Below are 72,089 nucleotides of genomic sequence, written 5' to 3'. Positions count from 1 at the left end.
TCATTGTCCCTTGCCTTACATACCCAAACCTTGACATTTCTACCTTCATATCATTTCTTTCTGTTAACCCCTTTTCTCCACTCATATAACCACTACACTTACTCAATCACTCATCACCTTTTTTCTGGATCATTGCAATAGATCCCTAGTTGATTTCCTGTCTCACTTCTCTCTCTTCTTTAATCCATCCTTCACAGAGCTGCCAAAGAGATATTACTAAAATGCAGATATAATCATTTTACTTTCCTGCTCACTAAACTCTAGTGGATTTCCATTGCCTGTCAGGATCCAACACAAACTCCTTTATTTGGCATTTAAAATCCTTCACAATCTGGCTCCAACCTACTTTTCCAGGCTTATTATACATGTAACTAGGCTTCCAACTGAGCCTGGAGCATTTTGTGGGCAGAAACTCCTTAGAGTAACATTTAAGACCCTCCACAATCTGGTTCTAGCTTATCTTTTTAGCTTTATTTAACATTGTTTGTTCTTAGTAGACTGGACTAGTAGCTGTTTCCCTGACCACTACTTACAAAGTGTCCCACATTCAAATAGGCCAGAAATATACCTCGTCCTCATTTCCATTTTTTAATCAATCAATAAGCATTTTTAAAGCCAGAAACTGTGCTTCTGGACTGTGCCAAGAACTGTGCTAAGTGCCAAGCATACCGAGTAAAAACCAGTCTCTTTCCCCAAAGAGTTTACCTTCTAAGCAGAGACAAGATATATACAAAGATAAAACAGTGGATGGAAAATGACTTTACTAGGGAGATCATTAGTTGCTTGGGGGTGGAGGGATGGAGGTGGGGTGGGCTGAGAAAGATATTCTGCAGAGAATGAGATTTAAATTGAATTTGCACAAAGCCAAAGATTCAAAGAAGCTGAGGAGGAGAAGCATGGGGGACATTGAGTACAAAGGCATCATGTGTGAAGAACAGCAAATAAGTCACTTTGACTAGATTGTAAAATGGATGGATGAAGAATAATATGTAAGAAACTGAGAAAAAACCCACATGTGCAAAAATGTTTGTAGCAGTCCTTTTTGTAGTAGCAAGGAACTGGAAACTGAGTGGATGTCTATCAGTTGGGGAATGGTTGAATAAGTAAGTGATGGTATATGAATACAATGGAATATTATTGTTCTATAAGAAATAATCAGCAGGTTGATTTCAGAAAGGCCTAGAGAGACTTAAGTGAAGAACCAAGAGAACATTATACATAATAAGAAGATTACATGATGATCAACTGTGATGGACTTGGCTCTTTTCAACAATGAGGCGATTCAGGACAATTCCAATAGACTTGTGATAGAGAGAGCCATTTGTATCCAAAGAGAGGTCTATTAGACTGAATGTGAACCATAACATAGTAATTTCACCTTTTTTGTTGTTGCTTGCTAGCTTGTTTTTTCTTTCTCATTTTTTTTACCTTTTGATCCGATTTTTCTTGTGCAGCATGATAAATGTGGCAATATGTTTAAAAGAATTGCATATGTTTAACCTATATTGGATTACTTGCTGTCTAGGGGAGAGGGACTGCAGGAAGGGAGGAAGAAAAATTTGGAACACAAAATTTTTCAAGGGTGAATGCTGAAAACTATCTTTGCATGCATTTAAAAAAATAAAAAACTATTATTATAAAAAATAAAAAAGAGAAAAAAGCTGAGAAAAAGAGGAAGGGGCCATATTGGGAAGAATTTCCTTTAGGGCTCAAGTCCTATGCCATCTCTTCTATAAAGTCTCCTCTTCCTAACTGAAAATGCTTTTTCTTCTTCTAGAGCACTGGGTCTGAATGTGTCCTAGATCCTTCTTTTTCCTCTCATTCTAGTAGTATGGAAGGTCCTGGGGAGCAGGGACTGTGTCATTTTCAAGCTTTTTATCTATTGCCTAGCACAATGCCTTATATGGGGTAGGGATTTAATAAATGTTTGTTTTTGAACTAAATTCCCAGAAAGGTGTAGATGATTGAAGATACTTGATAAGTGACTCACCTAGAGGATCTGCATTCTAAAGGGAGATAAAGCCTTAATTTAAAGTATCAGTGAGGAAGAGAGGACAGTTTTTTTGGCAGAGGATACTAGAGAGGGGCCTTTCCCATGCCCCTGAAATACCACACCAATGACCTTAGTCTTTCCAAATAGCTTTGTTCATTAAAACTTCCCTGTCTATTTTGGCTTTTTGGCTCAAAGCAGTAATGTTGGTGCTTGAGATAAATTTTGTACTATTTTGTGAAATCTTTGGTAAGGGTAAAGGCAAAGTTTGAAGAAGACATAAAGGCACTGACATAAGCCAGGATTCCTCCCAGTTTTAAAATTCAAGGAGCAACAATTGACTGAAGAGCTCTCACCTCAGAGCACTTTAATATTTAATTAGAATGCTCTATGGTATGTATTGTTTTCACTATTTTGTAACATGAACTAGTCAGAGGTACACTACAGAGTCTCAGGTGATTCCAAAGTCTGTGTTTACCGATTGCTTTATCAAAACCCCATGCTGACAAGGCCAAGATTATAGGTTCCAAGTCCTCGTGGGCCATTAAGCTTGACTCCCTTCTATGGCCATAGACTACATATTGTCAAAGTCCTAAAAGGAACTTAATTGTGAATCTGGGTGGAATAAAAGCATGAACATATTTTTACAAATTCATGCATTCAACAATTTTGTGCTAGCCATTTATTGTAAGAGATATTAAACTATGACTATAGCAATTAATTTGATAGAGCTTGGATTGCATTTCCAATGACCTCTCTGATCACATATAAGGATATGTTGGAATTTTGTCATTGCAAATGAATGCAAATGGGCTGATATTGCTTTGCCAGAGAATACATCCATGGATACACCATTTTATACTTAGCTACAATATTCACATATTAATATTTCCCTCACCCCATAATAGGACCTTTGTATATTGGAAGTTTATATTCACTCCCTATCCTCATAAAATATGGATTAACATTCATAAGAATCTCTCAGAGTAAAAAAGCTACAAAGCTCCTCTATCAGAAGACCCCTTAATATGCATTTGACAGAGCAACTCAAAACCATTTTCTTGGAAACATGGTCATGATATAGTATAGCTTCTAAGGAAATATAGCAATAGTTGTGGGGTCCCCTGATCTTGGGGAGGGTTTCCATCCTACAATAAGTCAATAGTCCTAAATCTTCTAGTTTTGGAATCTGCCTCAGGAAACCCCCACACCCATATGATTCTGACCACTCCTTAGTCAGATAGCTTCTGGCCTCAGGAAACTCCCACAGATCAAACTCCTGAGACAAAAGCCCACTCCTTAGTTCATTGCTGACTGGTAATATTGTCAGTAAGAATCTGAGAACCACTCCTCCCAGAGACCACTTCTTCCTACCTTTGAGCCATAGAAGTAGCATATCTATAATTGGAAGCTGTATAAGTGTATCTCCTTGCTTCTATTTCTTTACTGAAATCCCTTACAATTCAGTTTGCTTAATGCATATATTGCAATAAAGCTTTCTTCCTTGACTAAGAGATTGTCCAAGCCTACAAATTCTTTTGAGACACCTCACAACACCAATCTGAGACCCCAAACTTTTGGGGTCTCCCTTTCCCAAACTCAGCAGCCAGAAGATGAGAGGCTGAAATAGGGGAGGAGAAGTGGGAGGTGAGAGGAAGGAAAGACTTAAACATATACTAATTAGCTACCATCAGGTTTACCTAAGTAATTTTAATTGCTTCTTGCTTTCTTTTTCTTTATCCTCTAAAACAAGCTAAGAAAGTCTCCTCCGGTTTCTACCCATATGCTTCCTGGACATCTGGATCATAGATAAAATCCTTTACATCTATCATGCTAATTGACATTACATAGATGGGAGAACAGTATAGAATACCAGATTATAAATCTAGAAATGAAGTAACAGAGCACCCACGAGTCATCACCGTGGAAACCCCTAAAAGGAGGGAGCATCCCAAGCATATGTCAGAGATGGAACTATTCTTATACAAAAGGGGAAAACTGGAAAACCATCTTGGGAATTCTCACATTACCACCACTAATTTAGATGCAGTTTTGGAGGATTGTAACCCTTTCTTCCTATCTTCAGTTCCTCTAAGGCCTTAGGAGACTATATGGAATATCCTTTTGTACACAGATTCTTAGCCTAGATCCATGACATTTAAAGTAAAAGTCTGAGAATTGCATTTATTATTTTTTTTGTAATGTTATGTATTTTATTTTATGCAATTATTCTGAGAAGGGGTCAATAGGCTCCCCTAGACTACCGAATGGATTCATGACAATAAAAAGTTTTAAGAATTGGCAGAACCCAGATGGTAGGTTAGGACAGCCATCCAGCTGAACTCTCCCAACATTCCCCTCTAAATAATTTAAAAAATAACATCTTAAATCAAATTTTGAAGTGGCAGAGCTAAAAAATTTCAAGTGAAACATTTTTCCAGCCTACAAAACTTAAGAGGTCAGGAGGAAAAGTTTCCTTTTGCCCCAGTGCAGTTCTAGGTTGCAGTTGGAGGGCAGAGAGGAGGGCTGGTGATCACTCACAAGGGAGCAAAGGCCTTGATTATATTTCCAAAGTTACCAGGAATGCTAGCACTTGTAGCTGTAGTTCACCAGTGACCAGGAACATAACACATACACCAGAAATTTGCAGACCTTCATGTCTAGCTCTGAAAACAGCAGCCTGAGAAAGTCTGAAGTTTGGCATGGTGCCTTCTCAATCCAAAATGAGCAGAACCCAATTTTAACATAAAATTCAAAGTTAAAAAATTAACTAGGGAAAATTAACAAACAACAAAAAAAGAATAACTTGACTATTAAAAAGCTTCTATAGTGGCAGGGAAGACCAAAGCATAATTGAGAAAAAGACAAGAATGCAAAAACAGCTAGAAAAAAAAAACCTTAAAGACATATGCTAATTAACCCAAACACAACAAGAATTCTGGGAAGAGTCAAAAAAAGAAATAAGAAGAGTAGAGAAAAAAATTAGAAAAGAAATGAGACTGATGTAACACAATTAAGAAAAGATTAACAACAGATTGGTTTAAAAAAAAAAAAAGGGCATCAAAAAAACTTTTGAGGAGGGACAGCTAGACCACATAGTGGATAGAACACTAGTCCTAAAGTTAGGAGAACTTGAGTTCAAAGCAAGCCTTACTAGTGTGACCCTGGGCAAATTATTTAACTCCAATTACCTCACCAGTAACAACAACAACAAAGCTATTGAAGAAAACAATACCTTAAAAAGCATAATTGTCCTAATGGTAAAAGAGGTACAAAATTTCACTGAAGAACAAATTCCTTAAGAAACAGAATAGGCCAAATGGAAAAAGAGTTAGAAAAATTCACTGAAAAAAAGAACTCCTGGAGAAGAATTTAATATGCTTTAGTTGAAGTAAAAAAGGCAGAAATACCAATCATGATCTCAGACAAAGCAAAAGCAAAAATAAACTTAATCAAAAGAGAGATACTCAGGAAAACTACATTTTGCTAAAAAGTATCATAGACAATGAAATAATATCAAAAAATTTTACACTAATTTCTCTGATAAAGGGCTTCTTTCTCAACTATATACTAAAAATAGAACTGAGCCAAATTTATAAAAATAAGAACCATTCTCCAATTGTTAAAAAAAAAAAAAATGGTCAGAGAATATAACCAGGCAGTTTTCAGAAGAAGAAATCAAAGCTATCTATAGCCATATGAAAAAATACTCTAAATCATTATTGATTAAAGGAATGCAAATTAAAACAATTCTGAGGCATCACCTCATACTTATCAAAAATGACAAATGCTAGAGGGATGAGGGAAAAACAAGGACACTAATAAACTACTGGTAAAAGAGTGAGCTAGTCCAACTATTTTAGAGAAAAAATGGAACTAGACCCAAAGGCCTATAAAACTGTCCATACCCTTTGACCCAATAATATCCCTACTAGGTCTGTATCCCAGAGAAATCTAAAAAAAAGGATCTATTTGTACAAAAATATTTTTAGCAACTCTTTTGGTGGTAGCAAAAAATTGGAAATCAAGGGGATGTTCATCAATTGGGGAATGGCTTGACAAAGTTGTGGAATATGATTGTGAGGGAATACTTTTGTGCTATGAAAAAATGATGGCAAGATCAATATGAAATGATACAAAGTAAAATAAGAAAAACCAGGAAATCATTGTACACAGTAAGGACAATATTGTAATGATGATCAACTATGAAAGATTTGGCTACATGGATTAATACAGTGATCCCAAACAATTCCAAAACACTCATGATGAAAATATGCTATCCATCTCCAGAAAATGAGGTATAATTTTCTCATTTTATTTTTCTTGCTTTTAAAAAATATGCCTAATATAAAAATATATTTTGTATAAGTTCACATATACAATTGACAGGATATTTCTTGCTTTCTCATTGGGTCAGAGAGAAATGGAAGGAGGGAGAAAATTTGAAACAAATTTTTTTTTTAAACGCCCAAAATAAATAAACACTAATTTTTTAAAGAGAAAAAAACAAAAAAAGAAATAAATTCAGGCAAGTATTTAAAAAAAAGTTTTAAGAATCCTTGCTTTAATAATTCCCATTCCAATATGTAAATTTCATACTTGGGTTGGATATTTTTTTCTTTTCCTACTGTCACTCTAATCACTTACTTTGAAATGCCTTCACCATCATACATCATACATAAAAATTTAAATGGATAGGAAAAACTGATCAAGTTTCATTATTAAACTCTTGGAATTCACAAAGAGAAAGCTTCTTAAAATTGTATCCTAGAAGTGGTCCTAATTTAACATTTATTTTGTATTTTTTCTCTTATGGGCTAAGTTGTTGAGTTGTTTCAAATGTGTCCAACTGTTTGTAATTCTATTTGAGGTTTTCTTGGCAAAGATACTAGAGTTGTTTGCTATTTCCTTCTGCAGCTCATTTTACAGATGAGAAAATTGAGGTAAACAAGGATTAAGTTGCCCAAGACCACATAGCTAGTAAGTGTCTGAGGCCAGATTTGAACTCAGGAAGATGAGGCTTCTGATTCCCTGGTCTGGTGCTCTATCCACTATGCCTCTTATCTGCCCAGTATAGGTCAAGAGAGCTATTACTCTCCTCCCCCAAATGGAGGCTACCTGTTTCTCAAGAAGCCTTTTATCTAATTGGAAAAACAAGAATGCATAAAATATTACTATATTAATAATATAATATAAAAGAGCATAAGAATGCAAGGCAGGTAAATCAGTACCAACTGAGTACAAGAAAGTTAACTGAGTGCTCAAGGCATTAACAAAAGGGCCTCAGGAAGCCTGCATTGGAGAAAATGGCACTCAAACTTGCCCTGGAAGGATGAGGAGGACATTTGGCAAGTCAGAGAGGAAAGATTGAGAGAATTCCGGAAAAACAAAGTGTGGGGGAACAGAAGGGAAGGGGAATGCATAAGACCTATATGGAGCATAATGGAGACTAAGCTGAAGGAAAGGGAAGTCTGTAAGTCAATAGTCAGGAAGGTATAGACTCAGAAAGGCAGTGTAATGTAATGGATTTAGTTTCAAATTTTAATTTTACCCACTTTTTAACTCTTTGTGGGATTTTTAACCATTAGTTTCTTTTTTCTATAAAATGAAGGATTTAGATAATTTCTGAAGTTCTTAACCTGGGGTCCCCACATGTGGATTTGAGGATAGATTTTTTTTTTTCAATTTTTTTTTCATTTTTATTTCAATTTAATCTTAATTGCAATGGAAGAGCGGGTTTGAAGAATTACTTGGCGATCTGTCTGGTTTCTCAAAGGAAAACGCTTTATTGTTGTGTAAAGTGGAATTGGAACCAAGCAGCATCAGGAAACTGACTAGTTGGTCTAAGGAGGGAATTTCAGGATGGGAATTTTATAGGAAAAGGTAGGACTTGGGGATAGATGTTTACTCTTTGCTTATTGGTTAGATCTTCTCAAGAGAGATGTTTACTTCTTAACCATTTGCCAAATTTTGAGAAAAACAAGGAATAGAAACATGTAGCAGGATACAAGCTTCCTAATATCCTGTTAACTAGGACTCAAGCTCCTTGCCCCTGAGTGTATCGTTAACCATGTCCTGTTTATGATAACCTAAAATCCTTGCACCTGTCCTGAGGAGCAACAACAACTTCTTTTTCTCTTCCTGCTCCTAATTCCTGCTGGGTCCTGCTGGGGCCCATTCCAGTCCTTTGCACTTTATTGTGTGCATTTGACAAACATGATTTTCAGAAAGGCTGGTCCATAGAGGTGGTCCCGCAGATTGTCCACCAAAGAGGTCTATTTCACCAAAAATGTTAAGAACTCCTGGACTCTATATGATCTCTGAGGCTGATTCCAGTTCTAGATTTATGTTTTTATGATTGGGGAAGATCTTGAACAGCCAGGCAGAGGAGTTAGTTGCTATTGTATGTTTTTAATCAGAGTTTGACATGATGAAAGGTAGTACTTTAGAAAAATTCAGCTGGAGAAAAATAATTCAAAGCAAATGCTTGGCTAACACTACTGATAAGAGCATTATCTTTATGCCAAAAGGACTACATATTATTATATTTCAAATACAAGGTCATTGGTCTCAAATATGGAGCACTGCACAGAATAAACAGAAGAAAAAACTGATTCCAGGAGACACACAAAGCATTAACCTGAATTTGCCCTCATCTATGGGAACAGAGAGCCAGTCTGAAGAGCCCCAGACACAATATGTTTGTTACAATTACATTTTGTAGCTTAATTCCTCTACCTTTCAGCAGCCTATAAATGTGGATTTTGTTTTACTCATTTCCCAGTCCCATTATTTTTCTCAGAGGTGATAATCTATTTTTCACAGTGATTGGGGTAGGAGAAGGGATCTAGGAAAGGTTATCTGTGCATTGTTCTTGTTCTGTTTCTAAAAGATTGTGAAGGATCAGTTGCATAGGGGAGCTGACTGCCCTTTGTTTTCTTTTTTCATTAATGGAAAAAAAGTTCTGGGCCAGGAGCCCCTGTACTGGTATGGTTGTCACACCAGCTTAACAGGATATGGCAGAGGCAGCCCGGAGCGAGGTGGCATTTTCAGCATGTTCCAATAGCTCAGAACAAACAGCTCCTCTCCCTGAGCTGAAAGCTAGATGGATTACTCTATGGCTGTAACCTGGATTTCCTGAGAAAGTTGGGCCTGCCATTTCTTTTTTATTAAAGGAAGGCCTTTTGGGTGACAAATCTTCTGGTTGTCCGGAGCAGTATAATTGCAAGAGGGGGAAAACACTACTTTGTCTTTTCCAGTGTGCAATCCAATGCCAGGAAATGAGTTTACCACCATATCCTAAAGAATAAAAAAGTCAAGCTGGAAATAAAATTTTCCCTTTAAGAAAGTAGATGCTGGGACTCTTTTGTGGCTGTAAAGAACCGGAAACAAGGAAGGTGTCCATTAATAGGGGAATGACTAGGGGTGTGGGGAAACCCTGCCATCTATAACTATAATGATGTTTTTTTTTTTTTTTAAATGCTAGGTTTGAGGGATGTAGAGAAACACATGAAGATTTATATGAATTGATGCAGATAAAAATAAACCAAGAGAACAATATATGTGATAACTATAACAACATAAATGAAAATTTCACTAAAAGGAAGTAATTGTAATGCTGGAGAAACTGAGGCAGGAGAGAAAGTAGAGGTTTTTAATATTTTATTAATGGGAGAGTATAATTGACTGGACAGGACTCTCATCTCAAATTATCCAATCAGACAGAGATAAGTATACTGGGACCAAGGAATCCATGTTGGACCCAGGGCTGGAGGAGACTGTCATCTCAAAGAATCTAGCGTCCAGCCTCCAGCAATGAATGGGAGAACCCCAACTTCTTAAATACCTTTTCTCTAAACAAAGGAAGGGGTAAGAAGCACAAGAAAACTTCTGTCAGGATGGGGGAGATCATAAATCCTAAAAAGCCAGAGACAGGATGTCTGAATACACAGAGATAAAGATGTCAGTGAGGTATCTTGGAATATTTTAGAGGGATATTGTAAATTCTTGAGGACAGAAAAGAATCAAGAGGTCTACTCTCTTGTTTATCTTGCTAACAATTTATAACCTTAGAGCAAATAATCCTCAGTCTTAATGGCCCAGAGGGGGTTTACAGCTTAGGGGATTGAGACAGAAAAGTTAAGGAAACTGAGACAAGGGAAGCTAGTGCAGGGAAACTGAGTCAGGACAGTTAAAGAGAACTGTGGCATAACATAATGAAGGTCTAGGTAAAAACAGCTTTCCCTTCACTACAGAGAAGCAGGAGATTAGGAAGACTGACTATTGTGTACATTTGCACATGTGGACTTTTGCTTAACTGCTTGTCTTTGTCTTGAGGGATGGCTCAATCTGGAGAGGGAACTGAAGTGACTCTGATGTAAGGACAAAAAGCAATATATATATAAAAGAAAGAGGCTGCTGCTAGGACTTTTAGTACAGGCCCATGGATCTTTGCTTTGTTTGCTTCTGGGGTTGAACTGCAATAAGGAGGAGAAACAGGGAGCAGCATCTCATTTGCACATTAATCTGCATGATTTGAAATTAAAATGAAAGGTTGGCTGAACATCCTTTTTTCCTTCCTGCTTTTTGATAATTATATTTTACCTTACACTTCAAAGAGCTCCCTTGGCAAGAACTAATGCATCCATTCTGGCAGTCCAAGCATGGCAGAAAGGATGGGAAAAGGGAGCTAGTGACTGTAAATGACTAAGCCTTGGAGGAGGAGGCGAGATGGCAGGCTGTACCCAGAAGGGTTAGAAGCCATAGCTTTAGAAACAAAGGCCAGGAGGTGGGAAGTGACTTGCCCCTCACTTTAACTACCAGTTCCAGGGCAGACAATTTCAGTTTATTTAATTCCCCACAGCCAGACAGCACTGTTAGCCAATACCTACATCCTATTCCATCCTGTCTCTTGGTCACTGGGTAGTGATATGTATTTGAGAAGAGGTTCTACAGAAGGGCTGAGCTCTTTATTTCTCAGCTCATTTATCCCCAAAGCTCCATCTCTCTCTGCACATCAATCACTTATAATCTAGGGGATGACTGTTATGGATTTCCCTAATCAGAATCAACTTTGATCCTGAATACTCTTTTTAATTAGGCTGGTTTTCCTGCTCTGTGTGTGGCAGTTGGTTGGCAGTTGCTAGGGATTAGTGGTCCCTTTTCCACAAGAGATGCTTCCTTGGATGATGGCTGTGAGGGATACTTTGGAAAAGGGAGCTGATGACCAGAATGGTGCTTTTCTTTGCCTCTCTGCTGATTGATAGCAGTTGTTTAACTATTGCTGGTGATTGAAAGTAGAGAATGACTTCTACTCTCAATCATGGCTGGGTTGGAAGTACTTGCATTTGGGATAGTTATGTGGGGATTGCTCTTCCCAAGACTCTTGGGCTCAGGATTCTTGAATGCTCCCATAAGGTTTGTTACATCTCATCTGTGCTTTCTCATCAGCAGCAAAGCATGACCATTTCCTCATACCTTGGGGGAGTTTGGGGAAGGGAAAAATCTAGAGTTCAGATATTTATATTAAAACCCAAGGTTTCCTATCTTCTCTAGGCTAAAATAAAAACTATTTTGTCTTTAAGTTTCTTCATAACTTTTCAAGACCCAGCTCACTTTCTACATAAAGCTTTTCCTGATTCCCTGACTCCCCTCTCCCAATCCTAAACTGCTAATCACCACCTTTTCATTCTGCAAACATTCTGCATATTTTTATATATTTTTTACTTTTCTCTTCCATTAGAATGTAAGCTCTGAGGACTGGGACTGTTTCACTTTTGTCTTTGTGTTCCCACGATTGAGAATAGCCTAGTATACTCTAAGTACTACATAAAAGGAAATTATGATAGGAGCAGATAGATGGCACAGTGAATAGAGCACCAGCCCTGGAGTCAATTCAAATATAACCTCAGCTGCTTAACACTTACTAGCTGTGTAACATTGGGCAAGTCACAATCCCCCAGTTGCCTCACAGAATCTGTATAACAGATTCTGATAGGGAGAAGGTTATTTCCTGGTTCTCTTCCTACTGGTCTGACCCTTTTTTCTGGGTTTCTTTTGCTGATTCATCATCCATATTATGTTCACTGATTGTGGATGTTTGCTAAAGTCCTGTGCTGTGCTTCCTTTTCTCCCCCAACTCTCTCTATATCCTCTCGGTGAACTCTTTAGCTCTCATGCATTTAATTATTATTTCTTCTACATAATGGACTCCAAAATCTATATATCCAGCTCTAGAGTTTCTCCCGAGCTTCAGATCTCTATCATCCATTGCCAATTTGATATTTCAAAGTGGCTGTCCTGGAGGCAGCTCAAACTCAACATGTCTGAACCTGAATTCATTGTCTTTCTCACCAAGTACCACCTTCTTAACATGGGATTCTTCATTTAACATTTTTAAAGTATTTTAATAACTGTTATTCAACATAATTGATTTCCTTTTTAATCCTAAGAATTTTATTTTATGCATTTAAAATATAGTTTTAAGAAGGGGTTTATAGATTTCATCAGAATGCCAAAGGCACAAAAAAAGTTAAGGACTCCTGTTCAGCATGAAATTTTCTGATCCCCTTAACTGCTGCTGCCCTCTCTTCCAAATTACCTCCTATTTAACAATGACTTTGTATTTATTTCCCTTATCTTTAACCTGCATATCCTAGTGTAAATATACTTGTTTCTGTCTTCTCCATTAGATTGTAAGCTTCTTAAACCTAGGAAAATGGATGTGAACAAAAGTGAAGTGCGCAGAATCAGGAGAACATTATACACAGTAATAGTAATTTTGTAACGATGATCACCTATGAAAGACATAATTACTATAATCAAGACCATGATCTAAGATAATTCTGAAGAACTCATGATGAATATTGTTATCCACCTCTAGAGAGAGACTCTTGAGTGCAAACTGAAGCATAATTTTTGTACATTTCATTTTCTTGGTCCCCCCTCCATACCAACATAGCTAATATGGAAATATCTTTTGCATTATTTCACATGTAAATTGATATCATTGTTTGCCTTCTCAGCTTGGGGGTGGGGGTGGGGTGGGAGTTGAGGCTGTGATGGAAGAGAGAATTTGCAACTCAGAATTTAAAAATCAGAATGTTAAAACTAAGTATATAAATTGATTTTTTAAAAAAATGTTTCTTGTCATAAGGAATAGTTTCATTCTTTGTATTTGCATCCCCATGCTTAGCACATGTCAATAATGATAGCTGGCATCTATATGGCTCTTTCAGATTTGCAATAGGCTTTTTATATATCATCTAATTCCATCCTCATGACAACTTTGGGAGTCAAATACTATTATTATCCCCATTTTATAGAGGCAGAGAATAAGTTGAAGAGAAACTTAAATGATTTCTACTTAAAGTTCCTTGGCTAGCAAGCATTTGAGGTAGTACTTGAACTCTTGGTTTATTAAGTCAAAATCCTCATGTACCATCACATCCCCTAACTAACATTGGTAGGTATACAGAAAGTGCTTAATTAATGTTTGCCAATGGATGGATGGCCAGAAAAGAAAAAAAAAAGGGCCAGAGTAGTGAGAAAAGCCAGAGTGAGGAATCTAGGGTAAGGGATAGCTGGCCGTGAAAATGCAGAAAGGAGATATTTAAGGACCTGAAGACAAATGGTATTTCTTTTGCAATTTTACCCAAGTGCCAGCCCTACTTTGGTTTAGAATACTAAGCTTTCTGGATTTCAGGGAACCTTGTCCTCTAGGGTTCTAGGAACACAGATTGCAGTATTCCTAGAATGAATGAAAAGAGACTGGATCTCTGTTTCCAGGCTCTCTGAGCATGGTTTTTGCTCATAGCTAAACAAATAAAAACTCACCTAATTTAAAATCTGCCAGGATCAGGCAGAGACAAAGCATCCTCATTACCTTCTCTCCAGTGTGACAGTGCACCGGAGCTAAAGGTAAGTTATAGGGGATATGGCTGGTGGTAATGATTACCACTGAGAAGGGTGTAGTCTTGATCTGACTGCATCATTCATCAGAGAAACCTGTGATTCCTTCTTCACCCACTGAAGGTCAGTAGCACTCCTCAGAGAAGACCAAGCAGGCTGGCAGAAAGAGCCAAATGGAGCCTGGAGGAAGTGAATTCTAACTTCCCCTGTAGTGATAATCAAATATTTAGACAATCAATTCTATCTGGGATAAGTTATGCATATAGCAAGGCATCTGAGTGTTATTCCCAGAATGCACAGTATCTTAATAAATACTTATTGATTGATTGACAGTATAATCCTTTCTTCTAGATTATTTTAAACAATTCTAAATTATCTATCTGTGAAATGAGAAGAACTTGGTAGTGTGTGTATGTATCTACACATATATGTATATATACATACACATGCATATAATAGTACATCTCATTATACATTATTTGTATCTATATATAACATATTCATATATATGAGGTATAATATGTAATAGAAAATATGCCTGTTGTCGATTATCCATTAATTATCATAATATATTAATAGATATTCAACAATAGATACACTTTTCTTTTGGCTTCCAGATACATTATTATATATGAATTGGAAAGAGCTGCCAGGTTAGAGGAGAACAGAAAAGGGGAATGACAGATTTACTTTCCTAATTATAGTTTAGGAACAGTGCAGAATAGTCAAGAAGACTTGGTTCTAACCTCACATCTATTAGAGATGGCTCAGTGGATAGAGCCCCGGATCTAGAGAAAGATCTGAGTCCAAATAAATTCAACATAAGTCACTTATTAGCTTTCTGACTCTGGGCAAGTCACTTAACCTCTGTTTGCCTCAGTTTCCTCAATTATACAATGAGGATAATAATAGCACTCCTCTCCCTGGTTTGGGAGGAGCAAAGAAGATGATATTTGTGAAGTGCTTAGCACAGTGCCTGCCACTTGGTAGGAATTATATAAATGCTTATTCCCTTTTTTCTCATTAGAGAGATGATCAACAATCATTTAAGTACCTACTATATTCCAGACACTATGTAAGGGAACTTACATTCTATTGAAGAGATATAGACAGAGTGACAGATGGATAGATAGATAAATCGGCAGACCAGACAGTCTGATAAATAGATGGACAGACAGACAGACAGATAGATAGATTGATTGACAGACTGGAGAGACGATAGATGGGCTGAAAAGATAGATAGAAAGAGAGATAGATAAATACTTGCATGGATGGATAGACAAATGATAGATAATGAAGAGAAAAATGAGAATTGTCTAGATTGATTTGTGTGTTTATATCCAATATATGTGTCTATATGTGTGCATATAGCTGTATTAACAAGAAACATGTAAAGCAAATATATTGTATATATTCTGTGTATTTATATATATATACATATATATGCCTACAAGTAACAATAATAGGTAGCATTTATATGTGCTAAGCTCTGTGCTAAGTGTTTTACAAAGCACTCTGTCCATTGTACTATCTAGCTGCCTCCATACACACACAAAAGACATTTAAAGCAAACCCTAGAGCTAGACTTGGATGAGGATTTAATAGGTAGAGTTGAGCAGAGGTGAAATCTCAAGAAAGGGAACATTGAATAATGAATAGATCACAGAATCACATGATGTCAGAGACCTTACAGGCAGCCCATCTAGTCCATCACCTCATTTTATAGGGAAAAGAAACTAGATTCAGAGAGATGAAGCTCTGGTGGCAGGTTCATTTACATCTGAGGCTTTCCCTCCACCCATCCCATCCCCCAATTTTAATGTTTTGCAAAACACTCACCAAACATAGTAGATGTTTATATAAGTTCCTTAATATAAGGACTGTTTTTGTTTTGTCTTTGTATACCTAGAGCCTGGTGACTTACACAAAGCAATGTTTGTGGAATTGAATTATATACTTTTATAATGAGAAAGGGATCTTAGAACTTCACAGAACTAGTAGCTAATAAGAATGTTTTAGGCAAATCTAATTCAACAATAGCAGGCTAGAAGCCAGGACACCTCCAGGGGTTCACAGACTTTGACACCTCCAGGAAGCCTAAAGCAGGGAGCTGAAAGGTCTGTTTGAATAGGTTAGCCTGGGGCTCAAAGAGAAACCTTGGAGGCAAACAAGTGAAATGCCTTTTTCATCCAGAGAGCCAAGGGCACGGTAGGACATCCAGAGATCCGGAGATAAGAAGAGGTGGAAGTGAGCAAAGTGGAAAAGTCTGTGTAGGGTCTTTATCTGCAAATAAGAAATAATAAAGCCTTCTTTCCTACGTTCAAAACTAGGGAGGCAATAGTGCTTTAGCATCATATTTCTGGAGGCAGTGAGTGGAGTCAGGAAGACCTGAGTTCAAATGACCTGAAACACTAGCTAAGTGATCCAGGGTATGTCACTTAACCACTGTTTGCCTTAAGTTGAGAAGGAAGGGGAGGAGAGGAGAAGGGAGGAAGGAAGGAAGGAAGGAAGGAAAGAAGGAAGGAAGGAAGGAAAGAAGGAAGGAAGGAAAGAAAAAAAGAAGGAAGGAAGGAAGAAAAAAGAAAGAAAGAAAACAAAACAACAACAACAAAACAAACAAAACCTATGAATCGTGTTGGGCCCAGAATTATGGCCAGACCACACTTTGAGTATCATGCTTCATTCTGAGCACCACATTTTAAAAGGCTCAATTATAAGTTGGAGGATAATGATGAGGATGTGGAAGAAGCTGCAAATTATGTTATATACTTTATTTTCTCAAGAAAATGCTATACAAATATAAGCAATCCATTTAGGTCAGGAATGACATGGTTTTGTTGTCCAATGGTGAAGTCAGAAAAGTGGATGTAGAAAGGAAGGATGAAAAAATAAAGATTTGGGCATAAAAAAATTCCAATAAACACATATCAGATGCTGAATGTGCAGAATCACATATTAACTGGAGACATCCAAAGTTCAGATAAGACACTTCTCTGCCCTTATGGACTTTATAGCCTAGAACTAAGGTTGGTTGGGTTGGGGGGAGGGAGAATGGAGAGGGAGACAGAGAAGCAAAATCAGACAGCTGTAACAATTGTCAACATTGTTCCTCATCCTCCCAGGATATAGGAGAGTGCCAATAACTTTCTTTGATCCTGGTTACTTAACTTTGTTTGTACTGTAGGAGGAGATACAGGTTTATTAGTGAAAGAGCAGGGCCATACTGTTATTGCTAGAGAGAAACTGGATCATAGATTTGGAATGAGAAGAAATCCAAGAGGATGCCTACATGCATTGTTTCTCTGAGTAGAAGGCCCTTTGAGGGCAGGGACTAGTTCATTTTCACACAGTACATGATAAAAATTGTCCCCAAAATTCCTTTATAGATACAGTTGCCAATCATGCTTATCAACACACAAAAATATTTTAATAAGTGGTTTATTATTTGGAGAATGGACCCAAAATATGCAAAAATCAGGATCCAGAGTAGTAATTTTATCAACCTTATGTAGATTTTAGTTTCAAAGGCAGGATGGAAAGAATTTGACTGAGGGTAGAAGGGAGAGCTAAAGATTTACACATCAAAGAACAGATAGTAAAAAGAAGTTCTATATCAGATAAAATTATCAGATGGTCAGTAAGCAATAGGGATCTAAGTGCAATTTGCAGACTATTAACATCAGAGTGATACCTAGTCATCTGTATAAGCAATTAAACTGAGTCAGAAAATATTTTATCACTAATCTATTAATCAGCTGAACTGAAGTTTGAGTTTTAGTTAAATTCTGCAAGCTCCAGCTAGTTTATTTTAATTGCTACCTTAAGGAAATGGTAGTAAGGTTTATATAGAAAAAGTCTTTTATGAAATATGTGGTTAATAATATTTACTGTTTGATCTACTTACCTCCTTCATTTTAATTTAACTCCTTCATTTTAATGAAGAGGATATGAAGACCAGAATGTTTAAATGGTTTTTCTAGCGTCACACAGGTAGTAAGTAGCAGAGCTGGGATAATAGAGCAAAGCCATCACTCTTTTTTTTTTTTAACAGGGAAGTATGAAAAGATTTAATATAAAACTTGATTTACAAAATGGATAAAATGAAAATATTTTGTTATTCAAAGGACTTGACTTGCAATATTTAGAGAATTTATTCATGGAATTACAACTTCTTAGTGAAGAAGGAGGCCAAAGGAGTCTCAGACCCCATCAAATCCAAGACCAACCTGAAGCATAAATGCCTTCTAGACAGTCTGACAAGTATCAATCAGTCTGAGATTGTCTTATAATGATGAAAAACTCAATATCAACTTGAAGTATTCCGTTCTCCTTCTAATCAGCTCATATGGTTGGGACCTTTATTCTTTATAGTTGACCCCAAATCTCCTGAAGTTCCCACTATTTGTTATTCTGCTTCCTGTATCAAGCAAAACAAGTCTAATTTCTTTTCTACATTCCAATATTCAATGACAACTATTGTGTCTCCCCTACTCCTGTTTTCTACCAAATCTTCTCTAGAATAAATGTGCCATTTCTTTCTTGATTTTGCCCTTACCATTCCATCTGGTTTGCCCTCAACAATTTTGCCAGTGCCATCACTCTTTCCTCAATTGTATGGATCAAGTTTTCTTCCAGAAGGAGGAAGAGTATAATACTAGAGAATGAAAGAAAAAACATTTATTAAGTAATTATCCAATGCCATGTGAGGCCTGGAGTTAGGAAGACCTGACTTCAAATCCAGGTTCATATATTTACTGTGGACCCTGATCAAGTCACTTAACCCATTTTGCCTCCGTTTCTTCATCTGTAAAATGAGCTGGAGAAGGAAATGGCAAGTCACTCCAATGTCTTTGCCAAGAAAATCCAAAATGGAGTCATTCTAAGAGCCTAAAACTACTGAGTAGCAATAAAGCCAAGCACTGTGCTAAGCACTTTGGGATACAAATATATATAAAAGCAAGATAATCCCTGACCTCAAGAAATCTGCATTCTCATATGGAACAAGACTGGACAGCTAGATGACTCAGTGGGTAGAGCACTGGGATTAGAGTCTGGAAGCCCTGAATTCAAATGTGACTTCATTTATTAGCTGTGGGACGTTCAGCAAGTCACTTAACCTCTGATTGTCTTCAAGCACCGGGAAAGGAAAGGACAAACCCACTCCGACATCTTTACCGAAGGCTCCACCGTGTTGTGAAGAGTTCGACGTGACTGAACAACAAAAATACACATTAAAAAACCCTAAATTCCATTTCCCACTATATCATACTAAGGTCCTAAGGCGCGAATAGAAAATAGGTATCGATTATGTAGTTCGGGGGTCCCGTGTTATAATTTTTTGTAACCTAAGACCACGCAGGTAACAAGTGGCAAAATCTGGATTTCCTAGCCTGGGCATATTAGCACAGGGTTGGGCAGGTAATAAAAGCGCTCAATAATAGCAATAACGCCTAAGTGTTATATACATCTTTGTTTACTGATGGCAATGAAGATGGCAGAGGAAGGAAACTAAGCTGAGTGGGCAGGTTATTTGAGGGAAGCATTCCTAGATCAGAATGATCATTGTGCGCGGAGTAAAGCTCTGTATTTCTCAACAGGCTGAGAAATACAGAGCTCTCTCCTGCCTGCTGCGGAAGCCGGCCGTTTTAAAACCACAGGGCCCTAGCGAAACGACAGACCCTCAGAAGCCGCCCAATCGCATTTCCTGGGAAGACCACGTGCTCAGGTTGCAAGGACTCAGGTGCTCAATTCCACGTAATTCCTGCAGAATTTTGCAGAAGGCAAACTGAACAAGATGGCTCCCCTAAAGCAATAAGTGATTGTCTTTATTATTGTCGTTATTTTCCCAGGCCTTCCTTAAATCATTTGGCTTTAAAATGCAAAATTGCATGAATGAATGAACAACAACAAAAAAAAATCTCGCTGTTGCCCCGCCCCCCTTCCCTTTCTTCCGTCTAAAGTCCTCGGAGAAAGGCTCTGAGCCAGGCAACTCCACCCACTGCAGGAAGGAATCCCGAGCTAATTGGGAAACGGGAGGCGATTCCCCACCCCAGTCCAGCCCAACCCGGTCTAAACCGGCAACTCCCTGGGTTTCCCTTTTACTCACTACTCTGCAATGTCGCTTACTTTCCTCTAAAGCCACTAGTTGATGTACATTTGTCTTGATTGTGCTTGTTCACTGACTTGCATGACATCTGTATGGCCCATTCACAAAAGTGTTTCCTGGCTCATAAACTTTATCTGGGTGGTGTACAATGGAACAGATCCCTGGCGCAGAAAACCTGAGTTCAATGCAATCTCTGCCTTTACCTGTGCGATCTAGGTAAACAGGATAAAAATGTTCTGACTCAATTTCTTCACCTGTAAAATGATAATCTTATACTAGGTGACCTCGGAGATCTCTTGGGTTCTTAATTTGGGGTCCTTAAACATTAAAAAAAATTTAAAAATAATTATTGCAATTAATTTGGTTTCCTTTGTAATTCTATATATTTTACTTTCTGTATTTAAAAGCAGAGGCAAAAGTCTTCCATGAAGGAAACAAATACTTATTAAGCTTACAAATCTCTTTTGCTCCTCATAATTACCTTGGGAGATATATTATTATTCAAGAAACACTTATTCAGTACTTATTATGTACTAAGCACTTTGCTATTATTATACCCATCTTATGGTTAAGGAAACTGACATTAAGTGAGTGACCCAGCATCCCACAGCTGGTAACTAAGGTAGGATTCAAACTTGAGGTTTCAGCAGTGATCTTAAAGAAGGGAAAGGGACCCACATGTTCAAAAATGTTTGTGGAAGCCTCTTTGTAGTGGCCAGAAACTGGAAAGTGAGTGGATGCCCATCAGTTGGAGAATGGCTGATTAAGTTATGGTAGATGAATGTTATGGAATATTATTGTTCTGTAAGAAACGACCAGCAGGATGATTTCAGAGAGGCTTGGAGAGACTTACATGAGCTGGTGCTGAGTGAAATGAGCAGAACCAGGAGAGCATTGTACATGGCAACAAGATTATACGATGATCAATTCTAATGGATGCAGCTCTCATCAACAATGAGAGGATTCAAACGAGTTCCAATTATTTAGTAGTGAAGAGAGCTAGAGAAAGAACTAAGGGAAATGAGTGTGGACCACAACATACCATTTCCATTCTTTCTGTTATTGTTTGCTCGCATTTTTGTTTTCCTTTTCGGGCTTTTTTCTTTCTTTCTAGATACGATTTTTCTTGTGCAGCAAGATAACTGATATATGTTATGTATAAATATGTATACATATATTGTATTTAACATATGTTTAACATGTATAGACTACCTGCCATCTAGGGGAGGTGGGGGGAAGGAGAGGAAAAATTGGAACAGAAGGTTTTGCAAGGGTCAATGTTGAAAAATTACCCATGCATATGTTTTGCAAATAAAAAGTTATTTAAAAAAAAAAAAAAAAACTTGGGGCTTCCTGATTCCAGATCCAATGCTGTATCTACACCACCTAGCAACCATACACACACAAAAAGATAAGAAATACTCTGCATCCCCACCCCTATCAGAATTCAGATCGGGAAGTAACTTTACAAATGATTTTACATTTGCATAGCACTCATTCAAGTTCTTTCAAATGATCTTTGATTTCTCGACTACCTTGAGAAGCAAGTAGAGCAGGTATTATCATCCCCACTGGAGAAATGAGCAAACTAAATCTCAGACAAGGGAAGGATTGTGGAGGGAAATTAATGGAGGAGCTAGAGCTGAGAAATCTGATCTTGAGCTTCCTAGCTCAATGGTCTTTCCAGTGAATCCCTGTCTTGGATTACAAACTCTGCCTTGGATCCCAGAATTTCAGAATTGAAAGAGGTTTCAAAATTCCTGGAGATCCAACCATCCCTTTTTGCTTGCAGACCCTTCAAGGAGAAAGATTTTAAACACCCTTGGAACCATTCTGCTCTTTGGACAACTCTTTAGTTAGGAAGATTATCCTGACTTCATACCTTAATTTCTCTCTTTTTAACTTTTATTCTTTCCTTGGGGTGTAAATAAAGCCCTTTTCCACATTATTGCCTTTCAAATGCTTGAAGACCCAGATCACATCCCTCTTGTTTTTGAATTTCCTGGCTGTGTCCAACATATGCATCATTTCTAGTTTTGATGTTCTAGGGAGATGGAGAGGGAACCAGCATTCATTATGGCATCTTCTATGTGCTAGCCACTGTACTAAGCACTTTACAAATACTATTTCAATTGATCCTCATAATGACCCTAGAAGATAGATGCTGGTATTGTCCTCATTTAACAGTTAAGAAAACATATAACATGATCTCAAGACCCTTTGCCAATTTTGAATGCCATAAGAATACCATAAGGCATTTTCCACCTCATCTAATGACAATAATTAGCATTTATGTAACACTTTACATGTTAAAATAAATTTACATGTTATATTAATATGTTAAAGTTTTATTTCATTTGTTCTTCAGGACTTTAGGAGATAGGTGCTATTATGATCCCCATTTTAGAGCTCAAAAAATTGTGACTTGTTACAAGGTCATATAGTTAGTATCTAAGATAAGATTTGAATATAGGTCATCCTGACTTCAGACCCAGTGCTCTATCCACTATACCACCAGTTACCCATAATGCCCTTCCTAGAATGTGGTGCTTGAAACTTCACACAAGCCCTCCTTGATGGGGCAGAATACAACAAACCATGCCTTTAATGTAAGGAGTTGTCCCTTTCTCAACGAAGCCTAAGATTACATCAGCTTTTCTTTTCTTTTTTTCTTTTTTTTGCCACTATATCATACAATAAGCTCTTGATTTGAAGTAGATTCGAGGGGATGATTTTTCACTAGAAAATTATGGTGAATGATAATATTAGAGAGAGCAAAAATGTCTTTGGTACCATTAAAATAATTTTATGATACTGTTTTTTTTCCCCATTTTATCTCATTCTTTTAATTTCTTTTTTATGATATTTTATAATGAATATATAATATATAATATGTAAACACAGTAATACATATACATGATTGATAAATAAAAGTATATATGTTATAGGTGTGCTTAAACTGTTGGGGTTTTTTGATAAAAATATATGATCAAAAAGTTTGGAAATCCCTTTATAAAAAATAGCTAGTCATTGGAGGTTTCTGAATAGGGATATATTGTAGTTACTGAAGCAAACATCTCAGGTCTAATCTGCTAATTATAGGTAGTTGCCTCTCCTAATGTTTCAATATAAAAGTAGAACTTTTTTTTTCTTTTTTGAAATGCATTCAATATTTTCCTAAATGGATATAATGAATATATATATACATACATATTACCTACATCCTGACATAAAAGTAAGTGCTGGACTCAGAGCACATTTTGATACATATTATTATTATTTTGGTATGGCCAACAGTGGAATTTGGTTTGCTTGACTACTGTTCACTACTTGACTACCACATGTTTGTCACAGGGGCTTGGAACTTTTTATCATAAGTGATATATATCCATAAGATAGAGCTAAATAAGTATGTATGATACCCCATATTTGCTGTATACTGAAAACAGGATAGTTGATAAAAACAACTCTCCTTAAAAAAAAAAAATCCATCCTTCAAAAGGTAAGGGAAGCAAAGGAAGGGAACTGCTATTCTGAATCAAATTCTCCTCAACAAAGAGGAAGTGGTTGGTGAAGTAGAAATGATGGAAGCCTTCGGAAGAAGTGGTTACTCTACCTTAGAATTCTTAAAGAAAAGGAAATCATGCTTAGTCTGACTCATAGTTGGTCTGGGAACTTTGAGTTTTAAAGGGTTCTGAGGAAATTAAGCCAAAGTTCCATGACCTAAGATTGTGTGGGAAAGTCAGCCCAAGAAGGTTGGTGCACTTTCAAAATTAAATTATGAAGAGATGCCACAAAGATTCTGATGAGAAAAAAAAAAAAGTAGGAAGGGCTATTGGGAAATGTCTGGTTTTCTTTTTGTTGTTGTTGTTGTTTGTTTTGTTTTTTTATTAATGGCCATCAATGATCCAACCATCCTGGAGAGCAATTTGGAACTATGCCTGTAGAAATATAAAATTGTGCATACCCTTTAATCCAGCAATATTATTACTAGGTCTATATCCCAAAGAGTTTTTTTTTTTTAAATAAAGGGAGAAGAACCTAGATGTATGAAAATATTTATAGCAGCTCTTTTTGTGGTGGCTCAGAACTGGAAATCAAAGGAATGCTCATCAGCTGGGGAATGACTGAACAAGCTGTGGTTTATGGTTGTGATGGAACATTATTGTTTTATAAGGAAGAACAAGCAGGATGATTTCAGAAAAACCTGGAAAAACTTACATGAACTTACAAGGAACAGAACCAGGAGAACATTGTCCATAGTAACAGCCACATTGTACAATAAAGAATTGTGAATGAATTAGTTATTCTCAGCAATACAATGATCCAAGACAAATCCAAATGACTCATGAAGAAATATACTATCCATCTTCAGAGAAAGAACTGATATTGTCTGAACACAGATTGGAGCATACTATTTCTCTCTCTCTTTTTTTTTTTTTCTTTTTTGTTTTTTAATACAAATTTTCTTCCACAAACTAATATGGAAATATGTTTTACATGATTGCACATGTACAACTTATATCAGATTGCTTACCTTTTCAAGAAGAGGAGAATATGAGGGAAGAAAGGGAGGAGGAGAATTTGACACTCAAAACTTTTTATCATTAAAAATTTGTTTATAATAGGGGTAAAATAAATTTTTTTTTAAAAGGCCATCAAATAAAACTTTTTTAAAAAAGAAAGAAAAGAGGGAAATAAGTGTGCTTTGTAGTCATGGTACTATAATAAATATGAGAAAGAAAACTAAATTAATCTTTTTTTTTTTTTTTTACTGGTGTAAAAGTGAACCAGAATAATCTTTGAACTGGAAATGATAGCACAAAAATGGTTAATGATGATACAAAGTAAGTCAAGGGATTATTTTAAAAATGTATAAAACTCCATTAAATTGCCATGCCCAGAGAAATTGTATTCTAAATTACTAAAAAAAAGTGGCAAATGTGATTGCTGAGCCAGTCAATGATCTTTGAAAAAACATAGAAAATGGGAGAGGATCCACAGAACTGAAAGCAAATCAAATATTGTACCAATGTTCAAAAAAGAGAAAAGGGAGTCATCTGCAACTTCTAGACTAAGGCATTTGACTTCAATTCCCAGAAATATTTTAAAACATATTATTAAAAAGATAACTGTAGACATCAATGAAGAGAAGCAGTTATCACAAAGACCTTCCCTTCCCTCACCCCCACCCCATGATTTCTTTAAAAATAAATCATGCCAGACTAAACTCATTTCCTTTCTTAACACTGACAGACCGATGGATGCTTTGGATATTGGTTATCTAGATTTCAGGAAAGCTTTTGAAGTCTCTCATGCTGTCTTTATAGTCAAGATGGAGAGGTGAAGGCTAAATGAGAATAAAGTTGGGTGTATTTGGAACAAGTAGACCGACTAGTTCCAAAGAGTAATTATTAATGCCTTGTCATTTTGAAGTAAGGTAGATGAGACCACAAGGGTCTATTCTTATTCAAGAAATCAACAGTTTTTAATGTTTACAGGGAACATCAGCTGATTCTCAAAAAAACCAATCATTACAAGACATTCACAGTCTCTAAAACTCATTAAGTACAACACCAGTGAGTATAATCACACTTAATGGATAGAGTCTCCTTAAATGCCTCCAAACACAGATTCACAGCCTGTAACTTTGTCAAATTGAATGAGGAATTTTTTTTTGATCAATTTTATCAAATTGATGCAAGAAATCTTGACCTAAATCCCTTACAAAGAAATTTAATAGGCATTAATGTCACCTTCTGTACTGTATTAAAACAATTAACTTCTAAAATGCAAGATGGAGAAGATGGGACTAGGCAAGAGTTCATCTGAAAAATAATGTGAGGGCTTCTTATGCACCGCAAACTCAGTTTAATTTAACAGTGTGATATTGTAAATTTAAAGGCTAAGGTAATACCATAGTATATGATTTTGTAATTTTCTTCAAAGAAGTTCAGAGACTTCTTAATTCTAATTTCATTCAGGGGAATGAGTCAAATTGATTATCCTGGTTTTTTCCCTTTGTTTTGTAATTCCCTAGAAGGAAAGTGTTCTACCCAGAATTTCAAGGTATGTACCAGGAATTCAAGTTGGGTTTTGAGCTTCAGATTTCCTAATTCTTAGATTGATGTTTTCTTTTCTTTTTCCCCCTCTTTTTTAAAATAATAGCTTTTTATTTTCCAAAATACATATAAAAATAATTTTCAACATTCACTTTTTAATTAAAGCTTTTTATTTTCAAAACATATGCATAGATAATTTTCAACATTCATCTTTGCAAAACCTTGTGTTCCAATTTTTTTTCCTTCTCTTCCTCCCACTCCTTCCCTTTGATAGCAAGTAATCCTATATGTTAAACATGTATAATTCTTCTATATGTTATTATATTGCACAAGGGAAATCAAATAAAAAAGGAAAAAGAGAAAGAAAGCAAAATGCAAGCAAACAACAATAAAAAAGATGAAAATACTATGATGTGATCCACACTCAGTCCCCACAGTCCTCTCTCTGGTGCAGATGGGTCTCTCCATCACAAGAACTGGCCTGAATCACCTCATTTCAACATTCACTCTTGGAAAACCTTTTATAACAAAATTTTCTTCCTCCCTCTCCACTTCCCCCTTCCCCTAGACAGCAAGCAATCCAATAGAGATTAAACATGTGCAGTTCTTCTAAAACATATTTCCACATTTATCATGCTGCTCAAGAAAAATCAGATCAAGAGGGGAAAAAAAATGAGAAAAAAAAAGCAAGCAAAGATAACACTAAAAAAAGATGAAAATACTATGTTAGCATCCACATGCAGTCTCCATAGTCCTCTCTCTGGATGCAGCTACCTTTCTCCATCACAAGTCTATTGGACTTGCCTTGAATTACCTCCCAATGTTTTCTTTTAAACTACATAGATTACTAACACTTCTCTTCTCTTTTCCTCCTCTTCCTATAACCTTTCCCCATTGTAGAAGCAAGAGATCAACACTTAACTGATCACAGAAGCCAAGGATATTTTTCTGCATTTCCAGGTCCTTGAGGTAGGGGGCAAAGTTGCTCAGATGAGACTAGGACCGGGAAGCTTTATTCTTGGTAGGACTTGCTGATTTCCATAAACATTTCATCTAGGTCCTAGATTCTAGGAGCATAAAAGTAAAGAACTGAATTTAACACCAAGGAATAGTAGAAAGAACACGGACTTGGAATCAGGAAGACTGATTCCAACTAAGACAGGAGCTGGTACTAGCTGTGAAACCATTTAATTAATGTGAGATGATTTAATTAATAAACCAATCAACATAGGAGACTCTCCTTATATGTTAGGCTGTGGGGATACACAGAAAGGCAAAACATTATCCAAAATTTATAGTCCTTTTCTGTTAAGCAGGTAGAGAAACTTTGAAAACCTTAAAGCACCGATTAAGTGAATTATTATTCTTAAAATAAAAAAAAATTATTCATTTGCTTTTTATATTTCAAAAATAATCAATAGAAATTTCTCCTTTATTAATATAAGGAATTTAAAATATCCTTCAGCTCCATATTACTAATTAGTTAAGAGGGAGAAAATAAAGGGAAGAGAAAATGGGGAGAGGGGTAGGGGTGGCATTTTGGGGGGAAGGAATTTAAAAAGAAATGAAGACAGAAAGACAGAGTAAGCTCGTCCTTGCTCCTAGTTCCCTAAATTCTCATATTAGCTCTCTTTCCAGTCCTTTTACCCAAATCAAAATTTTCTTTTCCAAGTGAAACTTCATTATATCTTGGTAAGCCAGCAAAGGAAAATTAAACTAATTACACGGCTAGCTTCTACCTCCCATTCCTCTTACCCTCTAAGGGCATTTCTAGAAATCAGAAGTAAAAGAATCTGCTCAAAGTCACTCTGTTAATGATAGAGTTAGAACTAAAAGCTGGTCTCCTGCTTTCTAATTTAAGCTTTCTCCACCACCCAAGTTGTTTTTCAGTTGTTTCAGTCCTGTCTGATTCTCTGTGACTTCATATTGAGGTTTTCTTAGCAAAGATACTGAAATGATTTGCCATTTCCTTCTCCAGCTCCATATTACAGAATGAGGAAACTGAGGCAAACAGGGTTAATTTATTTGCCCAGGGTCACCCAGGGAGTAAGTGTCTGGAGCTGGATTTGAATTCAGGAAGAGGAATCTATATGACTTTAGGATCAGCACTCTAACCACTGTCACATGTAGCTGTCCAATGTTGCCCAACAACATATCTCAAGGTGGTGATATTTCAGACAATTTGACAGAATAAAGTGAATAATTCCAACCAGTCTAGAACTACAGATATGGTCAATAAGGAAGCATCTTCCAATATCAGAATTTTGTCTTGGGGACGACTAATTCCCTCTGCTTTCCTGTCATTCTTGAGGACTCCCAACCAATGTGCTTATCAAAAGGTAGCAGCTGGTCCATTTTGGCGTTAAGTTTACTCAATCCACTTAATCTCTTATGAGCCTCAATTGCCTCATCTGGAAAATGGGGTTAATAATACTTCTTGAGGCAGAGGAAAAGAGAGCTTTAGCTCCTTCCCAGCTCTATAATTCATGGCAACATTAACTTGGGCAGGAATGGTCTAATCTACATAATTATCTCAGTGTTGGTGTGAGACATGTTTAGCTAAATTAATAACACTCCAAAGTCTTCTTTGCTAGAGTTAGCTACAGCAATCTTGCAAAACTGGATTCTTGGGGAAATGACTTTTCCCTGTCCCTGGTTCAGTTCCTGCTGGGGAAGTACACAATTGCCTTTGTCTTTTGCTTCCGGCTGGAGACAAAGACTCCTTTCACTGGTTGTGGAATGTACAAAAGGTTATGTCCAGCAGGACTGCCTGGTCTCTGGAGTGGAATTATCTTGACAAAATTGGAGCCAAGGGATATCTGACAAGTGACAGACTGCACATTTACAGGCTTACAGGAGCTCAGAGTTGGAGGGAATCTCGGAATCTATTGGTCCAAATTATACCTGAATAAGAAATCCCCACTCCAACTCATCCAATAAGAGGTCAAAACTAGTCTTGCTGGGTCACCTGCTGGAAGGGGAAATCTATATCCTTAAGTCAACTCATGTAAAACAGGGGGAGCTCTAATTATTAAGTTTTTCCTTATGTCAAGCCTCATGTGCATGAAATATAAAAGCAGGGATGAGAACTGCAAGAGAATCTGAAATTGTTATTTCTTATTTTTAAAATGTTAATATTATTGAATTTGTAAGCACAAAGGAAAATAATCTTGAAACATTTCATTGCAAAGAAGGTTATGATTGGGGCAATTGGATGGCACAGTGGATAGGGCACCATCACTGAAGTCAGGAGGACCTGAGTTCAAATGTGACCTCAGATGCTTAACAAACTTAGTAGCTGTGTGGCTCTGAGTTACTTAAACCCATTGCCTTGGCCAAAAAAAAAAAAAAAAAAAAGTTAGTATTAAATGAAGGATCCTGTATTTCATATATCACCTGATTTGTGTTTAAAATTATGCTGAATTTTTTTTGCTTCTTCAAGTATTTATCCATCATCTATCAAATTTTATACTAATAGGTTTTCATTTTTCAAAATACATGCAGTTAGTTTTCAACATTTATCCTTGCAAAATCTTGTATTCCAAATTTTTCTTCCTCCTTCCCCACTTCCCCCTCATCCCTAAGTCAGCAAATAATCCAATATAGGTTGAAGATGTGCAATTCTTCTAAATGTATTTCCACATTTATCATGCTGTGCAAGAAAAATCAGATCAAAGATCAGATCAGATCAAAAGGGAGAAAATGAGAAAGAAAAAAAGAAGCAAGCAAACAATAACAACAACAAAGGTGAAAATACTATGTTGTGCTCCACATTCAATCCCCATAGTTCTTGCTCTGGATGCAGATGGCTTTCTCAATCTCTCCATAATTCTATTAGAATTTATCTGAATCACCTCATTATCAATTTTTTTAAAACAAGGAATGATCTCTATATAGAAAGAGGGAAGGGTGTGTACGGAAATGAAGGTGATATTCAAAAACAAAACAGCAATAAAATTTTTAAAAATAACATACTGGAAGATTTGATCACTGCAAAAATCTAGAGGACCTTTGGGTTTAAAAATCTTTTATTAATGTTTTGTTTTTATATTACCTTCATTTCTGAACATATCTCTACCCAGAGGGTCATCCCTTTTAGCATCTTTCCTGGTATACTGTATATAGTACACATACAATCAAAGAATCAACAAGCATTTATTAAGAGCATACTATTCTAAGTACTGAATTGGACCTGAGTTCAATTTTGGCCTCTGACACATTCAGGCTGTATGATCATTGGGTGTGACCTCTCAGTTCTCCTAGACAACTCTCTTAAGACCCTAAATCAACATACATTGTTAGAGTTTCTAATGGAATCACAAGTGAGTCTCACCCACCCCAATCCTCCTAAAATATATAAAGGAATGTGCCTACTTCAAGGAGCATTGTGTGGAAACTTCCAGTTTGTTTTGTTAACACAATGCACATTGAGACATACACAATAACATTGGGTTAAGAGCAAAGAGAAGGACCTTAGGAGTTCATCTCTTAAGGGTCTATCTTTCTGTCTACTTCAGTGCAACATGTATTTCCACATTTATCATGCTGTGCAAGAAAAATCAAATCAAAAGGCAGCATTCTCTGAGAACCAGGTATATTATTTCCCCAATTCTTCTTCCCTGCATCCATCCACCCCAGAGTTCTCAAATACTCTGAGGTGCATGAGGGGGTAGTATCTCTTCTCTTGCATTGATGCAAATAGTCCTGGATTTTGTGATTTTCTTTTTAGAGCCAAATCAAGAAACTTTTATTAAACTTCCATTTAACCAGTTATAGTTAATACCCATTTATTAAGTGCCTACTATGTGCCAGGCATTTTCAGATTAACTTTTTTAAACTTAGCATTTTTTCTTCCAATTACATGTAAAAAACACTTTTCGAAATTCCTTTTAAAAATTGAGTTCCACTGGAAATGAATATAAACTGCTTGCATTTATGTTTTTCCTCCCGGGTTATTTATACCTTCTGAATCCAATTCTCCCTGTGCAACAAGAAAACTGTTTGGTTCTGCACACATATATTGTATCTAGGATATACTGCAACCCATTCAACATGTAAAGAACTCTTGCCATCTCGGGGAAGGGGTGGAGGGAGGGAGGGGTAAAATCAGAACAGAAATGAATGCAAGGGATAATGCTGTAAAAATTACCCTGGCATGCGTTCTATCAATAAAAAATTATTAAAAAAAAAAAAAATAAAAAATAAAAAAATAAAAAAATTGAGTTCCAAATTCTCTCCCACCCTCCCCATTCCTCACTCCACATTGAGAAGGCAAGCAATTTGATATAGGTTTGTAGTCATGCAAAACATATTTCCATATTATTCATGTTGTAAGAGAAAATATAGATCAAAATAAAAACCCAAGTAAAATAAAATAAAAAACTATGCTTTGATCTATATTCAGACTCTATCACTTCTTTCCCTGGCCATGGATAGTATTTTTCATTATAAGTCCTTCTATGTTGTCTTAAATCATGTCATTGCTGAGATTAGCTAAGTCATAGATAATAAATCATTTTACAATATTTTTGTTATTGTGTACAATGTTCTCCAGTCCCATTCATTTCTCTTTGTATCAATTCATGTAAGTTTTTCCAGATTTTTCTGAGAACATATAGCTCATCATTTCTTAAAACACAATAGCATTCCATCACAATCATCCACCATAAATTGTTCAACCATTTCTCAATTTATGGACATTCCCTCAGTTTCCAATTCCTTGCCACCAGAAAAAAAAAACCCTACTATAAATATTTGGGCATGGTTCCAAATTATTGTTGAAATCAGTTCACAATTCCACCAACAATGCATTAGTGTCTCAATTTTCTTATCACATCTCCAATATTTGTCATCCTTTTTTTTTCTAGTCCTATCAACCAATCTAAAAGTTTAAAAAAGTACCTTAGAGTTGTTTTAATTTTTATATTTCCAATCAGTAATAACTTAGATCAAAGTTTTTTAAACTTTGATTTGCTACTTCACATGGAATTATATAACTAAATATAGGAGTCATGAAATATCAAAATATCAATCAACTCTGAAAAAGATTGAAGATGCTCTATATTCTGTAGTATCAAATATTCCATTAAGACAATTCTTTATGTAAAAATAAATGGGCACATCCATCTAATTAGGATACAAATTTGCTTTTGTCTTTAATAAATAATAAAATTATGTATATACCAAAGAATAGCTTTATAATAAATTTCTTTATAATTTATTAACAGTAAATGTTTCTTTTGTATGCCCATTATATACCTGGGATTGTGTAAAAATTTCTTGGGTAGAAAGGGGTCATGAATGGAAAAAGTTTAAGAAGACCTGATTTAGAGTACTTTTTCATATAGTTATAGATAGCTTTGATTACTTCATCTGAAAACTCTTCATATTTTTTGATCATTTGCCAATTGGGGAATGGCTCTTTTTTTTTTTTTTTTTTTTAATAAATTTGACTGAGTTCTCTAAATATTTGAGAAATGAAGCCTTTATCAGAGAAGTTTGCTTCAAAAATATTTTCATAGATATAATTGTTGAAATATTTCACAATGTCTTTGATTTTTTTTCATTCTTTTAGTTTTGTTTTTGTTTCTTGATGTCTCATAAACATAATTAGCTTCCATTTACTCAAATCTAATTTTTAAGGAATTTTCTTCAGTGACCTTTATACCTCATTTTTCTATTTGGTCAATTTAATTGTTTAAGATGGATTCTTCAATGAATTTTTGTATATCTTTTTCCATTTGATCAGTTTTGCTTTTCAAAGCATTTTTCTCCTCATTGGATTTTTGTACTCTTTTATCATTTGGCCTATTTTGTTTTTTAAGGTATTATTTTCTTTAGTATTTTTTCTGAATCTCCTTTACCAAGCTATTGACCTTTTTTTCCCATAATTTTGTTATAGCACTCTCATTTCTCTTCCCAATTTTTCCTCTGTTAGCAATTTCCTCCAATCCTATTTCCTCATTTATTCTCTTCTTTTTCTGCTTTCATTTTGCCCCTCCCGAAAAGTGTTTTGCTTCTGACTACTGCCTTCCGCAATCCACCTTGTCTTTTATGAGCATTTCCTCCCCTTCTATTATCCCCTTCCACTCCTACTTTCCTGTAGGATAAGATAGATTTCAATATTCAGTTAAAAAGTGTATGTTTTCCCTCTTTGAGTCAATTCCAATGAGAGTAAATTTCAAGCATTCCCCATTGTCGTCCCCATTTTCCCCTTCACTTTAAAAGCTCTTTCTTGCCTCTTTTATGTGAGATAATTTATAGTGTTCTACTGCTCCCTTTCCCTTTCTCCCAGTGCATTTCTTTTTTCTCATCCCTTAAGTTTGTTTTTTAGGGTATCAACCCATGATATTTAACTCATATCTATGCCCTCTATACATTCTCCTTCTAACTGCCCTAATAATGAGAAAATTCTTATAAGTTACAAGTATCATCTTCCCAGATAGTAATGTAAAGAGTTTAACATTATTAAGTCCCTTGTTATTTCCCTTTCCTGTTTACATTTTTATGGTTTTCTTGAGTCATATATTTGAAAGACAAATTTTCTCTTCAGCTCTGGTGTTTACATCAGGAATGCTTGAAATTTTTCTATTTCATTGGATATCCATTTTTTTCTACCCAGGATTATACCCAGTTTAGCTTGATAGGTGATTTTTTGGTTACAATTCTAATTCCTTTGCTCTTCAGAATATCATATTCCATACCCTCAGATCCTTTAATGTAATCCTTTTAAAATGCTAAAATTTTGCTATCTTGACTGTGGCTTCATGATACTTGAATTGTTTATTCTCTTCTTGACCAGGGAGCTATGAAATTTGTCTATGATATATATTCCTGGAAGTTTTCATTTTGGAATTTCTTTCAGGAGGGGATTGGTGAATCCTTTCAATTTCTGTTTTACCCTCTGGTTCTGGAATATCAAGACAGTTTTCCTTGATAATTTCTTAAAAGATGGTGCCTAGGCTTTCTTTTTGTTTTTCTTTTTTTTTTTTTTTAAATTGTGGCTTTCAGGTAATTCAACAGTTTTTAAATTGTCTCTCCTGAACCTATTTTCCAGGTCAACTGTTTTTCTAATGAGATATTTCACATTGTCTTCAATTTTTTTTTTATTCTTTTAGCTTTGTTTTATTGTTTCTTGATGTCTCATATTCATAATTAACTTTCACTTGCTCAATTCTAATTTTTAAGGAATTATTTTCTTCAGAGACCTTTATACCTCATTTTCCATTTGGTCAATTCAATTTTTTAGGAGTTTTTCTCTTCAGTGGATTTTTGTATATCTTTTCCCACTTGTCCAATTCTGCTTTTCAAAGCATTTTTCTCTTCATTGAATTTTTGTACTCTTTTATCTAATTCATATTAGTCTCATTTTCTTTTGAGGCTTTGCATGCAAGAATTTTGACTTTGTTTTCTTCTAACTTTGTGTTTTGATCTTTCTTGTCATACTAGTAACTAACCATAGTCAGAATCTTACTCATTTTTCCAGTCTATTTCTTGATTTTTACTCTTTGCTAAAGTGGGGAAACAGAGCTTCTAGGTGAAGGGTTCACTATTCCACGTTTCATGGGTTTCATGCATCTATTTTCAGAGATAATTCAAGGAACCTGTAAGTTTTCAGTTCTTCCAAAGTGATTTGATATAAAGAGAGGTGTCTTTAACATTCTTCTGGACAGTGGTCTGTCTGAGTGGCCACAAGTCCTTCTTTCTGCCCTGAAACTCTGCTGGCCGTTCCTTCTCCACTGTGGCCCCAAGCCATGGTGTGCTAATGCTTTTCCTCACCCTGGGACTGCAACCTGGATCCAAATATGGGCAAAGCAACAGAGTCCTACCCCCAGTGCCAGCAAAGAGAACACTGTAATCTCCTTCTGACCAGCTCTTCAACCCCCTTACCATCTGTGGACTGAGAGCTCTAGAAGCAGCTGCTGTAGCTGCTGATTCAGTCACTCCCAGGGCTGGCTCCTGGTTTGCTGGGGCTGGGCTATGTGAGTGCAGGCTGCACTGGATTGTGCACCCCAAAACAACAGATCTTTCTTGCTGACCGTTTAAGCTGTTTTGGGCTGGAAAATTGTTTGATTCTGTCCTTTTGGGGACCTGTCATTCCAGATTTTGTTCAGGGGCATTATTTAAAAATCTTTGTAAGCATCTGGGAGAAAATTCAGATAACTCCCTAATTTTTCTCCCCCAGATTTGTTCTCCCAAATTAACTTTTAAAAGGGAAGATTTACTTAAATGATATATTAAGAACAAACATATGAATATTTCCTCCCACCATCTCAAGGACGTGTTTTTCCTAATACAATCTGGTCTCTAGGGAGACACAACCCAATTACTACATAGTATTAATCCCAATAAATTCAAGTCCAAAGCTTCTCAGAGCTTTCTTGCTGAGCTGGCTACATTGTTGGACCTGTATTTCTGCGCTCTGAGATCTCCACAGCTCAAGCTTAGGAATTGAGGGGTTTCCTTTCCTGTACCTAGAACTGAAAGAGGAAAGCTTAATAAGATTAAAATCCTAAACCTGTTTCTCAGGGCCTTATGACCTAAGGTGGAGGAGATAGTAGTGCTCAGGCCCTCCCCCCTTACTTCATGATGTCACCTGTTATGAATGAAGGGGAATTTTAATCTTAGACATGAGTACTAGAAAGAAAACTGCTATGTTTTAGTCAGATGGTTTTAAAGATTTCAGTTTCAGTTACACAGCCAAGGGAAAGAGTCTGCTTCGACTATGTGTTTGGACCAAGGTAGAATGTTTACTCGCATCCTAGTTCCACTGTCTCCCAGAAGGAAGATCCCAGCTCCAGAATCCAGTGGGAGTGATTTCTGCTTAGGTGATATGGCCATGTACCAATTCCCTGTTACACCAGCAAGAAGGGAGGAGACTGAGAGTTCTCAAAAGGTAATAAAGATGGCTACTGAGGAAATGCATTCTGAAAAGCAGTTTAGCATAAGTTAATAAGATATTTAAGATGGATTGCCTAATATGAAGGTGACAAAGCAGATATTAGGGGGACAGAAGAGGGTATGTATCTTAGTTAGTTATATACTGCTTCCACCATTAGAATGAAGCTCCTTATGATCAGGGACTATGGCTTTGCTTTTCCTTGTATTCCCAGTGCTTGTCAGAGCCTGGCACACAATAAGTGCTTAATACTTGCTTGTTGATTTGTTGACTAATTCTAATAGGTCACAAAACCATGGAATCTCAGAGTTGGTAGAGTTCTCAGACATCATTGAATCTTATCTGCTTCTGAAAATGACTCCTTTCTATATCCTATCATTTTACCTTCCTCCCCCCATGATAATCCAAGCTTTGATGGAAAATCTCTAGAGAGGTAGAACCTATCACTTTTAGGGATAGTCCAAATTGTGAAGGTCTTTCCTGACATCAAGCCACCCTTTGCTCTCAGTTCCCTTCTCTGGGGACAAATAAAACAAATATAATCTCCCTTCTTTATGATGGCTCTTTAAATGCCTTGACCCCATCTTTGCTTTTTAAGCTAGGTATTCCCATTTCCTTTTACTAATTCTCAGCACAATCTTGGTCCTTCACCAATCTGGTAGTTTTTTTCTGGATGCTCTCCAGCCTATAAATGGCTTCCTAAAATGAGGATCCCTGAATTGAAGACAATAACTCAACACTGTGTATTGAGGGCAGAGTACAGTACCTCCCTGACTCTGGACATTAGGCCTCTCGATGTAGCCTAAGATCACATTAACTTTTTTGGCCACCATATCACACTTTTGTTGATCCTGTTTACATGGGACTCCTATCAAATAGCAACTGTGTAATATTAGACCCTAGTACTTGTTAACAGAAGCATGGGGAATGGACATGTGGCTTTTGGATTCTATGGCAGGGGATTAAATTGCCTTGTTTGATATAAGAGCCCCAAATAAAGTCGATTATGTCATTGGAAAGAGCTGCCCCCCTAAATTCATCTGTGGAGACCAGGCTCATGAGCCTTCTAGGTGAAATTGCTTGCTTTCTCTTGATTTATCTCTTCTGCGTGTTTTATGATATGTGCCAAGACTTCCAAGGGAAAGTGGCTTCTACTTGGTTATTGAACAAACTTTCGCTGAATATTAATTTTGCTAGGTATTGAGTATCATACAAAAGCAGGGGGGAGAGAGAGAGAGAGAGAGAGAGAGAGAGAGAGAGAGAGAGAGAGAGAGAGAGAGGGAGAAAGTGGGGGAGAAAGAGGGAGAGAGAAGGAGGGAGATATAGAGAGACAGAGACAGAGAGAGGGACAAAGACAGAGACAGAGAGAAAGAGACAGAAAGAGAGAGAGAGGGAGAGGGAGATGGAGAGAGAAAGGGAGAGAGAAAGGAGAGGAGATCTCTTAATTTAAACAATTAGCTAAAGGGAAAGAAAGCAGCTAACTGTAAGATATATAGCTATGGGCAACTTTGGGGACACAATAGTTAGAGCACTGGGCTTGGAATCAGAGACTCATTTTCATGAGTTCAAATGTGGTTTCTGATACTTACTAGCTGTGTGACCCTGGGCAAACCACTTAACCTTGTTTGTCTCAGTTTCCTCATCTGTAAAATGACCCAAGGAGGAAATGGCCAACTATTCCAGGACCTTTGCCAAGAAAACCCCAAATGGGGTCATGAAGAGTCAGAGATGACTGAAAAAGTGATTAACCAAAAATAATATAATATACATATAGAAATCAATCAAAATTAATGTTTATTGAGTATCTGCTGTGTGCTTAGCATTATGTTAATCATTATAAAAAAGAAAAAAAGAAAGAAAAAACCTGCCCTCAAGGAGTTTATATTCTGTATTCTATTCTGGTGGGAGAGATATAATTGCCTTATGAGTGAAATGAGTATGATAAAAGTTGAGTGAATGAATGCTGATGAGGATAAGTTGATAAGAAGAAACTTTATTAAAAACATAGGATTTAGATGGGCATTAAAGAATGGGCAGGATTTCTATAAGTGAGGATGAGATAGGGCATTTGTCAAGCAAGAAAGAATACCAAAAGCAAAATCATGGAGACAGGGAAGTTCAAGGCCCATGTGATCAAATATACAAGTTTAATTGTTGGAATGAAGGTTTCCATTTTACTGAATTTTGAAAGATAAGGTTAGAATTCTATTAATTTTTGTTTGTTTTCTTTGTTTGTTTATTGTTGTTTTCAGAATTATGTTGTGAAGAACACTGAATGCTATATCAAGAAGTTTAGATGTTCACATCCAGACAATAAAGAATTATTGAAGGTCTTGACTAGCCATTACAGATAATAATGAACATCCATCTCAGCCTTAATGTGGATATCAGGGGCTTATAACATTAGCTGAATATGGGTTTTCTGTGCTAGTAGTATAATAAAGATTTATCTAGCATGTTAATATTTGCAAAGCATCTTACATATACTATCTAATTTGTTCTAGCTATGCTATCAAAATTCTCCTTTAGATTAATACAGACAAACGGGGTCCTTAGAGGGATCCCACTGAATTCCAAGGAATTCAATTTTCAATTAAATTCAGTTAACATTTATTAAGCATTTATTATGTATCAGCCACTGGGTTAAGCACTGGGGATAAAAAAGAAAAAAGATAGTCTTTTCTATCAAGGAATTTATAATTTGTGTGTAGTGTGTGAGTATATATGTGAGAGAGACAGAGAGAGAAAGAGAGACAAAGACAGAGACATAGACAGAGACGAAGACAGGGAGACGTGGGGGGGAGGAGGGAGAGAAGAAAATTTATAAAAGGAAGTTAAAAGATGTATTTGTGTGTGTGTGTGTGTGTGTGTGTGTGTGTGTGTGTGTGTGCACTGCTAAAAGGTATCCTGAACAAGGATATGATGTTTGTGGACCAAGTAGAGCCACTGATGAAAAATGAGCAGTTATCTATAAAACCCTCTTTTGAGCTTTGAAAAGAGAGTTTGGGTGGGATTTTTTTTTTTTTTTTTTTTTGCTTTACCCTACAAGCCTCCAATCCAAGAGGAGAGACAACTGAGAAAGTTAAAAAGATATTGAATATCAAAAGCTGAGTCAGTCTGCTTGAGGATAGGATTTCAGGTAACCAGCTTAACCTGGAAAGATAGGATGTTCAGGTCTCCCAACCAAGCATTGCTGCAGGTAGAGAATGGAGAAAACTGATGTGACAACCCTGTCTTGAGCCAGTAGCCTACACTGCCAGCCCTGGATATGGACCGCCTAGACTCACTGCAACACACAAGGGAGGAACTCAGCTGTTAGAGGAATAAACTGTGGGAGGACTGGGGAGGGGGACAGTTGCTGAGGGACAAAAACCAGCATCAAGGGAACCCTCTTTCCAGTTATTAATAGCACGACTTCTGGGAGAGAGGGAGGGAAAGCAGCTGCCACAATGATCTCTCAGCTGCTGAGCAGCTGCAGTGATGCCCTGGCCCTGGCACAAATTGATGAGGGCACTGTTTCCTACAGCATCCCTGGCATAGCTACTTACAAGGTATTTTAGGAAGATTAATATGGGAACAGATAGATTTTTTGGAGAACAGAATGGAGGCAGGGAAACAAAGTTGAAGGTAATTGTGATCATCTCATGTGATCATAAATATCTAAAATAAGATAGTGACAGAAGGAAGGCAAAGGGAAGGATAGACATTATAAACATTATATAGGAAGAATAAACAGGATTTGATGATTTATTGGCTGGGAGGAAAGGTAGAGGAGAAGGAAGAACCAAAGATGAGAGGGATAATGGCACAATTAATTGAAATAGGTATCAGAAAGAACCTATTTGATATGAAAAGGATGAGTTCCATCTAATATATGTTGGTTTTGAGACAATTAGAGATCTAGGTGGAAATGCTACAGGATCCCAAACCTCAAAGAGTTTACAATTGTGAGAAGATAAGATCAATGTAAACAAATAATTTTTAGAACCATTTGAGATCATATGTAAAAAACTGCTAAGTTTCATGACATATCCTCTAAGTCTTCTTCACCAGGGAAGGGAGAGATGAATATCAGCTTTAAATGCTAGCTGATGAGGTAAGATGTAATCAGGAGGCAACAGAGTCATTGTGAGTTCCTAATGAGTGGATTGACATGGTGAAAATGATGCCCAAAGAACTTTAGTTATTAAAAAACAAAGGCCATTATAAGTAATATGTTCAAGTAATAAGCCTAAAACATACTAAAAAAAAATAGAGGAAATGCCCAATGATAGAATACCTGGGATGAAGAGGAATTGATTTGGGATGATTTTGCAAAAGAAGTAAGTGTTAATATAGGACTTTTGGGGAAAGAATAGTTTTGTTTTCATCCATAGTTTGAGTTTGCTTTTTTCTCCACTGTCAAATTATATATTGATTTCCTGTTTAACAAATGAAAACCCATAAGGACAAATTTAAGGCCTTTTCTTTTTTTCCCCTAAGACAATTAGGTTAAATGACTTGCCCAAGGTCACATAGCCAGGAAGTGTTAAGTGATGGAGATCAAATTTGAACTCAGGTCCTCCTGATTTCAGGCCTAGCTGCCCCAAGGCCTTTTCTCTTTATAAAACTGAATTATTGAACTAAAAGGCACAAATAGGAAACTCTACAAAATAAAATCATATTTTTTCCCAATATATATTTAAGAATACAAGAAATATGATATCCTGGAAAAGCATTGCTATGTGCTCACAGATGGAAGTCAAATTTTGTAAGCACTTAATAAGTGTTCATTGACTTGATTTGGACAAAATGAGATGTCAGTGAGAGGAGAAAGCATGGTACCATGGAGAGAGAATTGAGCTTGAAAGAGTGTGTTCAAGTCCTGACTTTTAGTTTCTAACTTTTAATTTTAGTTTCTTTAGTTTCTTGACATCATTCAACCTGTCTGGGTCTCAGTTTCCTGATCTATTAAAGGAAAGAGTTGATCTAAACTGATCTCTAAGCATTCTTCTCTTGGTGAGAATCTCTACTCTTTGCCTTCATGTCCACTTTTGGCCAACACTACTTTTTCAGTCAAACAGGAGAGTGAGATTAACCCAGACTGTATTCTAAAATCATTGGATACCTGGACTACTCTTTACCTATCATCAGAATATACATAGGTCTGAATTCCAGTATTAGTGAATCATTCCTCTATTAATTCATTGGGCTACTAGGAGTTTTTTCCTTTTCTTTCATTCTTTTTCTTTTCTTTTCTTTCTTTTCTTTTCTTTTTTTTTTTTTGGCTGAGGCAATTGGGGTTAAGTGACTTGCCCAGGGTCACACAACTAGGAGGTGTTAGGTGTCTGAAGTAAGATTTGGACTGTGCCACCTAGCTGCCTCTTGCTAGGAGTTCTTTATTGAAATAAATCTCTTTCTCCAGCCCCCAAAGCCCCAACATTTTAAATTTAGAATATAAATTCTTTACAAGGAAGTAACGTTTTATTCATTGTATTCATATTCTTAGTGACTAACAGTACCTGGCACACAGTATTGGCTTAATAAATACTTAGTACTTGGTTGATTGACTTAAAATTTTAGCAGATCACCTTAGGAGACTTTAGTTGATCAACAGGGTTCTGCTTGGGAGGCCATTAAACCATACCTACTCTTCCCTAGGCCACAATAGAATTCTTGCACATAGGAGAATAAAAGGGGGAGAAACAGGAAGTTATATTAGTCTTCTTTGGGTACATGGACAATAACGAAAAACAGAATAATAATAATTAGTCTTTAGAAAGAGCTTTAAATTTCCCAAAGCATTTTAAATATACTAATTCATTTGGTTCTTATAATTCTGTGTGGTAGGTGCTATTGTTAGCTTCATATCATAGATGAGAAAACTAAAGCACAGAGCAATTAGATTTTCCTAGAGTCACAAAACTAATAAGTAACTGTAGCAGAATTAGAATTCAAGTTATTTCTGAATAAAATACTAATTTGAAATGGTAAATTTGACTTCAATATGAGCCTCCCTTCTGTCAAACTCTCTGTGGAGAGTTTGGTAGCATAGCGAATAGACAACAGAACCTGGACATAAATATTAAAAAATTCACCAACCCCTACTCTCAAGGAATTGACATTCTCCCCGATTTGAGTTCCTGACTGATTCTATAATGGCTCTCAAGTGCCTTAAGTGCATTAAGTCTAAACATCTCTGCCTGACTTCCAAGGCCCCTCTCATTCTTCTCTCTCCTTAGTTCTCCAGCTCAGTGTCCCCACTAATTTTCACATCCATTATTCTCATTGGCATGCTACTCTCTGAGTTTGGGTAGCCCTCTTTCCTTTTCTGCCCCTGTGCAAATCCTATCTGCCTTCTAAGCCCAGGTAGAGTTTCCTTGGCAACCTTCATTGCTCTTCCCTATTTATAATTTCTCAGCATTCACCTGATGAGCTGGCCTACAAATTAAGACTTGATTACATTATGCCATACCTGGCTGCCCATAAAGTTAAGTTGAAGGACAATTTTCTAAAAAGGACCTGTCCTGATGCTCAATGCTATCAATGCCTTCTCCTCCCTGAAATTACTTTATTTATTTTGTAAATTTTAAAATTTACTTATTTGTATACTATGTCTTCTGGGCTACTTCTCCAGGTCTTAATGGAAGGCTGGCAGGCAGGCAGGGTTCTCAGATGGAGGCTAACTCTACACTCTGGAAAGAAAGGTTCTAGAGGCAATTCTGAGGCAGTGGTTCTAATGTTATAAATCAGAAGCCCCCATTGATATACTTCTCAGTGACTATCAGCCAGATTAATTAGCTTTTAGAGACTATTTACTAAATGAGTATATTAAGGGAAGTTGTTACAAAAGTATTTCCCTTTCAATGGGGCAGCTAGGTGGTGTAGGGGATAGAGCACCAGCCCTGAAGTCAGAAGGACCTGAGTTCAAAAGTGGTCTCAGAAACTTAACACTTCCCAGCTGTGTGACCCTGGGCAAGTCACTTAACCCCAATTGCCTCAGCAAAAATAATAATAATAATTCCCTCTCAAATTAGGGCATATTCTTGCCTGGGAAGAGTGGGCTCATACTTAAACCACAAAGGTCATGAGGCAAAAGCACAGAGTATACCTGTGGTAAAAAAAAAAAAAAAAAGTAATTCTTGGTCACTGGTAGTATTTTTTTTCTATGTATAAGCTTCATAAAGTTCTCTTTAAGTGTAGCTTTCTGCTGGATTCCAAAGATCAGTGTTTTGATAGTGTGCATTTTTCTCTGATTTGGAGGGTCTAGTTTGTGCCCCCTGTGTCTCTCAGTTTTTAATGAAGATATTACTACCCACTGCTGCTCCTTCAAGGACATTCCTACTTACACTAAAGGGAAGGCTAGACCTTTAGAAATTCAGTCATTAGAGGAGGAGAGAGAAGGGGAGGGTCAGAGACAGACATATAGAGAGAGAGAAAGAAAAGAAGGATGAGAAGAAAAAAAGGAAGGAAGGAAGAGAAAGAAAAAGAAAGAAAGAGAAAGAGAGGGAGGGATAGAGGGAGGGAGGAAGGGAGGAAGGAAAGAAGGAAGGAAGGAAGGAAGGAAGGAAGGAAGGAAGGAAGGAAGGAAGGAAGGAAGAAAGGAGGGAGGAAGGGAGGGAGGGAGGAAAAAAGGAAGAAAAAGGAAGGAAGGAAGAAAGAAAGAGATGGAGAGAGGGAGGAAGGAAGGAAAAAGGAAGGAAGGAAGGAAGGAAAGAAAGAAAGAGAGGAAGAGATGGAGGAGGAGGAAGGAAGGAAGGAGGAAGGAAGGAAGGAAAGAAAGAAAGAGAGGAAGAGATGGAGGAGGAGGAAGGAAGGAAAGAAGGAAGGAAGGAAGGAAAGAAGGAAGGGAGGGAGGGAGAGAGGGAAAGGGAGAAGGAAAAAAAGGGGAAGAAGGGAGGATGGGGATGGGGAAGAAGGGGAGTAGAAGGAAATTAAGGAAGAAAAGGAAATGAAGAGGAGGAGGAAGAAGAAGAAGAGAGGAGACCTAATTGGCTTGTTGCTTTTACACATAGCTCAAAGGTGTGTCATATTCTTTCATTCTGTAACAGGATGTGGTTATCATCTATTTTATTTAAGACAGATAATGAATTATTACTGAAAAGCTGGGATTCAATCTATCTTCCTATCCTCTGATTGATAACATTTTTTAGAGTTATGTCATGCCCTACCCCTCTAGGCTCTATTTTTACCTGGGAGACCCCTAATATAGTGGATAGAAATCTGGAGAGAAGCCAAGAAGAATTTTGAGTTTGAATTTTTCCTCTGATAATTAGCTGTGTGAAGTTGGGCAAGACACTATACTTCTGAATCTCAGTTTCCTCATGTGTAAAATAGTATGATTATACTTTTAGTATCCATTACACAGGGTTGCTGCAAAGATCAAATTAGCTAAATTATGTGACAAAACTCTGAAAAATAGAAAATGTTATACAAATCCAAAATTTTACTATAAAAAGGGAAATTTGTAAACATGTTTTTGAATCTCCCATGTTTGAACATTTCTTGTTACGTTTGACACGTGACTTTTTCTGTTTTTTATAACGAACTCATTCCCTGTTCATTCCATCTCAGATCCACTCTCTTTCTTCTCTAACATAAGGCTGATGATTATATTTGTAGCACTTTGAGGTTTGTAAAATGCTTTACATGAAATATCTCATCTGATTTCTACTTCCACCACAACTACTTAGCAATGGTCCTCATTATCATCTACATGGATGACTCCAAAAGATCTTTATCTCCATTCTCACCTCAAATCCATCTTCCATACAGCTACAAACCCAGTCTTATTCTGCATAGGTTTGGTCTTCTTGCCCCTGCTTCTCCCCCAAACAAAAATCTTCAATTGTTTCCTATTAACGACTGGATCAAGTTCAAAAATTTTTTGATCCTGGTCTGCCTTTCCAGTTCTATCTCATATAATCTCTTGCCACAAACACTATGACTTACTATGCTCTGTCTTCCAAACATATCTTCGTCAATGTTGTTTTTAATATGCCTTAGGTATGTGGTAGCTTTCTCTTTTTGTCTATTGAGTTCCTACAAGTAAAAAAGAAAGATAGGTCCTGCCCTCAAGGAGCTTACATTCTTTTTTAAAATAATAATAATGCAAAGATATATGCAAAGATAGTTTTCAATATTCACTTTTGCAAAACCTTGTGTTCCAATTTTTTTCCCTGCTTCCCTCCTTTTCCTCTCCTCTAGACAGCAAGTAATCCAATATAAGGTTAAACATGTGCAATTCTTCTAAACATATTTCCACATTTATAAGTGCTGTGAAAGAAAAATCAGATCAACAGAACCAGATCATTGTATACAACAAAAACAATATTATACAAAGATCAATTTTGATGGACATGGCTCTTTTCAACAATGAGATGACTGAGGCCAGTTCCAATGATCTCATAATGAAGAGAGTCATCTATATCCAGAGAGAGGACTGTAGGAACTGAATGTGGATCACAAACATAGCATTTTCACTTTTTATTGTTTGCTTGAATTTTGTTTTCTTTCTCATTTTTTTCCTTTTTTGATCTGATTTTTCTTGTGCAGCATGATAATTGTATATATATGTATACATATATTGGACTTAACATATTTTAACATATGTTGGATTACTTGCCATCTAGAGGAAGGGATGGGGGGAAGGAAGGGAAAAATTTGGAACACAAGGTTTTGTAAAATTCAATGTTGAAAAATTATCTATGCAAATGTTTTGAAAAAAAGCTATAATAAAAATATAAATTTAAAAAAGAAAAGAAAAATCATTTCAAAAGGGGGGAAAATGAGAAAAACCAACCAAACAAGCAAACAATGACAAAAAAAAGGTGAAAATACTACATTGTGCATCACATTCAGTCCCCATAGTCCTCTCTCTGGATGCAGATGGCTCTCTCCACCACAAGACTATTGGGATGGCCTTGAATCACCTCATTGCTAAAAAGAGCCAAGTACATCACAGCTGATCATCTGATAGTCTTGTTGCTATGGACAATGTTCTCTTGGTTCTACTCACTTCACTTAGCTGAATATGTCTCTCCAGGCCTCTCTGAAATCATCCTGCTGATTGTTTCTTATAGAACAATAATATTCCATTACATTTACATACCATAATGTATTTGGCCATTCCCCATCTGATGGGCATCCACTCAGCTAAAGAGCTTATGTTCTCATGGAGGAAAACAACACATAAATGGGAGCTAAAAGACTGGAAGAAAAGGATAAAAGAGAACAAGAGGCAGGGTTTTAAGTCCAGAAAGTCAGGAAGAACAGAACCAAGAAGGGAATAAAGTCAGGATGACTTTGTTGTTATTAGTGTTGGTGTTTTGTTAGAATCTTTATGGTCCCATTTGGTGTCTTCTTGGCAAAGAAACCAGTGGTTTATCATTTCTTTCTCCAGTTCATTTTATAGATGGGGAAACTGAGGTAAGTAAGATTAAATGGCTTGCCCAGGGTCACACAGCTAATAGGAGGAAAGCCAGGTTTGAATTCAGGAAGACTCATCTTCCTGATTCCAGGCCCAGTGGTCCATTTTCTGTGCCATCTATTCTCCCCTTCACAAAATGGTGGTTCTAGGAGCAACTCTCCAATGAAAGAAAGCTGATTGGCTTTATTTAAAAAAAATATTCTATAATAAGCAGACAATAGGAATGGCAGAATTTTTCAGTGCCCAAGTACTGAGGAAATTTTTAGGATGAAATAGAAGTCGGTGCATGATTTTGAAATTGAGAAAGCCAGAAACACCTGTATAAATAACATTGGATAAATGCTAGCTATAATTATACACTTGTTTTATTCTATTGGCCATTACATTTTGGGAGCTAGCATCATATTCTTCTTTCCCTTCCAATTAGGCTGTAAAACCCAAGAAAGCAGAGAACTAATTTAAATTTTGCCTCTTTCTCAAGCCTAGATTAATATCCTGTATACTCTAAATACTTTGTTTCTTGAATCAAATTTAGGAGTTTGTCATAATGATGTAAATTGTGACAATTTTTATTATTGTTCTGAGACTAGAATCACTATGCCTCTAGGTTTAAAACTTTCATCCTTCTAAATATTTATTGATCAATTAATCAATCAATCATTTATTAAGCACTTGCTATATGTCAGACACTGTGTTAAACAGTGGAGATTCAAAGAGAAAGCAATATAAGCCCCGACTCTCAAGAAGCTTTCATTGGAAAAAGGGGAAGATATGCCCATAAGAAGGCATCAGCATGATACATTCAAAGTATAGGAAATAGAATCAAAGAAAATTCCCATAAAAAATTTGCAACCTTTTCCCCCCTGAAAATGGGTGAAGGGAAGAATTATTTCAACGGCAAACTTAGAGAGGAAAGCGGGCAATAGGGAAGGTGGCTGAACCACAGGTACTATTTGTTCCATGTTACCCTTGACTAGCCACTCACCATGTTGTATTCCCTCAGTGGAGTTTGTCAATTAGGAAAAAACAAAATAATGGCAAATATTTTCACAATCTCCTAATGTCAACAACCCTACTGGCATAGAGGGTAAGAAAACAATCCATAATCCTCTAAATGTCCCAGCTGGCTTCCATCACGGGTTCCAGTCAGCTGGAAATCAAGTCTGATTGGATAGAATTTCTGTCCTGGGCTCAGTAAAAGGCTTTGCTCCATCTTACTGCCAAGATTTTCCTCTCTCTGTTTTCAGGAGGAAATCGCACATTTCTCCAATGTATACAGATTATATTGGTCTTGAGCTTTATGTGTCTGTTCATTTCATTTTCTTTTTCACATGGGGACCAGACCACCCCTAGAAGCTCTCTGCTTGCTGAGTTCTACAAGCTCTTCCTCCCTCAGCAGTAGTCAGCCACCTGATGTGTTCAAACAAGGTTATTGAATCAAGAAACTGTAAACAATTCAGTGCTTAGCAAATAAGTAAGAAGAGTCAAATGAAAGGATGATTTCTCTGTAGGCTACAAGTTCTTTAACCAGCTTCTTTGAACTGGGGTCCTTGAAGTTATAGAAATGTTGGTCTTGCTGCTGACATTACTTAGAAGGAAAACAGATCCTGCTGATCTCATGCAAAATATTTTATTTGAACTTAGAATTGTCCTGAAAAATATCATATACAGATTAAATACTTTCAAAACTCTTTAACTGGTATTAAAGGGTCTCTACCCACTGGTTCTACTTTAATTATCCAATCTTCTCTTCCTCTGATCCTCCAGGACATTTAAGTATTGTAATGTCCCTTTCCCTTCACTTTTGGCACAAAAACAATTGGCATTCTGGTCAAATGTATGGAAACTTGGGGTGGGCTTGCTTTTGTGCATGTGTGTTGGAGAGGTCCTTCACCCCTTCCCACTTCAGAACAGGTACAGATATCCCCTGATTGTTTCCTGTTGACCATGATGACTCAGAGAATTTGCAGAATAGTGACAAAAAATCTTCAATTGTCTGCTAGCTAGAATTTTGTGTCTACACTAAGGGAGAAATTTGTGTTCCTCTTTCTGCTGGTATCAGTACTTAAAAACAACTTTCTGAGTTATCCAAAAGGCCGATAGGTTGTATTCTCCCTACCCAACCTCAAGCCACGAGTATATAGTCTTCTGACAAAGTCTATGCTTGAGATGGGACTACCTGCTATTGACATATTCCTTCCTTTGGTAGAAGGTCTCATAACATTTGGAAAGGCAGTTGATGTCTCATTTTTTTTGGACACCCGCAAAGAAGAGGAATGAATATCAGAGCAGTAGTGGTACTAACAAAAGTAGCAAAAATAGGCAGAAAAGGAAGAAGTAGTCTACAGAGAGACATCACTGGAAAGAAAAGGTCCATTTGGTATTGATCCAACTTTGCTCCCATAGGCAAGTTCATATTGAATGCCAGGTTCTTTCTTTACTTCTCCTTTTGGTGGTAATGTCTGGGTTTGTCTAGACTAGAACCAAAAATAATTTATTCCTTAAAAATATAAGGTAAGGGTTAGAATGAAGTAGTCTAATTCCCCCAGTGAGGAGACAGGCAATCCCAAAGTAACAAGTCCTTAGCAAATGAGGAGAGCAGGTAAACAGGGATTTGTGCAGGTTGTTAACTGCTACAATCTTGCTTAAAATAATCAATCAAGAAACAATAGATAGATTTTGCTAATTACAAACTGGCCTCTTCACTGTCCCTTGAATATACCCAGAACATTACTACTTTTCTGTCTCAGCTTGCCTAGCTTCTCTCCCCAACTCCTCTCCTATATATATATATATATTTATTATTATAGCTTTTTATTTACAAGATATATGCATGGGTAATTTTATAGCATTGACAATTGCAAAACCTTTTGTTTCAACTTTTCCCCTCCTTCCCCCATCCTCTCCCCCAGATGGCAGGTTGACCAATACATGTTAAATATGTTAAAGTATAAATTAAATACAATATATGTATACATGTCCACACAGTTAGTATACATGTCCAGTTACTCATCTCCTATTATTAAAGGCCTCTTTTCAATCTTAATGTTCTATGAAGGCTTTTCTGATGATTATAAACACCCCAAAATCTTCTGAAACAATAGTTGCAAGAGACCTCAGGAACCATTTAGTCCAACCCATAACTAAAAAAAATAGAATTATCCCCATGACTTTTCCAAAAGTTATTTTGGTCATTCAGCTTTTGCTTAAAATAACTCAAGTGAGAGGAAATCCTCTACCTCCCAAGGTGGACTATCGCATTTTGAAAAGAATCCAAAATTGGAAAGCAAGGCAAGGTGCCAGAGAAAAAGGGTTCAAAATCTTTGCTGTGGGCTGTGTGATCTTGCATAAGTGAGCCTCTCTGATCCCTAAGTTTCCTTAATCAATCAAGAAACATTTATTAAGTGCTCATTATATACTAAGTACTGGGGATACAAAAAGAGGCAAGTAAAAAAACTGAGCTCAAGGAGCTTAGAATCTAACAAGAATGAAAACATGCAAATACACAGTCAATTATATACAGGAAAAAATAGGAAATAATTAATAGAATGAAGGTGCTAGAATTAAGAGGAGTTGGGAAAGTGTTCCTCTAAAGGATGAAATTTTAATTGGGATTTAGCCAAGGAAGTCAGTAGACAGAATTAAGAAGGGAGAGCAGTCCAGGCACAGGGGATATTTTTTAAAAGTGAAGATGTTAGCTTAGATGGCTTTAAATCTATGTTCCTTAGATCCTAATTAGAGTTTTCTTATATCAAGTCTAAATATGTCTCTCTACAATTTCCATCCATTCATGCCAGTTCTATCCTCTGAGACTAAGAAGAACATGACCTATTTTCTATGGACAGCCTTTCAAATATTTGGAGACCATTTTCATGGATCTCTAGCCCCTAACCTTTCAATCTTTTCCAGGTTAAATATCCCTGGTTTCTTTAAGTGGTTCTGTTATGTTGTAATCTCCAGGCCTCCTACCATCCTCATTGTGGGTTCTCTCCAGTTTTGCCTTGTCCTTCCTCAAATGTAGAGGCCAAATGTAGAGACAAAATGCAACACAACTATTTCAATCACTTCCTGTGCTCTGTACACTTTATTGACATTAAGTAAATGAGAGGCAGAATGATGGCGTGTAGGGAATACTGTGATAGGAAATCTGTGAACCATGACTTTAAGGAATATTGGCTTCTTTGGGGGATACCAGACTGGAAACCCCTGCATTTCCCTTGGGATATTAATTGTGTGAATTCAACCATTAACTGCACAGCTGTTGCCATGCTTGTCAAATCCTGATTGCTTTTGCCTAAGCAAAGCTTGGTTTGGGAGTTTCAATTCTATGTTCTGTTATTTTGCTATTTCTTGCAATAAATTTACCCCAACTACAATTTCAGTTTTCATTTGGGGTACTGAAAAGTTGGAATGATGATGATTTTCATTTCCTTTCTGAAAAAATTTATTTTTAATATTAAAAAAAATTTAATTTCTTATTCTCTCCCTTTAGTCCCTCTCCCACTTATTAAGAAGGCAAGCAATGATATTAATTGCACATGTGAAATGATTTAAAGCATATTTCCACATTTGCCAATGTTAAAAAAAATAAAATTTAAAAATACTTCAATCTGCACTCAAATTCAGGTGATAAAAATCTTTTGCTAAGGCAATTGGGGTTAAATGACTTGCCCAGAGTCACATAGCTAGTAAAGTATTAAAAGTCTGAGATTGGATTTGAACTTAGGTTCTCCTGACTTTAGGGCCAGTGCTATTCACTGTGCCATCCAACTGTCGCAAATGGAAATCTTTTTTTAAATAGCTTTTTATTTTCCCCCAAAACATGCAAAAATAGTTTTCAACATTCACCTTTGCAAAATCTTGTGTTTCTTTTTTTCTTTTTTCTTTTTTTTTTAGTTTTCTGCTTCACTTCTAATCTTGGCTGCATTGGCTTTATTTGTACAAAAACTTTTAAATTTAATGTGATCAAAATTATCCATTTTGCATTTCATAATGTTTCCTATTAAGGACCATGCCTAGGTGAAGGGGCAGGTCAATTCTCCAAGAGCCTCCATAGCTGTGAATCATAACACTTGAAGGAGTTACAAAGCAGCCTTTACTTATGCAGATGTTCCTTATGGATTGAGAAGGAAATAAATTGGAGGCAAGAGGGAAGAAGAGAGAGGTCAGATTACACAACTGCCTCTCAGTCTCCTTGTTTCGTCATCATCATCACCTTCTCATATGAAGAGATCCATTCTACAAGTCTGAGTTAGACCTCCAGCAGCCTCTAGCAGGTGGCTACCGTGTATTCCAACAACTCCCATATCATAACATGGTGCCCAAAGTGGGGCACAAGAAACATAAGAAACAATGAAGTAGCAGCACTCTAGAGCTGTTCATGAGTAGGATCCTTCCAGAGTTCCTTTAGTAACTTACAATGAAGGAAAGGGAGAAGAGATCCTTCTTTTTTTTAGTTGGAGTAATTAAATAGGCCAACACATCAAAGGGCCGAGCCAGGAAACTGATGAGAGACGTAGAAAAAAATGCCTGTTCTGACTACAATCCTCTTCTCTATTTGATTTGTCTCTATGACACCTCACAAGATTCAACACCTGTTATAGTATCTCACACTACAACCAGAGGTGATACTGCTATTTGCATTCCCTAGTGTGCAGACTCAGATAACAGCTAATGTACAAGCTTACTGATCATGCTGTGGGGGGAAAATAATTGCAGTTCATAAAACAAAAAATGGGGACTTGTTAAGGACCATGCCTAGGTGAAGGGTCAGGTCAATTCTCTGAGAGCCTCCACACCTGTGAATCATAACACTTGAAGGAATTGCAAAGCAGCCTTTACTTACACAGTTGTTCCTTGTGGATTAAGAATGAAATAAATTGGAGGTTAAGAAGGAAGAGGAGAGAGGTCAGACAATGCAACTCCCTTTCAGTCTCCTTGTATCATCATCTTCATCATCATCCTCATCCTCTCATATGAAGAGATCCATTCTATAGGTCTGAATTAGCCTTTTAACAGCCACTGGTAGGTGCTCCCATATCACAATACTTCTCTAATTCTTTTTTGGCCATAAATTCTCCACAGATCTGAGAGATAGACTAGTCCTTGTTCTCCTAATTTGTTTATAGTATCATCCTTTATGTCTAAATAAATAACTCCATTTTGATCCCAGTTGGAAATCTTAATGGGAAAATAAGACATGAGTAATATTTTAAAATTTCCCTGGAGTTTTGATAGCAGTATTCTAGTAAATGTTTAACAATCAGCTTTTTACTTTTTACCCACACTTTAAAAAAGATATACAGAGTAAATACTTTTAAGTTTAATCTACATTACGAACACTTTCTTTCTCACTTTCTTAACTCACAATCAACAAAGCAATAAAGTCCTGATTTGTGGCATTTGTTGATTTCCAAGGCAGAAATGTTCACCTTGAAAATTTGGAGTTGGCTCTAGCATACTCCCTAAATTTAATAGAGAAAAGAGATAAGATGTTAACTGAATTTGTAATGGACTTATGAAATATTATGTGCAAATGATTATTTTATACTTTAAATTGATAGATTAAGTCTAGAAAAACCTGGTTCAAGCTGAAGAATAGAGAATCAAACTCTCTGTTTTCTCTAGTCACTTTGAGAGATGTCATTGAATCCTTTATCATGTCAACCATGTTTAGAATTCATGCAGCAAACATAAATAAGCAGAGGAAAAGAACATATCATATACCAAGCATTTACATTTAAAACCAAGTTGTACAGCATAGATCAAGCACATAGATAGGAATCATGTAATACATAACATCACATTATAGTGATACACAACACTTTACAAGCACTTTTATCAATGAACATCATGAAGCTATGTGTATTCTTTCATTTCTTATTATTCCTGGAAAAGGATTTGGTTTTCAGGAGAAACAAAGGATTTTTGTGTGAGAGCTGCCAAGACCTTCACAAGGCTGTTTTCCATCTTTGGTGTTCACTTGATTCACCCATAGATTTCATCTATGACAGTTGCCACAGCCAGGTAAGCTGTTTTGGCAGATGGGTCAGCTCAGGTAAAGGATCACCAAGGTATCTCAAAACCATTGTTGAGTTATGGTTGTGTCTATTCCCAAGTATATGGAGACTTCTCCTGGCAGAATGAACAGAGGAGAATAATTTGCTCCAACATCCTTGAAGCACGCTCTGTGGAGCATTTAGAGCTTAATTAGACATTGAAGACGTCAAGATCATTTTCTGCATCCCAGGTCATCATCAGTTGTCCTGGCTTTGTCCTACCACTGGACTTTGAAGACTGGGAAAGAGAGAATGATGCCAATTTCTTCACATACGTCTCACAAATCCAACTTATGCATGAATCAAATATTCCATATTATTTTATAATTTTTATCAACCTCAAAGTCCTATGGCAACAAGAAAATAATGAAGCAGCTGGTGAAGATACACTGGAATTGTAGTTACAACCCTGCACATAGACAGCTCAGACCAGCTTTCTCACTGAACTGAAGAAGTGGGAGTTGGCAGCCCACTGGGTGTCTGAGCACCTTTTTTTTTTTTCTTTTTTTTTAAGGATAACATTGCTTACATCCTAGCATGAGGAAGAGGCTAAAAAGATGCCCTTTAAATTGCCTGCTTCACCCAACTCTGGCCTGTTTATTGCAGCAGGAGGGAATCCCATTCTGTGGTTGAAATACACACAAAAATGTATAAAAACTTTTGTGACTCAGCCCCAATCCTCCTTTGAAACTACCTGATAATGACAGTTTTAAGAATATTGTTAACATTTTCATATATAATAAGTAAACAATTTGATCTTACTAAGTAGCTTTTAATTAGTCTTTAATGTTTTCCTTATATTTCTTTTGGATGTTTTATACTGAATTTTCCATTGAGTTATGGGGTTTTTTTTGTTAAAATATCTGAAAAACTTTCAGTTTGATGAAAGTTGTTTTTTTTTCATTCAGAATTATACTCAGCTTTGCTCAGTAAATTATTTTGACACAACCCTACCTCTTTTGTGATTTGAAATATATATATACGTAAGTATAGAAGCTGTTATTTCTGCATTATTTAATTTTTATTCTTGTTGCTTGCAATATTTTCTCTTTAATCTTGGAGTTTTGAAACTTGACTATGATATTCTTGTAAGTTTTCCTCTGAGTCTCTTTCAGGTTGGTGAGTAATAGGTTTTTTATTTCTACTTTACCCTCTTGTTTTAGAAATTCAGAGCAATTTTCCTTAATAATTTTTTATAATGTGCTATCCAGATTCTTTTTTTGATCATAACTTTCAGGTTGTCTGACAATACTCTCTCCCCGATTTGCTCTCCAGATCAGTTGTTTTTTCTAATGAGATGTTTCAAATTCTCTTCTATTTTTTTTTTTTTAATTTTGGTATTTCTTGGTACTTATAATATCCTTTGATTCCCATTGGAACATGAAATATGCAGGTCCTTATAACAGCATCAAATCCAGTAGACTGGCAGTAATGAGGCTTATGGAAAATCATGTTAAAATTTGGTTGCCTGGGGTTCATCAGTATTGTACATCAGTTTCATGATAGCATGTTTGCCTGGGTTCTGGATAATAGACGATGCTGTCATGCTTTCCCAGTCACAAGCATACAAAGCTGTATGCTTGCTCCCATACTTTTTAGCATGATGTTTTCAACCATGTTGTCAAATGTCTTCAATAAGGATGACACGGCATTAAGGTCGGTTTACCATGCTGGTGCTAAATTCTTCAGGCTGCAAGCCAAGACTAAAGTGAAGGGAGTAATTGATGCATGATTTTTTTGTTTGCATATGATTGTATATTCAATGCAGTCTCTGAGGCTGAGATACATACAACAGAGTACAGATTGATTCTATCACTTCTATTAATTTTGACATAATAATTAACACTAAGAAAATGGAAGTTATCTACTACTAGTAACCATACCATCCATACATAAGACCATTGGTTACAGCAAATGGAGAAATTTTTAATGCTGTGGCTAAGTTGTTACCAACAAGGATCTGTTTCCATTTGAGTTTGATAGTGCCAATTGAAAAGCATTCAGAAACATAGAACAGAAGACTTTGGATGGTACTAACTTTTTATTTCCTGATACATCAACTAGGATCAGTTATAGTCAGGTACAATACTTCATTGCATCATGCCATCTTCTATCATTCTCTCAACACTTCTTTGGGAAATGAATCTTGACTATCTTAGATCATGGCTCTGTTTCTTGGTCCATCTTCATCCATTTCACATAGATCTTTATTGCATAGTTGTTCCCACCAACAGTCATCCAAGGACAACAAATGGAGACCCAATGAGTCCAAAACAATAAAATATACTTCTGACGACCATGACCTCTAATGAAAGTCCCAAATTTTCCATTGTACTGTCATGTGATAGTGGTCCAGCTTCTTGCATGTCACAGATCATCTTCATCCCTTCTAGGGGTTATGAACACACCAGATCTATGGGAATCTAAATCCAAATTAGTCTTCCCTGGTCAATAATTCACAGCCTCTTGGGACAAGCAGAGTTCCTCTGGTTCCAAAACCTTGGGGAAATGTACCAGTATATTTTATAAGAGGAGGAGGTGAAACATACAGCCTATTAAGTAGGCATCTTGATTAGTTCATATCTCTGGGAGTTGGGAGACATGGGCTTTTTTTCCCATTTTTTAAAGCTATTCCATATCTAATAGAGATAAGAGGTCAAATTAGTTAACTGTTTAAGGAAAGGGAAAAAAAAGTAAATTATAATCACTTAGTTGTAGGGTGGTAGAAAGCAAAAATCAAAAGCTCTTCTCTCTGCTGAATTTATACTTGTAAACATCTGTGGGATTGTTCTTCTTCCAAAGATAAATTGTCATGGGTCATGGTGGGGGCAAAGGAGGAAAAATAATCATGTAGAACACCAAAATTGTATTTTTTAAAGATTATTTTTTTTGCTTTCCTTAAGAGGCAGGGTGACCCTTAGCAAAATTTTGAAGTTAGTGAAGTTTATCTGCCTCTCTCTTCTTAACTGTGAGTCTTCTCATGATGTAATTCCATGATGTCTTTCTTTTTTCAATCCAACAAATATTTATTGAATGCCTACTATCTGCTAAGAGTTGGAAATAAGTGTAGTAGGAGTTTTGTTGCTATTGTTCAATCATTTTTCAGTTGTGTTTGACTCTATGAACCCCTATGGGGTTTTCTTGGCAAAGATACTAGAATGGTTTTCCATTTCCTCTTCCAGCTCATTTTTCAGATGAAGAAATTGAGGTAATCAGGGTTAAATGACTTGCCCAGGCTCACACAGCTATTAAGTGTCTGAGGCTGATTTAAACTCAGGATTTTCTGATTCTAGGAGCAGTGATGGGAATGCAAAGACGAAAATGAAATAGATAGCATAGATTATACTGGGCCTTTAAGTGTCCAAATTATCTCCATATCTCTTTATCCCAGCTCCTATTAAACCCACTCACAGAAAAGATTCTAAAATCTCTTATTTGTTCATTAATATAAACACATTTACCATCATGTGATTACTGATTCTTGTTTTTGTCTTTTCTTTCATATTATTAAGAGTGTGGTGTAGGGACACAGGACTAAGAAGCAGAAAATAACATCCAAGAAGAGAGCCAACAACACAATCCATAAACTTATATTTTTATACACAAATGCACAGAGTATGAATAATGAACGAAGTGAACTAGAGACCCTGATGCAAATAGTCAGATTCAACTTCATAGGGAAGCTGAGAGAGCTGTCAGATGGGACTCCCAACTGGAATGCGCCTATATAAAAGTGTATATTATTGAAAAGAACAAGAATAGATAAAAGGGGAAGTGGATTAGCATTGTAAATTAGGAAAATGTATTCATGGAAGGAAAGCTATGAAATAGAGAGGTGAAGCATGGGGGACAGAATGTGGGTGGAGCTGAATGGAGAAAAGTGAAAGCGATATGATCGTGTGGCTCATTGGGAGAAGGTAGAAATAAATAGACAAGAAATTTGGGAGAAAGACTACAGACTTGGCGGAGAGACAGAATTTAACAATTATGGATGGAGGATTTCAATCACCTGGTTGTCCATTGGAGATTTTTCTTTTTGACAATAATAGATCACCCATTAGATTCTGTTAATAACCTTAAATTATAATTTTATTTGTCAAAAAGTAGAGGAAGTGAAAACTGCTTGTTTGTATCTATATAGTGAAGCAGCTGAACTTGCACAATGGAAAGACTATTGGGTCTGGAGTGAAGAAGATCCAAATTCAAACCCAGTCTTAGACATTTACTAGCTGTGTAACTTCAGACAAATCACTTAACCAAGTCTCAAGACCTCATCTGTAAAATAGGGATGATAATAGCACCTACTTCCCAGTATCATTATGAAATATTTAAATTAGATTATAAATAAATTTAAAATGAGATATTTATAAAGCATTTTGCAACTTTAAAACTTAATATGTTATTGTTATTATAACCAAATTCTGGTCAATAATAAGGAAAAGGTTCTTGTAGTAGAGATTATCAGATTTCTTTAAGTGTTTTTTCCATCTTTATGAAAGAGAAGAATTGGAAGCAGAGACAGTTTTCTATACTCCAGATTTTGGAAGCCTGGATTTCAAAAGGTTCAGAAAAAAGGCTGGTCACACATAGAATAACATTTTATAGAAGAAAGTCCAATAAGAATGATATTCTGGGCTGAGAGGCCTGACTTAGGTTATGTTGTGGTAGTTTATGTTTGATATAAGAACAAAATAAGATATTTGTATGCCATTCATTTAAATACTTAAGATACTGATTTCAGAAAAGTCTGGGAAGATTTACATGAATGTAAATGTGAGTGAAGTAAGTAGAATTAAGAGAACATCGTATATGATAACAACAAAATTATGTGATGATCAACTGTGATGGACTTGGCTCTTTTCAACAATGAGGTGATTCAAAGCAATTCCAATAAACTTGGGATAAAAAATGCCATTTGCCTCCAGAGAGAGAACTATGGAAACCAAATGTGGATCGAAATACAGTGTTTTCACTTTTTTGTTATGGTTGTTATTTTTTGCTTATTTGTTTTTCTTTCACATAGTTCCCCCCCCCCCCCTTTGATCTTATTTTCTTATACAACATGACAAATATGAAAATAGTTTTAAAAGAATTGTACATATTTAACTTATATCAGATTTCTTGCTGTCTTGAGGAGAAGTGAGGGAAGGGAAAGAGGGAGAACAATTTTGAACACAAAATTTTACAAAAATGAATGTTGAAAACTATATTTATATGTATTTGAAAAAAAAACACTATTAAAAATAAAATAAAGAAGTAGGCAACAAAATGTAAAATAAATAAATAAATACTTTAGCCACAGAATGAGAAGACAGGACTCATTAGAAAAGATCCTGGTATTAGGAAAGATTGAAGGTAAAATGAAAATGGGATGGCACAGGATGAAATGGATAGACAGTGTCACGGAAGCAATGAGCATGAGGTTGAACAGACTTTGAGAAATAGTAGAGAATAGAAAGGCCAGGGGTACTTTGATCCATTGGGTCATGAAGAATTTAACAGGACTGAACTATTGAACAACAACTGTAATGTTCTTCTCTAAAATATATCCCTTCTCTGGGAGCAGGTTTCTTGGGGCACTTTTGAGAGCAGCCTTTGTTCCAGTTCAGTGTAGTAATCACCTCAGATGGAGTCAGGAGTTAAAGTTCAAATCCTTTATTGTCTCCTTCAAAATAACCTGGTTAGCTTTCTTAGGAGTCTATTTCTTTCTTTGGTTCCAAGAGCTCTTGCTGCTAGTCCTTTGTCTCTTTCAGGTTCTGCCTCTAGTTCCCTCTGAATGTCTCCAGCCAGCATACTGGTGGAAAATGGAATGAATCTGTCTCTGCCTCCAAGAGTGGGCTTGTCCTTCTCTCCCTGAATGTCCCCGACTGAATCCTGGTTGAGGCTCCTAGCTTATATATGCTCTTTTAAAGGTGTGAATCTTGTAGAACTCTAATAAGTACTAAGTACATTAGTGAACTAGAGAACTATTAAGTACCATGCTAAATTAGATAACTGACAGCACCTTGTAAGAATCCTAACAAACAACAACCATTCATATTAACAAATGCAGATATACCTATTCATAGCAGAAAGATAATCCACAGGGAGAGGTATTGAAAACATTTTGAATTGATTCAATTGAGTAAAGTTCTCATCACCATCTATAAGTCACACATCTGAGAATCCCTCCCCAAGTCCTCCTGAATATTTTGTCTTTAGCTAATAATGTAATGATGACAACAGTCTGAGCCCTTGTACCTCTGAGACAATCACATCTCAAGGAACATCTTTTTTCCCCCTTGGCAGTTATTTTATTTATTTTTTTATTAAGGCTTTTATATTTTCAAAACATATGCATGGATAATTTTCAATGTTCATGCCAGCATAACCTTGTGTTCCAAATTTTTTCCTTCCTTTCCCTCCACCCCTCCCCTCTTCCCCAGATGGTAAGTAATTCAATATATGTTAAACATGCAATTATTCTATACATATTTCCACAATTATCATGCTGCATAAAAAATATCAGATCAGAAAGGAAAACAAATGATAAAGAAAACAAAATGCAAACAAACAACAACAACAACAACAACAAAAGTATAAATAGTATGTTGTAATCCACATTCAGTTCCCACAGTCCTCTCTCTGGGTACAAATGGCTTTCTTCAGCACAAGATCATTGGAACTAGCCTGAATAATCTTCTTGTTGAGAAGAGCCATCTCCATCAGAATTGATCCTCATATAATATTGTTGTTGCCATATACAATGACCTCTTGGTTCTGCTCACTTTACTCAGCATCAGTTCATGTAAGTCTCTCCAGGCCTTTCTGAAATCATTCTGCTGATCATTTCTTACAGAACAATAATATTCCATAACATTCATGTACCATATCTTATTCAGCCATACTCCAATTCATAGGCATCCACTCAGTTTCCAATTCCTTGCCACTACAAAAAAGGACTGCCACAAACATTTTTTTTTACAGGAGTCCCTTTCCCTCCTTTAATATCTCTTTGAGATAACAAGCTCAGTAGAAACACTTCTGGATTAAAGGGTATGCACAGTTTGATAGTCCTTTGGGCATAGTTCCATATTGCTCTCCAGAATGATTGAATCAGTTCATAGCTCCATCAACAATGTCCCAGTTTTTCTGTATCCTCTCTAACACTCTTCATTATCTTTTCCTGTCATTTCAACCAATCTGAGAGGTGTCTTAATTTGAATTTCTCTGATCAATAGTGATTTAGAGCACCCTTTTGTACAACAAGGAATAGTTTTAATTTCTTCATCTGAAAATTGTCTATTCATATCCTTTGACTATTTATTAATTGAAGAATGGGCTTAATTCTTATAAATTTGAGTCAGTCCTCTATATATTTTAGAAATGAGGCCTTAATTAGAACCTTTGGATGTAATTTTTTCCCCCCAGTTTATTGCTTCCCTTCTAATCTTGGCTATATTGGTTTTGTTTGTATAAAAACTTTTTAACTTAATATAACCAAAATTATCCATTTTGTACTCCAGTTCTTCTTTGGCCACAAATTCCTTCCTTCTCCACAGATCTGAGAGGGAAACTATCCTTTGTTCTTCTAATTTGCTTATAATATCACTTTTTATGTCTAAATCATGAACCCATTTCAACCTTATCTTGGGATATGGTGTTAGGTGTGGGTCAATGCCTAGTTTCTGTCATACTGATTTCCAATTTTCCCAGCAGTTTTTGTCAAATAGTGAGTTCTTATCCTGAAAACTGGGGCCTTTGGGTTTGTCAAACACTAGATTACTATAGTCATTGACTGTTTTTTTTTTTTTTCATTCAATTCAATTTATTTTTTTATTTATTTTTATTTATTTTTTAATTTTTTTTAATTTTTTTTTAAATTTTTTATTTAATAATTACATTATATTGACACTCGTTTCTGTTCCGATTTTTTTCCCCCTCCCTCCCTCCACCCCCTCCCCTAGATGGCAAGCAGTCCTTTATATGTTGGATATGTTGCAGTATATCCTAGATACAATATATGTTTGCAGAACCGAACAGTTCTCTTGTTGCGTAGGAAGAATTGGATTCAGAAGGTATAAATAATCCGGGAAGAAAAACAAAAATGCAGATAGTTTACATTCATTTCCCAGTGTTCTTTCTTTGGGTGTAGCTGCTTTTGTCCGTCATTTATCAATTGAAACTCAGGTCTCTTTGTCAAAGAAATCCACTTCCATCAAAATATGTCCTCATACAATATCGTTGTCGAAGTGTATAATGATCTCCTGGTTCTGCTCATTTCACTTAGCATCAGTTCATGTAAGTCTCGCCAGTCCTCTCTGTATTCATCCTGCTGGTCATTTCTTACAGAACAATAATATTCCATAACATTCATATACCACAATTTACCCAGCCATTCTCCAATTGATGGGCATCCATTCATTTTCCAGTTTCTAGCCACTACAAACAGGACTGCTACAAACATTTTGGCACATACAGGTCCCTTTCCCTTCTTTAGTATTTCTTTGGGATATAAGCCCAATAGAAACACTGCTGGATCAAAGGGTATGCACAATTTGATAATTTTTTGGGCATAATTCCAGATTGCTCTCCAGAATGGTTGGATTCGTTCACAACTCCACCAACAATGCATTAGTGTCCCAGTTTTCCCGCATCCCCTCCAACATTCATCATTATTTTTTCCTGTCATCTTAGCCAATCTGACAGGTGTGTAGTGGTATCTCAGAGTTGTCTTAATTTGCATTTCTCTGATCAATAATGATTTGGAACACTCTTTCATATGAGTGGTAATAGTTTCAATCTCATCCTCTGAAAATTGTCTGTTCATATCCTTTGACCATTTATCAATTGGAGAATGGCTTGATTTCTTATAAATTTGAGTCAGTTCTCTATATATTTTGGAAATGAGGCCTTTATCAGGACCTTTAACTGTGAAAATGTTTTCCCAGTTTGTTGCTTCCCTTCTAATCTTGTTTGCATTAGTTTTGTTTGTACAAAGGCTTTTTAATTTGATGTAATCGAAATTTTCTATTCTGTGATCAGTAATGGTCTCTAGTTCATCTTTGGTCACAAATTTCTTTCTCCTCCACAAGTCTGAGAGATAAACTATTCTATGTTCCTCTAATTTATTTATAGTCTCGTTCTTTATGCCTAGGTCATAGACCCATTTTGATCTTATCTTGGTATATGGTGTTAAGTGTGGGTCCATGCCTAATTTCTGCCATACTAATTTCCAATTATCCCAGCAGTTTTTATCAAATAATGAATTCTTTTCCCAGAAGTTAGGGGCTTTGGGTTTGTCAAACACTAGATTGCTATAATTGACTATTCTGTCTTGTGAGCCTAGCCTTTTCCACTGATCCACTAATCTATTTCTTAGCCAATACCAAATGGTTTTGGTGACTGCTGCTTTATAATATAATTTTAGATCAGGTACAGCTAGGCCACCTTCATTTGATTTTTTTTTCATTAATTCCCTTGAGATTCTCGACTTTTTATTGTTCCATATGAATTTTGTTGTTATTTTTTCTAGATCAATAAAATATTTTCTTGGAAGTCTGATTGGTATAGCACTAAATAAATAGATTAGTTTAGGGAGTATTGTCATCTTTATTATGTTCGCTCGGCCGATCCAAGAGCACTTAATATTTTTCCAATTATTTAAGTCTGACTTTATTTGTGTGGAGACTTTTTTATAATTTTGCTCATATAATTCCTGACTTTCCTTTGGTAGATAGATTCCCAAATATTTTATGGTATCAACAGTTATTCTGAATGGAATTTCTCTTTGTATCTCTTGCTGTTGGGTTTTGTTGGTGATGTACATTGACTGTTTTTGAAGGAATATCTTTTTAAAAATTTTTTTTCAATAGAATTTTGTTTTTCCAAATACATATTGAGATAGTTTTCTACGTTCATTTTTGTAAGACTTTGTGTCCCAAATTTTTCTTCTTCCTTCCCTTTCTTCCCCCTCCCTAAGACAGGAAATAATCTGATATAGTCAAATATGTGCAATTTCCATATTTGTCATGTTGTAGAAAAAAAATCATACCAAAAAGGAAAAAAAAAAAAAAAAAAACAAACACAAGAAAGAAAAAGCAAACAAACAACAACAACAAGAGGCCATAGAAAGCCCTAAAGGTCCATTGCTTTGAATCGCAAAGATCCAGAGGGATCTAAACCCAGTATGTAGAGTTGAACATAGGAGCCCAACGGACCTAGACTGAGACTAAGCAGGACCAATCATCCCCCTTCAGATTGCGATAGAGGGCAGAGGTTGGCTTTAGCATAAAGCCTCAATTCAGGAACTGAAGCTGGAGAGATAAGCAAATTTTTAAAAAGCACCAATAAGGGTAAAAATTATAGCAAATTGAGATCCCTTCAAAGAAAGAATTAAGTAACCCTATGTCAACTGCAAGCAGAATCTCATAGGGCAAAATATATATTATCAAGAGAATTATATGAATACTTTGAAGAAATGAAGCAACAGGTCTTTAAAAAAAAAACACTAGAGAAAAGAATTAGAGAAAAAATGAATAGCTTAGAAGAAAAATAGTGAACTTTATACTCAAGTAACCAATTTCCTAAAAATTATATAGGTCAATCCATAATATTTAATAGATGCTTTCTATGGACCAGGTACTGTGCTCAGCACTAAAATCAATAACTCTATGAAATAGGAAGAAATATTAAGACAAAATCAAAAGACTGAAAAAAAAGAAGTGCGATATTAAAAACAACTGACCTGATTAACAGATTCAATGGAAATAATTTAGGAATTACTCCACTCCCTAAAACCATGATTTTTAAAAAGAGACACTATAGCTCAAGAAATCATAAATGAAAATAGCCTACATCTATTTAAACTAGAGGAAAAAAATGAAGGTAGATTCTAGAGATAACTTTGAGGAGCTGGGAATGATTTCTCTAGATGTTTCCTCAGAAGTTCCCACCAGTTCATTGGAGAGTAATTATCTAGTTGATATTAATTAGCTTTTAGCTAATGGCATTCATTATGGCACAAAACACTATCTCAAAAATCTAGGGTACACTAACAAATACATACAGAATCCAGGTGAACTGGGCTTAAGGAGAGAATGCACATGTGGTAGGTGATTACTTTCTGGGAGTTCTTTTCTCCTACTGATGGAGCATAATGAGGCTGTACTTCCCTCTGCTACAAATAGATTGCCCTCTGTGAAACTGTTTCCTCAATGTTTCTAATTTATCTCCTTCCACCTTTTTGATGGATGCATTCTCATTGTCCAATCATTCTGATGACATGGTGAAGGTTGGCGAAGTGAAAAAATAATTATCTCTTTGGTTTATTCTCCTTCCCTTTTCTGCTGTCTGATCCAAAGGGGTCTATATTCTCAAAGTATTTATAAAGGATAACTCTCAAAGTCATTGGGAATGCTCCCAATGAAATCTTCTCTGATATGTGTGGGCCTAGAAATGTGCCTAAGTGAAACACATTTCATCATTTTATTTCATCCAATGGCTCAAAATTACTTACTTCTTGCTAATTTATTATCTAGGTTGTTGACATCTACTTTATGTCAGCTGATTGATTCAGTAGAGCTGTCTAGAATTGTAGCACATATTTTGAACCTTTGATTGATTCTGTAATTCAATTCAATTCAATTCAAACTTTCTCACCTGACTTTAGATTGTGAGTTCCTCAACACAGAGACTATTGTTTGTTTTTCTTTGTATTATTACTTAGCACAATGCTTGGCATATGGAGTTGCAAAATAAATGTTTACTGACTGACTAAGGTATCTGGTATAGAACATCTTGTTAGCTATATGGATTCCCATCTTGCAGATAATTTGGTCTTAAAGAGAATTATATTCAGGGGTATCCTGGTAAATATTTCACAACATGCTCTCTGGGAAAAAAATGTATGTATGACATACTTTTAAGATGAATCTGCACATGATAAATGTGGAAATAAGTATAGAAGAATTATATGTTTAACATATATTGTATTACTTGCTGTCTAGGCAAAGAGTTGGAGGAAAGGGAGGCAGAAAAATTTGGAACAAAAGGGTGAATGTTGAAAACTATGATTGCATATATTATGAAAATAGAAAAGTTATTAAAACACTTTACTAAATATGTTAGGGATAGGAATAAGAAATAGAAGGAATTAAAATAAGTACTTAAGAAAGAAAACTATCGCTCTTTGTGGATAGGATGTTCTACTTAGAAAATCCTAGGTTTAGAAAACTACTTGAAATAATGTAGGGCTTTAACAGCTTTAACAAAGTCGTAGGATATAAATAAATCCACATAAATTATGTACATTTTATATATTAACACATAGTCCAACAGCAAGAGAGAGAAAGAGAAATTTCACTTAAAATCATTGTAGGTTTTTGCTGTTGTTTGTTTCCTTGTTTTTTTTTTTTCTTTCTCATTTTTTTTCCTCTTTTGATCTGATTTTTCTTGTGCAGCATGTGGAAATATGTTTAGAAGAATCACATATGTTTAAACTATATCAGATTCACTGCTGTTTGCGGAAAAGGGGAGAAAAAGAGAGAGGAAGAAAAATTTGGAACACAAGATTCTGCAAAGGTGAATGATTGAAAACTATCTTTGAATGTATTTGAAAAAAATACCATTAGTAGTTTCATGCAAAAATAAATAAATAAAATAATTGTGGAGAAAATTTAAGAAAGATAAATCAGCTTTATTAACATCTTATCCCCCACTTTCTTAAGTCTAAACAATCAACAAAACAATAAATCAAGCTCTGATGATAGTAAGCATTTGCTGATTTCCAAGATATAAATGCTCACAGAAGATTTATCAATCAATCCTCAAATGTCTCTAGCACATCCTTGCTTATATATAATTGGTAATAAACTACAGAAAAATTTAAACAGTCTTGAAATGATTTTTAAAAAATTATAACTAAAGTAGAAATTTAAAAAGCATGTTTTGACTTGACAGAAAAACATTCTAATAATTACACTCCCTTAATTACTCAAAGATATATGATACAATATGATTAATATTAAAATATTTTTACATGATTGCACATATATAATCTATATCAAATTACTATTTTAGGTAAGGGAGAAAGAAGGGAAGAAGGAATGATGAAATTTTGGAATTCAAAAATTTTTTAAATCAATGTTTAAAGTTGTCTTTACCTGCAATTGAGAAAAAAATAAAATAGCATTTAAAAAGAGAGGTGATTTCATCAACATGAATTCTTCCATTTAACAGTACTGATGATAATACATCTATGGCTGTTCATCGTTTTCTTTTTTTATTTTTTGAGTTATGAATTTTTTCATATTACTTGACTCTTCTTTTTTAATAATAGTTTTTTTTTATTTTCAAAATATATGAAAAGATAGTTTTCTATAGTCACCATTGCATAACATTGTGTTCCAAATTTTTCTCCCTTTCTTCCCCCCAATCCCCTTTCCCTAGACAGAAAGTAATCCAATATATGTTAAATATGTGCAATTCTTCTATATAGATTTCTGCATTTATCATTCTGCACAAGGAAAATCAGATCAAAAATGAAAAAAAAGAGAAAGAAAAAAAGCAAGCAAACAACAATAACAACAACAAACAGTTCTCCCTCTGAATGCAGATGACTCTCAACACACCACAAGCCCATTGGATCTGGCCTGACTCATCTCATTGTTGAATAGAGTCACGTCCATCAGAACTGATCATCATATAATCTTGTTGCCGTGTATAATGATCTCCTGGTTCTGCTCATTTCACTCAGCATCAGTTCATGTAAGGCTCTCCAGGCCTTTCTGAAATCATCCCGTTGGTCATTTCTTAGATAACGATAATATTCCATAACATTCATATACCAGCCATTCTCCAATTGATGGGCCTCCACACAGTTTCTAGTTCCTGCCACTACAAACAGGGCTGCCACAAACATTTTTGCACATGTGGGTCCCTTTCCCTCCTTTAAGATCTCTTTCGGATATAAACTCAGTAGAAACATGTTGGATCAAAGGATGTGCACAATTTGATAGCTCTTTGGACATAATTAATGGCTGTTTATCTTGTTTGAAGACTTGTTATATCTTCCCATAAGCCTACCAAAAATGTCCATCTAATATGCTGGTGTCTATTCTTTTGACATTAGAGGGGTCCTAATAGAGCACCGGGATTGTCCTTTATTTTTCTCTTATTATATGACCAGGCCTTCTTCTTTTACCAGCATACATTTCTTTAATGACCTACTTTACTCAATCAAGCTCTTCTTTGTAGTTCCTTTTTGTCATATGCCCTAGCCTACTCATGCCCACCACATATTTTTTGATTGCCCTCTGAGTTGTAATTACTTTTTAAACCTTTGGAAACTAATATTTCATGAGTATAATGATAAGACACTGATAGGATATTCTTTCTAAGAAGACTGGCCATTATTTCTGAGAAATCAACAGAGGGATTTTGCAGTTTCCTGAAGTCAATCCAGCCCAGAAAGAAAGAGAGAGAGAGAGAGAGAGAGAGAGAGGGAGAGAAAGAAAGAGAGAGAGAGAGAGACAGACAGAGAGAGAGAGAGAGAGAGAGAGGTGGGAGGAGAGGGGGGAGAGAGAGAAGAAGTCTGCCCCAGTGTGACAATTTTAAAAACTCAGACAGTTTCTATTACACAATGAAAATATCCACCCAAATAATAGGGAAATACAGAATGTCTTTTCTGAGAAGTGAGTCCCTGCCATCTCCCACATATATGCCTCCATCTTGGGTGATCTGAACCTGCACAATGCTCTATTAGATAAACATACTATATTCATTTGTGAATATATTACATTCTCCAATAACATTTAAGTTCCTTGAGGTTAGAATCTTTGTTTCTCCAGCACCCAACACAAATACTTAGCAATTTGTTTCTTTTGTGCTTTTTTTTAAACTTCAATTTTAATATTTATTATAGGATCCAAAAGAATCTTAACAGATTAAGATGAATCTAAATAGCATAAAATTCAACAGGTATAAATGTAAATCTTTCAGTAGGATACAAGTAATCAATTTGCAGTAAGATGAAGGAGACACATTGAACAGCAGTTGTTCTGAAGAAGATTTGTGAGTTTTGGTGGGCTGCAAGTTTAATATGAGTCAGTAGTATGATGTAGCAGCCAAAAAAGCCAGTGCAATCTTGGGATGCATTGAGAGGGGCCTGACTTCATCAGACCTCTTCAGAATATTGAATCCATACTTGCTGTCTAGAAGAGGGAGGAAGGAGAGGGAAGGAGAAAATTTGGAGCACATGGTTTGTAGAACTGAATCTTGCAAACTATCTTTGCATGTATTTGAAAAAATTTGAAAAAATATCAAAAAAAAATATTGAAACCATTTGTGTGTACTAAGAAAGACATTGATAAATTGGAGAGTGTCCAGAGGAGGTCAACCAGAACTGTGAAGGGTCTTAAATTCATGTCATGTAAGGAAAACTTGAATTTACAGAACTCATTCTCTTTTCCCCAAAATCCATCTCCCAGATTCCTTTTTATGATAGACATCACTACCAAGTTCCAAAGCATCCAGAGTCACAGCTTCCATGTCATCCTTCACCCCCTTTCATATTCACTCAACTTATCTAATCTGTGACCAAGATTGTCATTTCTACCTTCACAACTACTCTCCTGTACATCCCTACTTTTTACACACATAATCACCACCTTAAAAGAAACTCTCTTCACCTCTTTCCTGGACTATGGCAATAGCCTTCTGATTGGTTTTCCTGCCTCAAATCTATCCCCACTCCATTCAACCTCTCCTCTGCTCAGTTTCCAAAGTGACTTTCCTAAAATGCAGGTCTGGCTTTGTTCTTCTATTCAATAAAATTCAATGGCTCCCTGTTACCTTCAAAATCAATTATAAAATGCTGTTTGGCATTTAAAACCCTTGACAACTCAACCCCTTCCTTTCCAGTCTTGTTAATATTTTACTCTTTTTATACTTTACAATTCTGTGTTGTTAGATTATAAAGTACAAAGAGGGAAAAGTAAAGTGTAAAACCTAACAACATTGATCATCTTGTAATTCCTTACACACAACATTCCATCTCCCAACTCTGAGAATTTTTCACTATCCCTCATCCTTGAAATCCTTTTCTTCAGGCTGACTTCCTGACTTCCTTTAAATCTCAGCTCAAAATTTGCTATTTGTAGGACAAGGCTTTTTCCAGTTTTCCCCTCACTCTCCCATGCTTTCCCTTAATGCTTAATAGAAACTACCTTCTATTTGCATTGTATAAATCTCTCATTCTCTTTCTCTTTTTGGTCCCAGGAACTGTGCTCATTTAAAAAAAAAAATTATTAATTTGGAATTATGCCCCAAAAGTTATCAAACTGTGCATATCCTTTGATCCAGCAGTGTTACTTCTGGGCTTATACCCCAAAGAAATACTAAAGAAGGGAAAGGGACCTGTATGTGCCAAAATGTTTGTGGCAGCCCTGTTTGTAGTGGCCAGAAACAGGAAAATGAGTGGATGCCCATCAATTGGAGAATGGTTGGGCAAATTGTGGTATATGAATGTTATGGAATATTATTGTTCTGTAAGGAATGACCAGCAGGATGAATACAGAGAGGACTGGCGAGACTTACAGGAACTGATGCTAAGTGAAATGAGCAGAACCAGGAGATCATTATATACCTCAACAATGATACTGTTTGAGGATGTATTCTGATGGAAGTGGATCTCTTTGATAAAGAGACCTAACTCAGTTCCAACTGATCAATGATGGACAGAAGCAGCTACACCCACAGAAAGAACCCTGGGAAATGAATGTAAACTATTTGCATTTTTGTTTTTCTTCCCGGGTTATTTTTACCTTCTGAATCCAATTCTCCCTGTGCAACAAGAAAACTGTTCGGTTCTGCACACATATATTGTATCTAGGATATACTGCAACATATTTAACAATATATAGGACTGCTTGCCATCTAGGGGAGGGGGTGGAGGGAGGGAGGGGAAAAATCGGAACAGAAGTGAGTGCAAAGGATAATGTTGTAAAAAAAATTACCCTGGCATGGGTTCTGTCAATAAAAAGTTATTATAAAAATTATTAATTTATTTTTAACATTCTTTTCTTTTTAAATTTTGAATTCCAAATTCTCTTTCCTTCCTCTCATCCTTTCCCCCACCCACTGAGAAAGCAAGCAATAATGACATCAATTCTACATGTGAAATCATGCAAAACATTTTCATATTAGCCATATTTCAAGCAAGAAAAATAAAGTGGGGAAATTATAACTCAAAACACATCCAGAATTCATCAGTTCACTCTCTGGAGGTGGATAGAATTTTTTCATTATGAGTCTTTTGGAACTGTCTTGGATCATTGCATTGATCAGAATAGGTAAGTTTTTCCACAGTTGGTCATCATTACATTATGCTCATGTTGTGCACATGCTGTGCACCTACACTGTATATATCTTTTATGTTCAATTATTTGCACATTGAAATGTGAACTCTTGAAGAGAAGGAATCCTTGTGGCTTGATTTGAAAATTAATCTATGGTTAGGGTCAGAGGTCAATCTGTAGCTGGTATCAGATGGTCAGTCTAATGGGAAATTTAGTCTATGATGAGAGTTGGGAGGCTATAGTCAGGGTCATCAACCGATCTGTTATTAACAGTAGAGCCACTCTGTGCCTGGAGTCAAGGGTCAGTTTACAGCAAATTTTAAAAGTGCAATATGCAGCTTTAAAATAAAGCTAAAGGATGTAGACTCCTAAGGAGTCACAAAGCCACAACTACGTCTTCACTAATGCTATTTCCTAATTGACTATGGTTCTTGGCTCAACTCTGATAGGTTTGTATTCTCTCTCCTGGTAGTCAGATATACAATATTTAAAGGATTTGGGTTTTTATTTCTCCAACCCAATTGGTGTTTTGATTCTCTCTCTAACTAGATTTAACTTTTAAAACAAATTTCTTGGGGCAATTCTTAGTTTTATTTAATTTTTCAGTTCACTCTTCTCCTTGGGACCATATTTTCTTATAGAATAGCCCTGCAGACCCACCCACACAAAATGCTATGAACATCTCCAGTCCAGCAGACATTAGAAGAATATATACTGTTACTTCCTTCCAGCATAACCATCACCATTCCAGAATCTTGGAACTTCAGAGTGTCGTGATTCCTCATGTCTCTGATAACATATTGAACATGCTCAACAATTTTCATGCTTTTCTTGAAAACTTTCAGAGAAAAGAAACCTATAACCTCCCAAGGTAGCTCATTGTACTTCAAAACAGCTAATTGTTAGGAACTTTTCCCTAACCATGAATCTAGATTTACTTCTTTGTAACTACTACCTTGGATCTGTTCTCTGGAGCTAAGCATTATCAGACACATAACAGCCTTTCAAATCTCATCCTCCTCAATCTTCTCCAGGTAAAATATTTCCAGTTCTGTCAAACTTTGACCATATGGTAGCAGGTACATCAACCCATTGGTTTCTTTTAGAACTATGATCACCAATTTTAGCTAAATGGATACCTCAGAATCAAGGAATCTTGAAGTTAACACTTATTATGAAATAGAATTTGGTAACACTGCAAATATCTGTGGGTTTTGTCATTGTAAGTACTTCCAGGGACACAGATCCCATTCTTTCTGTAATTCAGTAGGTCTTTGAGAATTTTTATAGCCAAACCTTTCATTACCCTGCAGCTGGCTTG

The sequence above is a fragment of the Antechinus flavipes genome, chromosome 2 (assembly GCF_016432865.1).
Source record: "Antechinus flavipes isolate AdamAnt ecotype Samford, QLD, Australia chromosome 2, AdamAnt_v2, whole genome shotgun sequence".
NCBI lineage: Eukaryota > Metazoa > Chordata > Mammalia > Dasyuromorphia > Dasyuridae > Antechinus > Antechinus flavipes.
This window is presented reverse-complemented; position numbering follows the sequence as displayed.